General features: G+C 34.3%; 7 protein-coding genes across 7 annotated transcripts; 6 read left to right on the top strand and 1 right to left on the bottom strand.

Moving 5' to 3' along the window:
* The first annotated feature begins 372 nt into the window (after positions 1-372).
* Positions 373-1,335, top strand: LOC143390479 (olfactory receptor 8J1-like). Its single transcript, XM_076842863.2, has one exon. It carries the CDS (start codon positions 373-375, stop codon positions 1,333-1,335), a length of 963 nt encoding a protein of 320 aa, XP_076698978.2.
* A 13,522-nt stretch (positions 1,336-14,857) lies between these two features.
* On the top strand, positions 14,858-15,811 carry LOC143390480 (olfactory receptor 8J3-like). Its single transcript, XM_076842864.2, has one exon. The coding sequence runs from the start codon at positions 14,858-14,860 to the stop codon at positions 15,809-15,811; it is 954 nt and encodes a 317-aa protein (XP_076698979.2).
* Positions 15,812-27,234: 11,423 nt separating this feature from the next.
* On the top strand, positions 27,235-28,191 carry LOC143391779 (olfactory receptor 8U9-like). The gene has a single exon (XM_076844532.2). It carries the CDS (start codon positions 27,235-27,237, stop codon positions 28,189-28,191), a length of 957 nt encoding a protein of 318 aa, XP_076700647.2.
* An 11,908-nt stretch (positions 28,192-40,099) lies between these two features.
* LOC143391780 (olfactory receptor 8U9) lies at positions 40,100-41,056 on the top strand. Its single transcript, XM_076844533.2, has one exon. It carries the CDS (start codon positions 40,100-40,102, stop codon positions 41,054-41,056), a length of 957 nt encoding a protein of 318 aa, XP_076700648.2.
* Positions 41,057-46,052: 4,996 nt separating this feature from the next.
* LOC143391781 (olfactory receptor 5AL1-like) lies at positions 46,053-47,009 on the top strand. Its single transcript, XM_076844534.2, has one exon. The coding sequence runs from the start codon at positions 46,065-46,067 to the stop codon at positions 47,007-47,009; it is 945 nt and encodes a 314-aa protein (XP_076700649.2). The 5' UTR covers positions 46,053-46,064.
* Positions 47,010-55,923: 8,914 nt separating this feature from the next.
* LOC143391782 (olfactory receptor 5AL1-like) lies at positions 55,924-56,871 on the top strand. The gene has a single exon (XM_076844535.1). It carries the CDS (start codon positions 55,930-55,932, stop codon positions 56,869-56,871), a length of 942 nt encoding a protein of 313 aa, XP_076700650.1. The 5' UTR covers positions 55,924-55,929.
* A 4,636-nt stretch (positions 56,872-61,507) lies between these two features.
* Positions 61,508-62,467, bottom strand: Or8u3 (olfactory receptor family 8 subfamily U member 3). Its single transcript, XM_076844536.1, has one exon. It carries the CDS (start codon positions 62,465-62,467, stop codon positions 61,508-61,510), a length of 960 nt encoding a protein of 319 aa, XP_076700651.1.
* Positions 62,468-72,089: the final 9,622 nt, after the last annotated feature.

Genomic DNA, 72,089 nt, shown 5'->3' on the forward strand with positions numbered 1-72,089 from the left:
AAGAGATTACAAAGAATCATTGATTTATTTTATTGTTATAATTCCTGGTGGCTCTCTCCTACTCAATGAAAAAGGCATGATATGAATTATGGCTTCCAGTGTTTGCAAGCAAAGGACAATATTAATTGCTTTAGGGGTCAAAGAAGTAAACCCTCAAAATGTCCCAAGATCCTGGACCACCTTATAATTTTTCGTACTTTAACTTTCCATATGATTACAAATATTTAATCAATGAGCAAGACTAACACATAATTTAAGGAAATCTCACCCAAGGAATTGTCATTATATATAATAAGCTTATAAAAAATAATTAACCTTGTAACTATTTTATTATTATTATTATTCTATAAACAGCTGATTTCCACTGAACTCATGGCTCCTGGAAATCTCACTCAGGTGACTGAGTTCATTCTCACAGGAGTCTCAGAACTTCCAGAGTTGCAGATTCCTCTCTTTCTTGTCTTCCTGCTCATCTATGGGCTGACAGTCATGGGGAACCTGGGCATCATCACCCTCACCAGTGTTGACTCTCAACTTCAGACCCCCATGTACTTTTTCCTCCGACACCTGGCTATTATAAATTTTAACAACTCTACTGTCATTGCCCCTAAAATGCTGGTCAACTTCTTAGTAAGTAAGAAAACCACTTCATACTATGAATGTGCCACCCAACTGGGAGCATTCCTCGTTTTTATCATAGCTGAGGTGTTCATGCTGGCAGTGATGGGCTATGACCGCTACATGGCTATTTGCAATCCCCTGCTCTACATGGTGGTGGTATCTCGCCGGACTTGCAAACTGCTGGTTTCACTCACCTACCTGTATAGCTTTTCCACAGCTATTGTTGTTTCATATTTGGTATTCTCTGAGTCTTACTGTGCTTCCAATGTCATCAATCATTTTTACTGTGACAGTGTCCCTCTGTTAGCACTGTCCTGCTCTGATATTTACATTCCAGAAACAATAATCTTTGTATCTGCATCAACAAATATGTTTTTTTCTATGACAATAGTTCTAGTGTCTTATTTCAACATTGTTTTGTCTATTATAAGAATAAATTCATCAGAGGGAAGGAAAAAAGCCTTTTCCACCTGTGCTTCACATATGATGGCAGTCACAGTTTTCTATGGGACTCTGCTGTTCATGTATTTGCAACCTCGAACCAGCCATTCCCTGGATACTGATAAAATGGCATCTGTGTTTTACACCCTGGTGATCCCCATGCTGAACCCCATGATCTACAGCCTGAGGAACAAGGATGTGAAGGCTGCCTTAAGGAGATTCATGACGAATCCATGTAGGTCCCTTAAAACAATGAAGTTTATGAACTTGTAGGTAAATAAAGAGAAAGATATGATTACCTTAGTAATTTTAGTTATGTAATTGAGCTGACAATTTAAAGGTGTTTCTAGGGGAAAAAAAGAGGGTTTGGGATCTAGGATACAAAGGTTATTAAATTAAAAAATAAACTGTAAGTTATTAAGTTGTAAAGGTAACATAGAAACACAGATACTATTCCATAACTCTGCCTGCAAGTGAGCTGGTCACCAGTGTGAAAAAATAAATAAATAAATGAAAGTTCTGCAGAGGCCAGGCAGATATATGTTCCAAAAACTTAAACAAATTTAAGGTGAGTAAAGGCATATGGAAAAGAGGAATAAAGCTGATCATTTTTGTTCTTGGCTTTTGTTGTTGTTTCTTCTGAGTATAATTGATATAAATAGATCACTGCACCTTGACAAACTTTAATTACAGATAAATAATGCAATTTTTATATAAGTTATCAAAATTGAACTGATATTTTTATTTAAAACTCTCTGTCTCTTTCTTAATGTATTTGTAATGAATAACTGAATTCTACTAATAGGTAGCATTTAATGCTTCCAAGTAATGTTATGTACAATTTTAAAAGTAAATCCCAACATACAATATAATTTCATGCAAATTTGATTTATATGCTTGATACATTCTTTAATTTTTTTCTTTTTCTTTGTTCTGAATATATTCTTTTATATTTTGTGAAATTAATATCTTTTACTGTGGTATTACTGGACTTTAATGGGTTATCTTCATCTACATTCCTCACATCATTAGAGGAAAAAAATAAATTCATCAATGATTTTGCTTTAATTTGGAAACTCCTTGATCTGTAAGCATACACCAAAATCTGTTGTATACAACTTTAAATATGTGGTAGACAACCAGGGTATATTTGAGAATTATCGAAGTGGAATCATAAGTTACTGGCCATAAAGACATATTTTAAAAGCTTCATAAACATTCCTGTATAGGTCTGTAAGAATAAATTTTGGCAAACATCAAAGAATTAAACTGGAAAACATATGATAAGATTTTATGCCTATATTCTCTTTACTCATAATCATGTTTTGACAATGAGTTTTTTTTAATATTATTACTAAATATTTAGTCAGAACAATTACAACAAAAACACTGTAATGCTTTAAGAAAATTAGACTCTGAGACATAGGAATGTTATAATTAATATATATTCAGAGTTGTATTAAAGTTAACATAACCAGTCTATCTTTTTTTACAAAGTCTTTCTTCCTCTGGTTTAGAAAAAAAATAACAGGAGAAATGTTTGTTGTAGGGTGTGATTGTGAGTTAATTGGCTTATCTTTCTTAGTCCCACACTGACTTACATTTTATTTTGTATTATATTTCCATCTTAATATGTTTGTAATACATATAAATATAGTATGTGTATGTATTATGTATACATATTCACACATATGTCTTTAGAATTTCATGTATTTCAATGACATTAAGATATGCTTGTATATATACATAAAAACATTCATATATATTTAGCAACATATATATTTATCACCTATAATTCAAGAATAAAAAGAGATAATATAACAAAAATTAAAAAAAACATAAATCTAACTATAAATATTAATTATCATTAAGCTCATGACAAAGAGTCCCCAACATCCTTTGTGATGTGGAAAATGAAATAACAATAACAGTGAGAACATCTTTCCTGGACACATTTTTGAAGTGAAATTAAAAATCCCCTGTTATCCAAGGACCCAGTTTCAAGCTACTACTAATTATCAGTTACTACCTCTCATTCCTGAAGTTATCTTACTTTGCTAATTGGCATGCATTAATACTTTTCTTTGATTAAACAGGTAGACAATATTATATAAAGTTAATTATGCAACTAACTTATGTTCCAGGGATTACCCTCATGGATTTTTACCTACAGAGAATGACAATATGTCTAGAAAAAATATATGTACACTCATGTTACTGATGTTGTGTATAAAATAATTTAAAAGAAAAAAATAACTGTTCATCAACAAATAAAAATTAAACTATTGCATGTGGATAAATAACATACCACTCATTGACAGAATAAAATGAACTCCCATATAGGCAACAAATGCCTAAGCTTCAATAGCATTAATCACACAGTTTTCTGGTTATTCCTTTTAGATAATGTTCTAGAACAAGCCAACTAATCTCTGAAGAGAAACATAAGCAATTTTGGTTTGAGATATGGGAAAATGTATGACAAAAAGACTTCAGGAAACATTTAAAAGGATAAAATCTCTGAGTTAGAACAAAAATAACATTTTTCAAATGTTACCCATATAATTAGTATGTCAACAGAAAGCAATAGAATATGACACTTTTATTTATTTTTTCAGATGTTTTAGTTATTATTGGGCTGGGATTGTGGCTCAGTGGTAGAATGTTTGCCTAGTGTGAGGCACTGGGTTTGATTCTCCGGATACATACAAATAAAGTTATTGTGTCCACCTACAACTAAGAGATAAACATAAAAAAAATAGTATATATGTAAAGTGTAAGCCGTGTTTATGATGATCAGTCTTTTCTGCATATCTGTCACCTCATATAGCTAACTTTTTCAGGTAGTATGGCAAGAAAATTTAGTATCTGCTATTAGCTTAATGTCAAGTATTGGGCTGAGTAAACTTATGTACAGCCACCATGCTGGACATTAGCTCTACAGATTTAATTATCCCCTATAACTGAAGATTTTACCTCTTTGTTCAAAATATTCAAATTCTCCCACCCCTATACCTTGAGACCACCAATCCACACTTTGTGAGTTTAATTTGTTTTCAGATTTCACATAAAAATGAGATTATGTAGTAAAACATGATATTTTTAAAAGAATATTCACTATGCGTGACTATATTTTACTAAATAAATTTCCGAAGTATATATTTAGTTTCCAGTGTTTGGATGAATTGAATAATGATATTATGAAGATTTTTTCTCTATTTTAATAACTATAATACTCTTCAGAACAGGATGAGCAGGTTTACTCATGAAGATGTCTGTCTTTACTTTTTTTTTTTTTTTTTTTCTTCTGCCTGAGATGAGAGATTTGAAAGACTTATGTTTTTCATTCCCTCTTAGAGTATCATCATTGTGCTAGCAAAGCCCCCTTCTATTTTAAATTATTTATTAATCCCTTTGATAATGGGAAGAATATAGTCTGCCCCAAATTTGCATAAATTAGTAGAAAACCCTAAATACCAGTACTGAGAAGGGGACAATATTTGAAAGTTAATTTTTCAAGAGGCAATTGAGTTAAAGAGAAATCCTTAACCTGAGCCCTAATCCAATACATGTGGTTCCTTTATAATAAAAGAAGTTGAGGGCAGAGAGGGAGATGCACCAGACACAAACACAGACAAGGAGCAGTCACTCCAGGGCACAGCTGAGGTGGTGGCCATCTGCAGGCCAAGGAGTGGCAGGTGAGAAACCAAACCCAGAGACATCTAGATCTTAGACTTTGAGGCTCCTAACTGTAAGAAAATAAATTTACATTGTTTGTAGTTGCATGGTATTTTATTACAGAAACTCTCAAATATCAATAAACCTTGTATCTTTATTTCATTTTCTTTAATAATTTATTTATTCTAATTTGTTATGAATGATGGCAGAATGCAATTCATTTCATATTACACATATAGAGCACAATTTTTCAAGTCACTGATTGTACACAAAGTATTTTCACACCATCCATGTTTTCATCCATGGAATTAGGGTAATGATGTCCAACTCATTCCACCATCATTCATACTCCCCTTGCCTCCTCCCTTCCCCTCCTTCCCCTTTGCACTATCTAAAGTGCCTCCATTCCTCCCATGCTCCACCTCCCCCATCGTCATTATGAGTAAGCATTTTCATATCAAAGAAAACATTTGGCCTTTGTTTGGGATTGGCTTGCTTCAGTTAGATTTCTATTCTCCAATTTTATCCATTTACCTGAAATGCCATGATTTTATTCTCTTTTAATGCTGAGTAATCTTCCATTGTGTATATATACAAAAGTTTCCCTATATCCATTCATCTACTGAAGGGCATCTGGGTGGGTTCCTCAATTTAACTATTGACAACTGTGCTGCTATAAACATTGATATGGCTGTGTCCCTCTAGTATTCTGTTTTTAAGTCCTTTGGGTATAAGCCAAGGAGTGGGATAGCTGGGTCAAATAGTGGTTCTATTCCAAGTTTTCCAAGGAATTGCCATACTGCTTTCCATATTGGCTGCCCAATTTGCAGTCTCACCAGCAATGTATGAGTGTGCCTTTTTCCCCACATCCTCACCAACACTAATTGTTGTTTATATTCTTGATAGCTGCCATTCTGACTGGAGTGAAATTAAATCTTGGAGTAGTTTTGATTTGCATTTCTCTAATTGTTAGAGTGTTTCATCAAGAAGTGTCTGCTCAGTTCCTTTTCCCATTTATTGATTGAGTTATTTATTTTATTTTATTTTATTTTATTTTATCTATTTTATTTTTTGGTGTTAAGGTTTTTGAGTGCTTTATATATCCTAGAGATTACTGCTCTATCTAATGTGTTTGTAACAAAGATTTCCCTCATTCTATAGGCTCCCTGTTCACTTCACTGATTAATTCTGCCTATCCAAGAACAAGGCAGATCTTTCTATCTTATAAGATATTCTTTAATTTGTTTATTTAATGTGTTATAGTCTTTCACCTCTTTTGTTAAATTTATTCCCAAGGGTTTTGCTGTTGTTGTTTTGTTTTGTTTTTAAGGCTACTGTAAATGGGATGGTTTTCCTAGTTTTATTTTCAGTAGATTTGTCACTGATGTACAGAAATATTTTTGATTTTTGGTGATGATTTTATATCCAGCTACTGTGCTAAATTCATTTATTAGTTCTAGGAGATTACTGTTGGAATGTATCGGGTCTTCTAGGTATAGAGTCATACCAACTGCAAATAGTGACAATTTGAATTCTTCTTTTCTCATTTGTATCCCCCCCCCAACTTTTTTTTTTTTTTTTGTCTGTATGATTTCCCTCGCTAGAGATTCAAGAACTATATTGAATAGAAGTGGTGAAAGGGCATCCTGTCTTGTTCCAGTTTTTAGAGGGAATGCTTTCTATTAAGAATGATGTTGGCCTGGGGCATAGCATAGATAGCCTTTACCATGTTAAGTTATGTTCCTGTTATGTCTAGTTTTTCTAGCGTTTTGAACATGAAGCAATGCTGTATTTTATCAAATGCTTTCTCAGCATCTATTGAGATGATCACATGATTTTTATCTTTGAGTGTATTGATGTGATAAATTATATTTATTGATTTCTGTATATTCAACCAATCTTGCATCACTGGGATGAACCCTACTTGATCATAGTGCACAATCTTTTTGATATGTTTTTGTATTTGATTTGCCAGAACTTTATTGAGAATTTTTGCATCTAAATTCATTAGAGATATTGGTCTGAAGTTTTCTTTCTTTGATATGTCTTTGTCTGGTTTTGGAATCAGGGTGATATTGGTCTTACAGAATGTGTTTTGAAGTGTTCCCTCTTTTTCAATTTCTTGAAATAGTTTGAGAAGTATTGGTGTTAGTTCTCCTTTAAAGGTCTTGTAGAACTCAGTTGTATATCCATTGTGTCCTGGCCTTTTCTTGATTGTTAGGCTTCTAATGGCTTCCTCTATCTCCTTGTTTGAAACTGATCTGTTTAAAGTGTGTATATCATCCTGATTTAGTTTGGGTATATGATATATCTCTAGAAAATTGTCAATACCTTTGATATTTTCTATTTTTTTGGAGTAAAAATTTTCAAAATGATTTCTAATTATCTTCTGTATTTCTGTAGTGTTTGTCATAATATTCCCTTTTTCATCACAGATGTTAGTAACTTGGGTTTTCTCCTTCTCTTCATTTGCATGGCTAATGATTTATCAATTTTATTTATTTTTTCAAAGAACCAATTTTTTGTTTTGTTATTTTTTTAAAAAGTTGTTTCTTTTGTTTCAATTTTATTGATATCAGCTCTGATTTTAATGATTCCTGTCTCCTATTGCTTTGGGGGTTGATTTGTTCTTCTTTTCCTAGGGCTTTGATGTAATGGTAGGTCATTTATTTGTTGACTTTTTCTTCTTTTAAGAAATGAACTCCATGCAATGAACTTTCCTCTTAGAACTGCCTTCATAGTGTCCAAGAGATTTTAATATGTAGTACTGGTGTTCTTATTTACCTCTGAGAATTTCTTAATGTCCTCCTTGAGATACCTTTTGCAAACCATTGTTCATTCAATAGCATATTAGTTAATCTCCAGGTGTTGGAGTAGTTTTATTTTTTATTTCATCATTGAATTCTAATTTCATTCCATTGTGGTCTGATAGAATGCAGAGTAGTATCTCTACTTTTAATATTTATTAAGATTTGCTTTTTGGCATAATATATGGTCTATTGTAAAGAAGGATTCATGTGCTGCTGAGAAGAAAGTGTATTTGTTCGTTGATAGATAATATACTCTATATATGTCAGTTAAGTCTAAGTTATTGATTGAATTATTGAGTTTTATAGTTTCTTTATTTAGCTTTTGTTTGGAGGATCTATCCAGTGGTGAAAGAGGTGTGTTAAAGTCACCCAGAATTATTATGTTGTGGTCTATTTGACTCTTGAACATGAGAACAGTTTGATTGATGAATATAGATGCTCTATTGTTTGGGGAATATATATATATATATATATATATATATATATATATATATATATATATATATAACTGTTATGCCTTGTTGATGTACAATTCCCTTAAGCACTATGCAATGTTCATCCTAATCCCTTTTGGTTTACTTTGGCTTGAAGTCTTCTTTGTTTGATATGAAGACAGAAATCCCTTCTTATTTGCGTAGACCTTGTGAATGGTATATTTTATCTCAACCTTTCACCTTCAGTTTGTAGACATCTTTTTCTAAGAGATGAGTCTCTTGAAGGCAGTATATTGTTGGGTCCTTTTTTTTCTTTTAATCCAGTCTACCAGCCTATCTCTTTTGATTGGAGAGTTTAGGTTATTAACATTTAGTGTTATTATTGAGACATGATTTGTATTACCTGTCATTTTTGTTTATTGTAGATATTTAGCTTGACTTGGTTTCTCCTTTGGTTGGCTTTTCCTTTATTGTAGTTTTTCCCTTTGCAGATTTTCATTATTGTGTTTTTATTTCCTCCTTGTGGAATAGTTTGCTAAGAATGTTCTTTAGTGCAGGCTTTCTTGCTGTAAATTATTTTAGCTTTTGTTTATCATGGAAGGTTTTTGTTTCATCACCAAGTTTGAAGCTTAATTTTACTGGATATAAGATTCTCAGTTAGCATCCATTATATTTTAGAATCTTGATATATGTTGTTTCAGGATTTCCTGACTTTGAGAGTCTGGGTTGAAAAATCTTCTGAGATCCGAAATTGGTCTTCCCTTGTAGGTAATCTGATTTTTTCTTTTTTTGTGGCCTTCAAAATTCTCCCCATATTCTGTATGCTAGGAATTTTCTTTATAATGTGTCTTGGTGTACATCTGCTGTAATTGTGTACAGTTGGTGTCCTATATGCCTCTTTTATTTGATTTTCCAATTCATTCTTCATGCTTGGGAAATTCTCTGATATTATTTCATTGAACAGATTGTACATTTCTTTGGTTTGAATCTCTGAAACTTCCTCTATCCCAATAAATCTTAAGTTTGTTCTTTTGGTGGTATCCCATAATCTTGGACTGTTCATGGTTTCTTACCATCTTCATGGTGAGGTCAACTTAATTTTCAAGATTGTATATTTTGTCTTCATTGTGTGAGGTCCTGTCTTTTAAGTGATCTCTAGTGTGTTGGTGATGCTATCTATTGAGTTTTTTAATTGGCTTATTGTTTCTTTCATTTTGAGGATTTCTGTTTTTTTTTTTTTTTTCAGTATCTCTGTCTCTTTCTTAAAGTAATCTCTTGCAACCTGTATTTTCTCCCTTATCTCTTTATTGGTATGATTGATGGTCATCTGTATTTGTTCCCTTATCTCTTTGTTGGAGTGATCGATTTTTGCCTATATCTGCTCACTTAGGTCGTTCTTTAATTCCCAAATCATTTTAGTTATGTATATTCTGAACTCCTTCTCTGACATTTCACCTACTGCACTACATATGGATTCTATTATTATAATATCTTGGATTGTTGAGGCACTTTCCTCCCTCGATTTTCCATGACGTCTGTGTGTCTTCCTGTTTTGCAATGTAGATCTGAAGTATTATAGATTCTGCTCTGTTGTCTTATGGTGTCCCTTCATGTTATCAATACCTCCCTTTTAAGGGAGAAATCATTATTACAGCACTCAATGTACCCAACGTGCAGCCATATATCAGTGTGCTTCTATTTTTACATTTACTGTTTTGTCACTATAATCAGAAATGATGAGTTTGGTTATCTTCTACCATATAGTCAATAGTTTTGCATAATGGTTTACAGTTTCTGATGGTGGAAGGGGGGTCTGAGGAGTTTGCTTAGATGTCTATTAGGTAAGATGTAATATATGGAGGTATATCACTATGTCTAGTGAGGGTAATCATAAGAAGTTGGCTGTTAGTAGGAGAAACAAGAGATAGGCAAACCCATGCAAGATTCCCTGTTACATCAGCAGTGAACTCAGTAGACTGTTAGAACCCCTAGTAGAGAAACCTCTAGTGAAACCAGGCACACAGGGAACTTGATGTCATCTTATCAGGTCCTTATTGTTGTCCTTTGATATAAGCAGCGCTCCACCAGTTTCGTGGTCATGGTAGCCTCAGGCCTCTATGTACCTTGATGTTAGGCTTTGGAGCCATGCTTTGGTGAATAAGGAACCCCAGCACATGGCTTTCCATGCAGGCATAGAGTGGTTCTCCCCCAGAACTCTAGGATGCAGGGCCATGGTAGCATGAGGCAGGCAGGATCTCTTCTATCTTTCTTTTTTTTGCCCATTCCCAACCAGCACCATTTGTAAGCACCTCAAGCCTTTACTGTGGATATGCTTGTTCCTTATGTTCTTATAAATTGTGCATTATTATGCAATGAGCATGCATTTACAAAAAGGTCACGGGCCCTATATTTCCTCTTCTGAGTAAAGTCTACAGGACAATCCTGTGTAGTGTGTGCATGTGAGTGTATGTGTCTGTGTGCTTGTGAGTGTGCGTGTGCATGCCCAAAGGGGGGTTAACCCCCAAAGAAGAAAATTTCTTCAATGGAAACCAGTTTCTAAATATTTCTATTAGACAGTACATGCATGAAATACAATTATTTAAAATATGTTTTATTTTAAAAACTCCATTGCTACATTAGAAAGTTTATAATAATTTTCAAACAGACAACTTGGCTTTAAAACACTGTGGTTGACTCTTCTCCAGGATTTGTTTACTCTATTTTATCACCAGAAATGTAAATGTAAAAGAAAGTTTAAAATAATAATTGAATTAAATGAAGAACACTTTGGGAATGGAAGACCTTCTTTTAACATACACTTTATAACTTTCCAGGAAATAAGTATGATGTCAATTCTATTGTTGAAGTACTTTGGATAAAAGCCCAACAGAGATGGTAGCATAATAAAAAGCCTCCTACAGATATAGATTGTTGTATTTGATTGATAGACAATCAGTTCCTGCTCTTATATATTCCATTTTTGCAATAATGAATCTATCTGGAGATGAGATTTGACAAATACACTTTAATCACTGAATCCCCTAGATATCATGGAATCGACAGTCTATGGTTCAGACTGTTACAAAGAATACAGAAGAAGTATATAGGGAATTCCTGGAGGAGAGCCCTGTTAAGGAACCAATCCTAGGTGGCATATTCCCTGAAGATGTAACAGGAAATATGTGGATCCCAGAGCCACCTGTGCCTCACAGGTAGGGTCCAAGGTATATAGAACACATGGATTCTCATTGCTGCAGTCCAGAGACTCAAACTGGAAGCAGATTCTCCATTAGAGGTAAGTAAAACATATTCATCTTACCTTTCCATAAGGACCTTAAAGACATCCAAACCATGGCTCAAAATTAGCCACTTCACTTTGATTTTAGAAGATACCATGAATTCCATAAATTTCAAAAATAAACCTTTACCCTAAGATTTTGTGTTTGTGACATTTTAACTATTTTCAGAAATACAGTATGTCAGATACAATATAATTTATATGTTTCCAAACTAAAATTGACTCCAGGTCTCATGTGCTTGAGTAAATTTTATCACTTGTGAACCAATGAACTTTTGCTCACTATGTTTATATCACTGCTATATTATCTAAAATTAAAATTTCATGTGTCCAGGAAAACTGTGGAAGAAAAGTGGATGCATAGCTACCCAAAGTCAAAATCATGTCTCTCTGAAAACATAGCTATAGATAACAGATTTCTTCAGAAAAATTATCAGTTGAATTTATCCCCATACAGGAAAGTATATATAAAGCATAACACAGTAGTCAATGAAATGATATAACATATTAATATAAACCTTTATTTTCAGAAAAATTAATCTATCAACATTTCTATTTAATTATATCCAAAGTGGCTTTGATTAGTTATTAAAAATAATTTTAAAAAAATACTAGAACTCCTTTTGAGATGAGGCTCTTGCCCTCTTGGTACTGTCCAGTAGCATAGATTCCTGGTCTCTAGGACAAATTTTCTAAGATATTTTCAAAGGGTAAATAAAATTCTGGAACAAAATATACATTTCTTGTTTTCCCCTTAATTCAATAGACCTAAAATTTTAAAATGTTTAAAAAAATGAAATCACTTTCTCTGATTTTTTTTTCCCCTTGAACTACAATTTCTCAGAGGATTGGTCATTAGTAGGAAAAGATAAAGATTAAATGAGGAACATGTTAAAATTATTGGTTACTAGTTCAATAAAAACCTTGTAATAGAAAAAATACATCCTGATTTAGACTGAAATCAATGCAAAGCCTGTGAAACTAACTGCACAAATATGCTCAAGACATAAATATAAAATGCCCAGCGATTGTGAATATTTCATGAGCAACTAAAGTATACTATATTGAAACATCACTTTGATTACTCCATTCTTTTATATTCAAAATATCATTAACATTGGCCCAATTGCCAAAATCACCTCACAGAAGTCTCCCTGATCTACCTTCCTCTCATTTTTTTTTTCATTTACAAACCATATATTCCTTGTAAGATTTATGTTGAGAGTACCTTGTTTATGCTCATGTTCCAATTTCCTAAAACTGTCTTCTGTCGCCCTCTTCTTTTCTGGATTCAACCAACATTATCGTGAAAACCACATAACTGTCCATTAACTAAGTGTTTTTTTATTCCACTTCTGCTCTACTTCTTGCCTTTTAAAGTCATTACTATTCATTGTCTTCATAACAGCAAAAGTCAATTTGTTTAAATTTAAAGCTGGTCCTATTAGTTACCTATCTTAAAATTTTCGCATGGTTTGCCATGCCCTTAAAATCTGAAAAAGTACTGTGAGCTCTAAGCTCTGATTGTACTAATAACCAACTTCTGTATTAAAATACAGTCATACTCTCTTCCATTAAGTTTCCCATCTTCTCCCCTCTCAAAAAATAAAATAAGTTGTTTTCTGTGCCCCAGCAGAATTCCACAGATATACTGTGGCGTAGATTCCTGAAATGTTCTTGCTGAACATGACTGCTTTACAGAATAGGTAATGGCTTGTGATTCTCTAGGTCTTTGGATTTCAATTTCCAGTCTGAAATTTCCCTTGAATGATGAATGCTTTTTCTGATATTGTTGTCTAAGGTTTTTCATTGTTTTTTGTCTAATTGTTTGTTTTTGTTTATTTGTTTGTTTTTTTCTGGGCTGGAGATAAGACTCAGGGCCTCCTGCATGCTAAGCAAGCACCCTGCCTCTAAGCCACATCCCCAGGACCTCCCTGATTCATCTTAATGTATCTTTGTGCTCTTATTTAATTGACTCGTTACACTCAATACACTGTAGAGTTACCTTGTTTTTATTTTTCTTTAACAATTTTTCTTCACTTCCCTGTAATTTGAGTGGGACCAGGAGGTGAAGAGCAAGTAATTTGAATCTTGAACATTGTCTGGTACAGAATAGAAATTCAGACAATATTTGGTTAATAAATAAGTAAGAACATGACTCAAAGACACCTAGTGAAAGAGGAATAGTTGGTGTCAGAAACAAACTTAGATACTCAACAAGTCTAGGATGTATTTTGGTAATATTTTTTGAATTATTTTTGTCTTATTACTTCATTTTTTTCAATGCCTAATAATTTTTTTTCTTTTTTATTCTATGCTTTTTAGATGGAGAGAAAATGTCTACAGCTCTAGGCTTTTAAGTGCTTAGACATTTATCATAATATAGGCTTGACTCTCAAGAACTTAACTTCAAGTTTTTAGGTAAGAATACATGACAGACTTATAGGTTTGCATAAATAAATTATTAATTATAACTAGATAGAGAATCTAATTAGCCTACATAAGAGCAGTTGATCATTCTTAAACAATTTGGAAAAAATTTTAACAATATTAAAATAGCATGTTATTCTCTCTAATATCAAATACAAAAAAATAAGAATGTTTACTGTAATCACAATAAATAAAACTGTCAAACTATTCAAAAAGAGACCAATTAAAGTAAATAACTAAAGTTAAGAACAAATATATTTTTGACTATAAAAAACAATATTGTAGCATTTCATAAATAAAAATGATAATAAAGTGAAACATGATGGAAGGAATTGTACAAGCTTTTGAAATGAGAAAACAAAGAAAAGTAATGGAGGAAATGGTAGGAAGAAGTACCCAGTAAATCATCATATCAACAAGTTACAAAAATGAGACAATTTTCACCATTACAACTTTTTAAAAGTTGAAAATGCAAACCAGTAATCTACAAAAGAGTTCTTAGGTGGTAACTCCAAATGTGTTTTTCTAAGTTAATAAAATAGAATGTGTAAACAGTAAACAGACTTAAATGGTTGAATATGCAGGCTAAGTTCAGCTAAAACAAATAATAGAAAAATAAAATACAGAAAATAGGAAAATAGAATACAGAAAATAGGGAAGGATATTGGGCCAAGAGTCATCAATTCTAGACACACACACACACACAAACACACACACACACACACACACACACACACACGTCTCAGATCAAAAAATTGCAAACAAACATTGGTTTATTTGGTCCTTACAATTCCTAAAGGCTCTATGATGATCATGCAAAAAACATAAGTTAGAATCATAACTTTCAACTTTTGCAAGCAAAGGACACTGATAATTCCATTACATTGTGAGGAAGTAAAACCTCAAAATGTTCTATAATGCTGGACCACCTCATATTTTGCCATATTTTTTCTCTACAAATGATTGAAAATTTTATCCATATTTATGGAATTTTGAGTTTAACGACTAAGCAAGATTAATGCATAATTTAAGGACATTTAACACAAGGAATTGGCCTTGCCATATACTGACAGTCCTATAAAATAATTCCTTAAATGTATAATGACTTCTTCTTTACTTCTGCAAACAGTGTTTCCACCAGATTCATGGCTCCTGGAAATGTCACCCAGGTCTCTGAGTTTGTTTTCATAGGAGTCTCAGATCTTCCAGAGCTGCAAATTCCTCTCTTCCTGGTATTCCTGCTCATCTATGGGCTGACAGTCATGGGGAACCTGGGCATCATCACCCTCATCAGTGTTGACTCTCGACTTCAAACCCCCATGTATTTTTTCCTCCGACATCTGGCTATTATAAATTTTAGCAACTCTACTGTCATTGCCCCTAAAATGCTGGTCAACTTCTTAGTAAGTAAGAAAACCACTTCATACTATGAATGTGCAACCCAACTGGGAGCATTCCTTGTTTTCATTGTAGCTGAGGTTTTCATACTAGCTGTTATGGCCTATGACCGTTATGTGGCCATTTGCAATCCCCTACTCTACATGGTGGTGGTATCTCGGCGGATTTGCAATTTGCTGGTTTCACTCACCTACCTGTATAGCTTTTCCACAGCTATTGTGGTTTCATCTTGTGTATTCTCTGTGTCTTATTGTGCTTCCAATGTCATCAATCATTTTTACTGTGACAATGTCCCTCTGTTAGCCCTGTCCTGCTCTGATACTTACATTCCAGAAACTGTAGTCTTTATCTCAGCAGCTACAAATATCTTGTTCTCTATGACTGTAGTTCTAATTTCTTATTTCAACATTGTTTTGTCTATTCTAAGGATGCGTTCATCAGAGGGAAGGAAAAAAGCCTTTTCCACCTGTGCTTCACATATGATGGCAGTCACAGTTTTCTATGGGACTCTGCTGTTCATGTATTTGCAGCCTCGAACCAGCCATTCCCTGGATACTGATAAAATGGCATCTGTGTTTTACACCCTGGTGATCCCCATGCTGAACCCCATGATCTACAGCTTGAGGAACAAGGATGTGAAGGCCGCCTTAAGGAGATTAATGATGAATCCCTGTGATTCCCTTAAAGCTATGTATTTTTAAATCTACAGGTAAATGAAGAGATGGCTAAGATTGTGTGCTATGCAAGATTAAAATTTTTAAAACTTATTGTTTTATGACTTTTTTGCAGTCTCTGTAGCATTCTTGGATTCTTGGAAAATTATGAATTAAAAAAAAAAGAGAGAGAGAAAACTGAAATTATTTGGGGTTGTAAAGTTAATGCAACTTTATCAAGTTTGCCCTGGAGGAGACAGGTAGCTAATTTTGAAGCAAGTTTTCAGCAGTAAACAAAGCTATTAGTTAAATAATTAAATAAACTTGAATGGAGCAAAAAGATAGTGTACCAGAAATTAAAGCTGATGTCTTTTTTTTTATTATTCAACTTTCCTTTGTGTTTTTCTCCAGGTATAATGTAGTATAGTAGATTTTTATATTTTGAAAATCTATTAATTATGGATGAATAAAATTCATGTTACAGATAAGTTACCCATTCTGACTCAGTCATCTTATTTAAAAGAAAACCATCTCTGTATTAACATTATCAACATATGAATATCGTCACGGATTTTATATTCTGAATGATAAGCATTTTAAGATTGAAATTATAATTTTTAAATTAAGGCACAGTATAGTACTATCAATATGCTGGATTTGATTTGCAAGATAGTCAATTCTGTAAATATTATTCTTTCTCCTTATACTAAATGTGATATTTAGTGTAAGTTTCTTACAGTAAGTATTTTGTGTGAAAAATAAATTTACTGGTTTGTAATATTCTTAGACATTTAATTGTCTATCTTCATGAAAGTCACTTACAACATTAGATGAAATAATTCATTGGGTTTTATAAAAATGTTGTCTTGTTTTCTGATTGTTCTTGGTTATTTAGTGTACACCAGAATTTACTTTGCAAGTTTAAATGCATGGGGGTGGCCCAACTAGCTATCTTTCTGAATTATCAAATCCAATTTATTTATTTATTTATTTTGTGGAGGGGGAGTACCAGGGATTGAATTCAAGGGCACTCAAACACTGAACCATATCCACAGCCTTATTTTTGTATTTTGTATTTTTGTATTTAATTTAAAGGCAGAGTCTCACTGAGTTTCTTAGCACTTCATGTTTGCTGAGGCTGGCTTTGAACTCGTGATCCTCCTGCCTCTTGGGCTGCTGGGACTATAGGCACTTGGCTCAAATCAGAATTATAAGATAAAGGCTACACGTCCTTATTTTAATAAGCTTGATGGGGTATTCTTACAAATACTCTTAGGAATTAATAATTCTATATTAACTTTCTGTGCACATGTTCACTTATGAGTGGGCTTCAGGGTTGAAAAATGCTAATATAGACATTAAATATTCAGTCATGATGATATTGATATAAGGAAAGAATTGTTATATAACAAAAAATTTGGACTGAGAGACATTCAAAGACTGAGATTGTTATAACTTTATTGTTGCCTTAGTTATTTGAAGTTTGTATGTTTAAGTCTGCCTCTGGGATTCTCACATTCTATTTCCATTGATTAATTTCTTTTTTGTGGATCACAATTTTCTTTCCTTGAATACTTACAGTTTTCAGAGAAACACTTTATCTAATATTATGTGGTACTCTGAATTCTGTTCCTCCCACTGTATCAGATTTGTTACTCTTATTTTAGTTTGTGGGTTGTCTGCAGGCTCAGTACTAAGATATTTTGCTTGGACATCTTGCACTTATAAAAGTTTACACTCTTTGCTTATAGTAGCTGGTATACAAATCTGTTATGAATCTCCATTACATTTATCAGTGTTTTCCCAATCTATTGATTTCCCCAACTAGTGCTGTTATCTCACACTATATTATAATACCCATCTCTCCAAAAATAGCCCTGAAGTAACTTTTGTTTTACAAACACCTCTATAAATGAGTTTTTAAATGTAACACTCAAAACAATTCAATCCACATCTAAAAGAAAAGTTGCATGTTTCAATGGTCTATCTTACACTTAGGTATTTTAACTTATCCAACAAAAATCCAAGTGTGGACATACATACCAAATATATTAGTAATTGATAATCTTTGAAAGCAACCAATGTCTTTCATCAGGTAATTTAACAAATGTTATGCATCCATAGAAGGAATTACTATTCATCAAGAAAAGTCAGTAAACTATTAAATAACAAAAAGAAATAGAAAACATTCATTGTTTATTACTAGGTACAGGAAGTGGGCCTGAAAGACTACATAATTCCATTCCTAAGACATTACTTGAAAGGAAAACTCTAGAAATGGTCAACTGATCACTAGTTTGCAGAGGCTTGTTGGGAAGGAAGAGTTTAGTAAGAAAAGCATATGGGGGTGTTTTCCTATAGTGAAACAATTCATCCCAGCACTGTAATGGTGGATACATGACACTATGTCTTTTTCTAATATTTCCAGAGCTTTACAGGACAAAGAGAAAATCTTAATGAATGCTGATTTAGAAATAAACAATTTAAGAGGTCAAAGGACACTGGAAAAGAGTACAGATTGTGACAAAAAAACATTCCACTGTATTAAAAATATGTGGAATGATTTTTTGAAAGTGGGTAGGAAGAAATGTGCTGACTTATTAAACACAGGAAAGATTAGAGATGTGCTGTGAAAATCAAGAAGCACTTTGGCAATAAAGCTGTTTCTCATAAGAATGGAGTTTAAAAATTCTAAAGCCATTATATATGGATAAACTAGAAGTGATCAATTAAGTATATGGTTGGCAGGCACATTTCACAGTATTAGAGAAGGAGATTAAATTTTCAGGGAGAGGAATCTAGAATGTTCTGGTTTGTAATGGATTGGTGTTGGAGACAAAATTGAGACTGAGACATAGGGCCAATATACTTCTGGGCCTTAACTCATGGTCTGACAGCTATTAAAGGCTACAGTGAAAATTGCTAGAATCATAACCTTAGTTGCCCTGATTTGTGCTCTCTTCCATTTATATCCATGTGCTCTCTTAACCACTATAGGGACTCATTCTTATAACAAGACAGAGATGTTTATGCAGAATGAGGCAACAATATGTAAAAATAACCTTTAGTTCCAGGATAGCCAACAGACCATGCCTTCCTGGAGTTAAAGGATCCTCACAGGAAAAGAAAACAGACCTTGGAAATGTACCTGAAGTCAATTAACATTCCTAAAACTTAGCACCTCTTGCAAACAGCCCTTTTACACCAATAAAATTTCTCTCCCTTTTTTGGGGGGGAGCCAGCCAGACACTTTCGTCAGTGCTGTATCTCCCTTCTCTTAAGAGAAGCCCTAATAAAAAAATAAATAAATAAAACCTTGCCTGTATGTTCTCTTGGCTGACTTGCTTCTGTTTCTACTATCACAAGTCAAAATTCCTGAGACCTGCATTGTGATGAGTAGTGACATCACAATGATTGGGAGACCAGTTTCTGAGATTTGGGTCCCTGATGACTTCATGGCTGTTGCATGCTTGATCCCTGGGAAAGTTTCTGTGCAAAGGTGCAGAATGCCCAGTTACTATGGTAATATCCTTTCTAGGGAGGCTCTGTGCTAGAGTGGTATCAGCCTCAACTTTGCTCTCAGGCACACAACTCTTGAGAATGAAGGAATTCTCTTGCTAAGACAACCACAATGTTTTGCCAGCTCTGCTGCTCCTGAACCTGCCTGCATAATACTAACTTTAAACAATGGACTTTCATGAGAGCTACACAATTCTCTTAACGTTGCACATTGCAACAGTACAATATAACTGAGGAATAAACTACATAATGTTGCTAACTCTGTAAGTTTCATGAATATAAAGAGTAATGCTTGCAAATTATCTATTAATGAGAAATATATAATAAAGATTGCTGGTGTAATTCTTTAGACCTACTTCTCCATCAGAGAGCAGTGTTCCACCCATCCTAGCTGTTAGTTTCACAATCTGAGTACGTCTTATTTTTTTCCAATCTCTCATTGCCCTTATGGGAACCTGCTAGCTTGGCTGCTCTGGTTATGGCAACTCCTTAGATGTGAGTAGCACATACTGACTTTTTCCCAAAAGTTTAGTAGGGAAAGGAGCAGAGAGTTCCTTTGGAGTGGTGAAATCTGACAAACATTACTATTACAGAGCTGGGGACGTCCAAGAAGTTGAGGCACCCTGAAGACCCACCCTTCAAACCCCAATTCTTACAAACGAGTCAGAAAGATTTCAGATATGTAGATCAGAGTAATAGGTATGAGTTTATTGAAGGGATAGGAAAAGGGAAAGGGGACACTCTCAAGGGAGAACATAGGTCCTTTCAGAGAAGAGAAGGACAATGTGCCTCTCTTGCACTCCAGTTTTACTGGGGGTCTCAGAGAACTTTCCAGAGAATCCTGCCCAGGTACTCCTCTGGAATTTTGACTGATAGAAAGATGATGTCAGACTTTCAGGTACACATTGCCATAGCAACCCTAGGTCACCTTGGCCCATGCCAACTAGTTTTATCTGGATTCTTAACCATACATTCTTATAATTGTTATTGTTAGTAGGATTTATTCCTCATCTCCTTGAGTTTCGGGATCTGGTCACCAAAGTCTCTGGGTTCTTCCCCTTGACATTATCTCAGGCCTGCATTTCTATTGTACATAACAGGTAGTTTGATGAGGAATGTGACATATCCTGTCCACTTCAGCCAAGCAGGGCTGCAGATAAATTACTTTTGGAATGGAAGGCATGTGGGAATCAACACAATGATTTCATAGCATTATTCTCTTAACCTTGTGTCCCCACTGTCCTCATCTGTCTGTCCCCTAACATACCTTGGCCAGGTGATCAAAGTTAACACTAGCTGCAATGAGTCACATTAATATTAAGTACAGTTAGTAACTACAGTGTTGACAGATAGTGATCAGATTTTATCAGGATGCAATTAGAATGTCAATTGATTTCTATGATTTTTTTTTTCTCCCAAGATTCATGACCCTAGTCTAATCATGATGAAAACATCAAAGAAATCTAATTCAGTGGGATTTTATAAGATACTTGATCAGTATGCTTCTCAACATTGTCAAAATCATAGAAAATAAGAAAAACCTAAGACATTCTGACAACAAAGAAGAGTTTAAGAAACTGTAATAACAAGATTCACCAGTCTATTCTGGATGGGATATTCTAACATAAATGAATATTGGGTGAAAACCAAAGAAATCAGAATAAGGGAGGGAATTTGTTAAAAATGCCACAAAAAATCCTAGCAGTCATCACTGTTGTCACTCAGGCTGCTGAGAGCCACTGTGGGGCCACACCTTCCTCTTCTCTGTAATTAAATGGAAAAGTAAATCTCAACATGAAATCAGCTCATGTAGCAAGTCTAGTATTTTTTTTCCTACAAAAACCTGGAACCGTTTTATTCTGAAACAAGACTGATTAATAATGCATTATGTTAATATGAAGCCTTGGCTTGATTTCTGAGAAGACCATGGACTTAATAACGTTTGGTCACCAAGATCTGGAACTGGGTGTGCTGGCTGCCACTGGGATGCCACTGCTTTTAGCCACTTCTTCCAATGCAGACAGGAATTATATTTATCTGTGATAATTAATATGAATACACAAATCTGTATTTGCCTCTGTTTTCCTATCTACCTACCCAGAGAATTTCCTATGTAGATAAACTTGTGTAAATAGTGGTAGCACTGACTAATCCACCTTCCCAGGGTTCATGGAGTTCCCCCAGATTATTTTCATTTTTTTTTTTTACAATAGAAATCCTGTTTCTCTTATCTATAACATCTTCACTTATGTGGTCAAGTTGATATAAAATACTATTCCAGCCAGTGCTCACATCAAAATAACGAAAATCCAGCCTAGTATGGTTGTGCTGCCTGTAATCCCAGTGACTCAGGAGGCTAAGACCAGAGGATCCTGATTTCAAAGCCAGCCTCAGCAACTTAGTGAGATCCTGCTGCTGAAGATGTGGTCCAGTGTAGTTAGGCATCCCTGAATTCAATACCTGGTACCAAAAAAAAAAAAAAAAAAACAACTAAAATCTATCTCAATGTACCATCTTGAAAGAGGGTAATAAGGTCTTCTATAGTCCCATCCAGTTTAGTAATTTTCTAGGTTTAATTCTCCAGGTTATATCTGGAAATTCTGCATGGCTAATAAAATCTTTCTCACTAAAACTGCTCCTTGATTATGACTGAATCCCCATGAAAAAATTCAGGTATATATGTATATATTAAGTTTATGGCCACTTATTATCTGAAGAATCACTCAAAATCTCTAATTTAACAAAGATTTGCCAGCAAATTGAGAATCTTGACATTAAAAAGAAATTTTAATTTTAGATGGCAAAATTTTAGGTCTAGAAATCTCATATTTCTTTAATATACAATTGTATGTCTTACAATTTTAGGAAGATATATTTTATCTATAATAATTTTCCTTGGGGAAAGTACTGATAGTCATTTTGTAGGCCTGATCTATAATATGTAATTTATTAAATTAACATGATGTTTATTTCACTGACAAACTTGGGGTTCTAGGAATCGCACATTTATTAGTGGTATTCTAATTTTCTTTGATTACAGAGACATAGCTAAGTGATTTAACATAATTACCTTGTTTAAATAGACACTTCCATAAAACTCTCACATAATAATCCTCCCTGATATCTCAGAAGGGAATGTGAGATAAATAATAGTGTCCCAGGGGAACTTTCTCAGAAGATGTGGGATTAAAAAAAATACACCTTATTTCTAACTCTTTAGAGGTTTAAAAGGAGGATTAAAACAAACAAATGTATAATGTTCAGAAACTCAATCTATACTAGCCACAGTGGAAAACAAGTATTGAGAGACTACTAAAGTTCTCCTTCAGAGGAGAGCACCCTGGACTTCCTGAACAGATTCCAGGGGAACTATGTGGTCCTGCATGGTCCTGGCTTCAGGACATTAGTAGCCCCATCTTCCAATTCTGCCATCCCATGCCACAGATGTAAGAACAAGTGTTTCTCCTGGATGATTTTTTTGTTCAATTCCTCATCACAGAAGTTGAATTTGTACTACAGTCACTGAAACACCACACGATGCTATTCCAAGATGTCTAATGATTTTACCATTTCAATGAAAAACAGATTAGTGTTTTACTGTTTCAAAACTAAAACTTTATCTGGAAAAGCAAAGAACTGGAACCTAAAACCATAGATATTTCATAGGAAATGAAACTTGTTACTTTTTGAAAAGCAAGTAACATAGTGCCATATATGTGATATACTGAAGGAGTGATTATTGATGTTTTGCTCTAAATATAATCATAACAATAACAATCATCAGATTCATCTACACATGGATAGTCTTCTAATTTCTAGGAATGACATTTTTCATAGGTCCATTAAATACCAAGCCCTTGAGAGAATGCTGGTCTTTGATATATTTCTTTTTTCCATGAATGACAAAATTACAGAGTATTTAATTCAAGAAAAGGGCCAGAAGCTACATTTACATATTGCTCTCTTTCAAAAATGCTCTGAGCTGGGCTTGGCTCTGTGTGGAGAACAAGTGCACCTGGCAGAGGGAGTAGCAGGTTTACCAACCCTGAGAGTAGAATAGGGTCACACTGGTTCAGGTACTTCCAGTACAGCAGTGTGGCCAGAGTGTGGAGGTCCTGGCAAAGAGGACTGATTCTGCAGTGGCAAACAGTTATTTTAAACAACGAAACAAAGTACTGTCTTTCTAGTCGTGACTCACTACAAAGCAGCTGAGTGAGCCTGGGCATATCATTACAATTCACTCAGTTCCTTATAAGTAATTCTCCTGGGAACTAACACAAGGGTCAGCAATGCTGATCCCTCTTCCAAACAGGCAAACAGGGAATTGATAAAACCCACTTGGTCCTTCCTTTCACTGGGGTATCTTTTTGGAAACTATAGATGAGAACAGATGACATTGGGCATTAAAAACTCATTATTAATAATTATTTTCTACTAATTCGAAAGTTAATCACAGACTTTTCTTCTAAACATTGCAATGCTTGGGCTGATGTTGTAGCTGAGTTCTCGAATGCTTGCTTAGAATGTGTGATGCCCTAGGTTCAATCCTCAGCACTGCACAAAGATAAATAAATAAAATAAAGGTCTAAAAAAATTTCAATATATGGAAAAGAAATATGAAGCAACCCAGAGAAATTTTGTCTTATCGGTTAAACTAAACTGCAACAAATTCTATGGTTGATACTAGATATTTTCCTCTGTGTTTTATTATAGGATTATTGATGAATGGCTCTAGCTTAAGAATCAGAAGCTATAGCAGATGCTTCCGTAAGCAAAGAGACCCATAGTTTCTCAGAATCTTTTTATTTCTCTGAAATTTAGAAAACCTAATTAATATTGAATGAATAGATCCACTTAAAAGTAAAAATTAACAGGTGTGCTTTGGTAAACATTCACTCAAAGTTAATACTTAAAATGTTAAGTACAAATATATCAATCCAGTTTAACTACTAGAAAAAAATATCTTTAATTCACTATAGTTGTTTACCAGGACAGCCAACCTGTGTTCACTGTGAATGGCTTTATTATATTTTTATTCACAAATACAGTGTTTTATAAGCTTTATGATGAGATATAAGAGTGAGGAAATACATATTGTAGTATGGGACTAACCCATGAGTTCAGAGCTACAAGCTAAGCACATGCCCATAGATTTACCAAATGTTTTGTTCAGACAGTGTTGAGGATGGGTCCTTTAAGAAATTGGACACGTTTTTCATAGAAAGCTATTTTCAAGATTTTGTAAAAGATAGTTTTTATTTGCCTTTCAAAGCCAAATTTGAAGAATGACACTAATAATTTAACAACAGCAAAAATATTTTTAAATGCCACACTAAATGCAGAGTTTTTAACAGTTAAAATCAGGGACTCACATTAATAAAAGTCCCAATGGAGCAGGTATTCTAATATTTTTTATAACATTGTTTTTCTCTTACTCTGGAGTAAGATCCTTTGGGACAGACACTAACAAAACCATGCAGCCTGACTCTATATGGACCCATTATGAGGACACAAAGAAGCACATTCTACCTGAGTAGGTTGAAAGAATATATTCGACTTTGAAAGAAAAGGTAAGCACTACTTTCCAAATCGAATGCATTTCGTGCACAAATTTCACAGTTTTGTGTTTTAAAAGTGAAAAAGGAAATTGAGGAAGAGATGAGAAAAATGAAGGAAGTTTGGATAGAGCTTTTTTTTCCCATTCTGGTCTAGTTGATGTGCTTTTCTTGGCTCTTTCTTCAGACTCCATGTCCTATCTGGATATTAATAGTTCTCACTATGCATTATTGAATGATGAGCACATGAATTAAAATTGCCTTCTAAGGAAGCAGCACCCAGACATCATCAAGGGAAATGTGAAGCCCAGAATATCTACTCTTTTGATCATAGAGCAGCCTGGAAGCCACTTTGGGAACCATGTACATGCAATTCAGTTTCTACTTAGTGAAAAAGGTGTGGTGTGTTGTAGATTAGAGGGAAGATTCAAAACTTTGCTTTTCACTACTAGTACATCATACATAAAAATTTTAAGATGTTAACAAAAATAATTTTGATTACGTAGACATAGAACAGAATACAATAACACAAAAGAATATGTCTGTGCATTCTAGGGAGTGAGTATTCTTCTGGACATATTTATTAGCTCTATGCCTGCTTGGAGCAAGTGTTTATTTGTGTAACTTGTGATCAAAAATGTTAGAGTCTGACAGTTATTGCTCTCCAGAAGTTTCTTGGTTTGAGCAGCAATATAAAGAAAAATTTTATTTTCATTTTGTCCCCTTTTTCTCTCTTTTTAGTTTTTTTTTTATTTTAATGTTTTTATTTCTTTTATTATTTTTGCTTAAAATTGAACTTCATTTTTTATTTAACATGACAACTAGAGATTAGAAACTTATGGGTTCCTAGGTCCTTGTTTCCTAAAATTTCCATGTTGCTATAACTAGTCATTAAATGTGTATTAAGAGTTCAAGAAGAAGCACAATTAGTTTAGGGTAAAATCAAGGTTAAAATAGTATTTCTGGAAAGTTATTACTTGCTCAATAAACATTGATTAGAAAAATAAAACTAAAATTACTTAAAATGTGTTATCGACAATGAAACAATAGCTGTAAGTAAACAAGGGCTGTAGGTATATTCTGAAGAACTGTGAGGAACACTCAGATTTTATTTTATTTGTGAATTTATTATTGTTTATTATTATTATAAAGTAATTGCTCAATATGAAGAGTAAATTATGAGTTTTTCTAAGAAACTTCTTTATTTTTTGGAAAGAGAGAAAAAGAAAAAGAGAGAAGAAAACAGTAGGGAAATTATAATATTTCACATTATTTGGATATCCAATAATTTAATTATGGAAATTAGCTAAAATGATTAAGAATAAATGTAGAAAAATATTTAACTTCAAACATAGTAGGAAAACAAAAAAATATGCAAGATGTAATTTAAACCTATGTTTTCTTAACAAAAGAGAAAACTTGGAAAGAAACACAATCAACTTATAAATTAACTTACAGAAAAAATTCCAAATCTCTTGGAAAACAAATATAAGTTTTGTCCTCGTTTACAATATATTATAAACTTATATGAGGAATAATTCTCTTTTATCATTCCTTTATCTCATGATTTAGAAATATTGGTAGTATATTATATAAATAAAAATTTAGAAATAATTTAGTTTTCTAATACTAGAATAAATAGGATATTTATGTAGAGAGCAAACTGATGAAAAATGTGCACTCCAGACTACAAACCATGGATTTGAAACCCAACTATACTTAAAATGGTTGTCTGATGTTCTTGCTATTTTATTCACCTCTGTGTCATTTGTAAAATGGGCATGAGTACATTGATCTTAAGTTTAGTGAGATTAAACAAAGTCTATTATACACCATGCTGTGTTTTCCAAGAAGTTATCTATTTTCAATATTTGAATTAGTAACATTAAACAGTGTTACAAATTGACTGCCTATGTGTCAAGTACAATTAATAAAAAATAGAAAAATGCAAAACCATATCTCTGTCAACATTGGGACAATGAGCAGATTTGTTCACACAGGCAAAATAACAAATCTGTCAGAGATGCAACTTTCAGAGGATTCAGTTTATGCTGTAAATTTCAAATCTGTTCAATGAAACCATAGCAATTTAACAAGTCAGGCTGTACATTTAAATAACTTGAGGAATAAAACAAAGTCACTTCACAGCACTTATTTTTGAATAAACAATGAATTTAAGGAAAACAAATATTTCTTTCCCACAAATATCTCTTTCAACTTCCCATCGTATTTTCAGAATCTCCAAATGCTCCCTTAATACTGGGAGAAAAACAAACACACAAAAACCTCTTTACAAGATATCAAAGTACAAAAACACCATTTAGGGTAATCATACTATAATACACAATTCGGACTTAACTATTCTCTCTTTTTCTCCATACTGATTCCTGAAGGCACATGGCTCAGAAAAATTGCACCCAGGTGAGAGAGTTCATTCTCGTGGGCCTCACGGATCGCCAGGAGCTGAAGATGCCCCTCTTTGTGACGTTCTTATCCATCTATCTTTTCACTGCAGTAGGCAACCTGGGTTTGATCGTGATCATTAGAACAGATTCAAGACTCAACACACCTATGTACTTCTTCCTTAGCAACCTGGCTTTTGTTGATTTCTGTTACTCTTCTGTCATCACACCCAAAATGCTTGGGAATTTCTTGTACCAGCAAAATGTTATATCCTTCAGTGCATGTGCTGCACAGTTAGGCTGCTTCCTCAGCTTCATGGTATCTGAGTGCTTGTTACTGGCTTCCATGGCCTATGACAGATATGTGGCCATTTGCAACCCTCTGCTCTACATGATCACAATGTCCCCAGCTACCTGTATTCAGCTTATAGCTGTACCCTACAGCTTCAGCTTCCTGATGGCACTGTTTCATACCATCCTTACTTTCCGTCTCTGCTACTGCCACTCCAACACTGTCAATCATTTCTACTGTGATGACATGCCCCTCCTCAGACTGGCTTGCTCAGACACACACTCCAAACAGCTGTGGGTTTTGACCTGTGCTGGTGTCACATTCATTTCTTCTGTTCTCATAGTCTTTGTCTCTTACATGTTCATTATTTCTTCCATCCTGAGGATGCGCTCGGCTGAGGGGAGACGCAAAGCCTTCTCCACATGTAGCTCCCACATGCTGGCAGTGACCATATTCTATGGGACCTTGATCTTCATGTACCTACAGCCCAGCTCTAAGCATTCCCTTGACACAGATAAAATGGCCTCCGTCTTCTACACAGTGGTCATCCCCATGTTGAACCCCTTGATCTACAGCCTCAGGAACAAGGATGTGAAAGAGGCTCTGAAAAACATCATGAACAGACAACAGGCTTGTGTGTCCATAAAACTAAAAAAATAACTTCAATAAACAAAAATAGACTTTCCTTCATCCTGTTTTTCCTCATTAATAAAACTAGCTATGTGACTTTGTCATATCTGATATTCAATAAATACCTGTTCATTAAAAAGTAAAATCATTCTCTGTATTTTTTGGTACGTAATTTTGACTTATTTCACATGTAGAGGATACTATAATGATTTACATTGAAATTTCTCACCTAAAAAATGTTTTTTAAACAATTATCTCATTTGATAGGTATAAAACTAGTTACTTGTCTACAATAGACAAAAGCAATGGCACCCCAAATGCCCAGTCTAGGATTATATGAGTGCTTTAACATTATATTCAAAATTGAATTTGAATAATACATTCCAAATTAAATGGAATATTTTCTGATAAAATTATACAAATAATGACCCAGACTTTCCACTGAAGATGATCTTTCCCTCAGCAGAGACTAGGCAATGCCTGCAATTGTTATTGATTTTCATGTGAGAGTGTGGTGTCAAAGAATGTTACTGCTACAAAGAGGGGAAGGACAGATGTGATGAAAATATTCTATTAAGCACAGAATAGTCCTTCATGTAAAAATTGGTTACAGTGGCAACTCTGAGAAAGTGTGTCCTGAACAATTATATGCTTAAAAATTGTCATATTTTCAACTGGTTGATTCTTAATGCTGCTCAAAAATTTTAGAAACTTGCTGGTTTTCTCTTTCTCTTTGTTCTACCTATTAAGATTGATATTATAATTAAAATCCCAATTAATTTTGTTTTAACTTTTCTTGTCTGTCAGTTTGTATCCCAGATATTTGGGGGTTCATTTATCATTTTTGCATGAATTTATAATTGCTAAATTTGCTTGTTTTCTCCTGTTACCTAAACTCTGTTTTCTGGTGGTGATTATTGTCTTAAAGTAATATTTTTTCCCACTGTCTTTAGTGTAACAATTTCAGCTTTCGCTTGGTTGTTATTTGCATGGATTAATATTTTATACTTTTAGTTTAAATGTGTTTTTTAGTACAATTGGTGCTTCTTAAGAACAGCAATCTTGACTCTTTAATAAACTCAATACTCTGCCTTTTTGATTAGAGTATTTAATACATTCATATTTCTTATAATTATTGCTGAAATTGAATTTATGTTTGTTATTTCACTAACTATATTCTAAATTGTTTATACTTTTATGTTTCCTTATTTCAGCACTTCTGGACTCTTTTGTTTTGCAGTATTTTACTTAGATATTTAATTCCTAATTTGTTAAATAAACAAGTACACACACACACACACACAAACATACACCCTGGCACACAGCCCCCACAAGAGTTTTTGATCTTGCTCATCCTATTTGATATTGGTGTGGGTTTTGTTGCTTTTATTAGTTTAATCAGTAACTTTTCTGGGGTAATTCTGGAAAATCTGTCTTTCCTGTAGTGTGTGGTTCTATAGTTTAAATGTTGAATATGCTCAAAATGCCCAAGTGTCCAAACACCAAAAACACTGCCATTTTATATAGTTTATGCAGTTTTACTTGAATAAAGATTTTTCACATTATTTTTAAAATTTGACTAATTCCAAGAATTCTGGAAAATGAGATTTTCAAATGTGTACCAGTGTTTTTCTTGATTTTATGTAGGGATGCATTCCTGGAAGTCCTTGTCACACAATTCCAGATATGAGGTATCCTCCAAAAGCACACATGTAAGGTTTAGATATGAGGTATCCTCCAAAAGCACACACGTAAGACAATGCAAAAAAGACTAGAGGTGAAATAATTGGGTTATCAGAGCCTAAATCTAATTGGCATGCTAATTCACTCATAGGGATTAACTGAGTGCAAAATATATGCTGGTAGGATATAGCTAGAGGAGACTGGTCATTGGAGGTATGTCTTTGAGGTATATATTTTATCTTTGGTTAGACAAGAAGTCTCTCTTTCTGTTTCCTGATTCGAGGTTCTGATCGCACTCTTCTGCTATGAAGTTCTGCCTCCCCTCAGGTCCAAGGCAAAAGTATCACCTATAGACTGAGGTCTCTGAAACCATGAACCCCCAGATAAATTTTTCATCTTCTAATTATTTTTAACAGGTTCTTGGTCACAGAGCCAAACTAGAAGACTAAAATAGAAATTGCTACTGAGATGTAGGGTTATTTTTGTAGCTAACCTACTTACTCTGTGGTTCAGAAGCTTTTAAAACTTTTTGGAATTTTGTGAGTGAGATTTTCAAAATTTTGGAGATGAAATATGGAAAAACTTTAGAATATTGTGAGCAGAGCTGCATAGGTGTCTCTGGTAGGAGCTCAAAACACCAGAGTGCTGATAGGACTATGGACAGTGAAGACTGAAGTTTCCGAGGGGGAAGACTCCATTGGAAATTGAACTAAAGATCATTTGTGTAACATTCTGGCAAAGAAGTTGTTTACATTTTACCCATGTTCTGAGATTTTCTGTGAGGCTCAATTTCTTAACCTGGTGGAAGAAATTTCTGAGAAGCATAGCATTCAAGCTGTGGCATGGATATTGTTGGAGGCTTTTGGTCAAGTTTATTTTGGTTATCAGGATCATAAAGCAAACAGAAATATTTGAAAAACTTGCATTTTGGCCAGAAATGATTTTATGTGGGATGCATTCATGGAAGTCCTTACCACACAATTCCAGAAGTCCTTCACATATCTTTTTCTTAATCAAAAATATAAGAATTAATTAGTGTTATGTTTAGATATAAGATATCCTCCAAAAGCACACATGTAAAACAATGCAAAAAAGACTAGAGGTGAAATGATTAGGTTATCAGAGCCTAAACCTAATGGGCATGTTAATTCACTGGGACTTAAGAAAGGTGTGGTTATTAAAGACATTATAGCCATTTAGTTAATGCTAAATACTTTCCCCAGAAACATAAAGGAAATAAGATTTGAGAACATCTCAGGAATTTGAAATATCACACCCATATCAGGCTATGGGTGCAAAAGTACAAAGTTCTTTGAGAATAAAACATGGAAGCACCCTGTTTGCATGGGGAGGCAGAGGGAACTAGAAAGTTTTAACCATGCTCAGCCACCCAGGAACTCAGAGGCTGCTGCAGCCAGAGTCCCAGGTGTTTTCAATTAGACCATTATAATTATACATGATTTTTGGATTCCTTATGACAAAATCATACACGAAAGGAATTTAATTTCAATCCCCATTTCCCCCTCTTTTCCTTTCCTCCTCCCTATTCCTATTCTCCCTTCTCTAGCAATCTTCATTTCACTCCTTTATTTATTTGTGATTGGTTTTCCTACATATGCATAAAGGTGAAATTTCCTTTGGTACATTTACATACGTATATAAAAGGATTTTGTTAAAATTATTCCATGTCTCTTCCCCATCTGTCTCATTCTGGATTTTAACCCAAGTTCCTACCATGGAACATTAATATTACCACCACAGTAATATGAAGATTAATTATTTCAACCTAAAATTTTCTCTTTGTATTTAATAGTCAAATATTTTGATTTCTCCTAGACATTTTCCTACTGGGAAAAACTCTTTTGGCATTAAGATTAAGAAATGAGAAGATGTAACCAACCTGTAAAGAAACTTTGCTAACCAGTTTTAAATTGATGTTGAAAGAATGTTGTAACAAAAGAAAAATCCTAACAAATTCTGCTTAACAATTTCTGCTCATTGCCATTTGAATTTCATTTATTTACGTGTATAAATATGCATAGAAGATTTCTCCTTAGTTGTTCAAATCCCAATACCAGACCCAAAGTCATGATGCTTTGTAACAAGACATAAATATTAGTAGGGATTTTTTCCATCCGTATAAAGTATGTTTGCAAATTTGGACAAACTTATAGAGTATATATACATTCTTATTATTATATTAAACATAATTACATTGTCCAAAACCATGTGAACAATTTTATTTAATGCTTGTATATAAAGCAGATAACTCCACCACTCTATTCTCACAAAACCTATTCATCATCAAATCCAGAATCCCTGGGAATGTCTGCTTTTCTCAAGGTTTATGTCAAATGCATTGTTGACCTTTGCACAAATGAATTTTAAGCTTACTGAGTGTGAACTCATTTTAAAAAAAAATATTCAGTGTACTTGAGTTCTATGGAAGATATACTTGGACATATGGCATATCCTCAGTTACATGTTGACCTCTCTAAATTATTAAGAAGATAGCAGAAAATTGTGCTTTTGAAAAACAAAAATTATCTCATAATTTGTTTTTCTCCCTTCCACCTCATTCTTCATAAAGCCTTTTGCATTGTAGAGAATTATATTTTTTTAATTTCTCAAAGATATTCCCTTATTCAATTCAGGCTGCCATAAGAAAATACCATACAATGGGCAAATTAAAAAATTGTAATTGATTTCACCACTGTTCTGGAAGCCAGAAGCCCAAGATCAAGTTTTTGTCTAATTTGGTTACTAGTTGGACATGTCTTTTTACCTTTTAAAGGTTTCATCTTTCTGTGTTCTCATACATCCTCTTTGTGGGGAGACAGAAAGGAGGAGATAGACAAAGAGAGAGGGAGAAGGCACCCTCTGTATATCTCTTTTCCTAAGGTCACTAATCCGTCATGAAACCCCCACTCCCATGACCTCTTCTAGTCCTGATTACCTCCCCAAAGCACCATCTTCAAATACCATCACACGGGGGTTAGTGTTCAAAATATGAATGGGGGCGTAATGCGCTCATAGCTAGTGTACTCTTCTCTGGTAACTATTAAAAGCATATACTTTTCTTGTTATGGCCTCAGTTGCTTAAGAAAATAATCTTAAAGAGTACTCTTTAGATGAGATAAAAAGGAATTAAGTAATAATATATATAAATAATGAGCATTTCAAAAAGGAAATTAATTAGTACATTATGTTTTAAAATACTCTGGAATAGGGTCTTGGGAGTTGGCTACTCAGTATTTTGAAAAATACCTTGTAAGAATATTCACAGTGCAACTCTTTTCTCTTGTTCAAAGATAAATTCAAATCTGTCACTAAACAACAACACCAGTATAAAGGAGGAAAACAAAAGTCATTTAACAAATAGCATTCCCAAAATGGGAGTACTAGGGCAGTAAGGTGATGCTACCTGCAAATCTGTGATCTGCAATTCCTCAAAACCACAGAACAAGTCTAATTCATCTCTAGTCTATCATGGGAAATAGGCTGTAATTTTTATGAGGATTACATCAGTCTTCCTTTGGGATATAGTCACTAACAAAATCCTTTAGGTTGATGCTTCCCAAACACCTGCAGAGATGAAATAGGAACACCTTCTACCCAAGTAAGTGTGAAAAATATACTTCAAAATTGGGATCAAAATGAACATTTTAAAACTGAAGTAGATTGAATACAATAGATTTTAGATTAAAATATTTTATCCAGGAGCAGTGGCACACACCTGTAATCTCAGCTGCTCAAGAGGCTGAGGCAGGAGGATCCCAAGTTCAAAGGCAGCCTCAGCAAAGGCAAGGTGCTAAGCCTCATCGAGACCCTAAATAATATATAAAATAGGGTTGAGGATGTGGTTCAGTGGTTGAGTATCCCTGGGTTCAATTCCCAGTTAAAAAAAAATTAAGTGACTCTTTCTGAAATAAAGCTAAATAATATTTCTTCTACTTTTAAGTTATATATTTATGCATTATTATATAAAATATATGTCCTTTTAGTTTTAATTGGAAAAATATTTCAGAATTTCAATATATAATGTATTAGATGATTTAGAAAATTAGTAATTTAATCAACTAGTTTGAAATCTATGTTAAAACTGTCCTCACTTTTACAAAAGTTAGATACTTTGCCTAAGATGAGAAGAGAGTGTACCCAAACCAAATTGTCGATATCTCACTTTGATATAAATAAAGATATCATTGATATTATTTATGAAAAAGAGGCATTAGGTATTGAAATGTTTATGCAAAAAAGAATTAATATTTTCCATTACCAAACATCTAGAAGGGGCTGCAGTAAGAAATGATTGAAAAAGTTACGATTTCTACTTTTGAGTCTACAATCTGTCAAAAGAAGAGATATGCAAACAGCTGCCTGCCATTTGTGTGAGATTAATTGTAAATAAGTTTGCATAAAATGTTTCATAGCACAAAGATGAGAGGTGGTAACCAAGCCCGGGGATGGAAAAATCAGAGAAGCCTAGAAAGTTAAAGTGCAGTTTTTCATAGGGAAGAGAATATATGAGAACAGGTAACACTGTATACTACTGGAGAACTTCACAAAAATTGTCTTCATTAAATTCCTGTGTATTAGTTTTAACAGAAGGGTAGAGATGTGGCTGGAATTAACATGGGCAATATTGCAAAAGGTCAAATGAAATGTCTTTTCAAGTATAATGCATACTCTACCTTTGAGACAAAACAAAGTACAAACTGAATTTCAAACAGGTGTTGAACAGTGTGGTCTTACCAGGTTGTCTCCAGACATGGAAAATGAAATTTCAGTAAATTAGCTTCCCAATTACAACCATGCACCACATAACAATGTTAAAATCAACAGAGGACCACATGTATAATGGTGGCCCCATAAGTTTGTAACACCTCATGATGTTGCAGTCATTTTAGGTTGTGCAAATACTCTTGAGATTTACACACAATAACAAATTTGCTTTCTGGTGCATTCTCAGAGTGTATCAGGGTTATTTATCAACTTGTGGCTATACTCAAAAGAGGACTTACAAATTTGTAGAAACACAATCTAGGCTAGCAAAATCTTTTACTACCTATCTATCTCAGGTAATAGTAAGCAACAGCATTGATCTTTGATCAGCCTATTATGAGTGGTTATCCTCATTTTAGAAAGTGGTAGATACATCTATGCATACATACTAAAAATGTGAGATTCATGTCTACACTAGATAAATATTTAACTTCTTTCTTTCAAATAGATCTAATAGCATGAGTCAACCCAGAGGGAAACTTTCCATTTACTTACTAGTAAAGAGGGAGCTTACCTCTATTTAATGTAGAACCAAGAACATTTTAAATCTTTGTCAAACTACCTTTGCATTTCCTTGCCATTATTAAAGCTCAAGCTTCATATTTTTTAATGCTATGCCACATTGCTTCTCTATAAAGAAGAGAAAACATTATGCTAAAAATAAAACATCATGAACTATTGTATAAGTGAGATTATACCTGATGGAAAGAAAGCCTGTTTGTGTAGAGTCAGGATAGATAACCAATCTAATTCAGGAAGTATTTTCTGAGGATCTACTGAATAGTGACCTCTGTGCCACAAGTTCTAGAAATATAAAAGAACTTTCATATGCTTTTCTCCAAAGATAATTATGTTTCTTAAGATTTTGATTCAGTGGTAAAAAATACTTAGTTTTCAAACATAAATCCTGGTGTATGTATATGCATATGTATGTAGACATACCTGCATGCATTTATTTAGAAGAATATGTGCACGCTCAAAGCTAAATTCACACATTCTTTGTCTCACAGACACATGTATCTACTTAACGGGAATAAAGCATAAAATGATTGGTGCAAGTACTAAGTCTGAGAAAAAGTGACACTATAAAAATAACTAAAAAATAACTAAAGAAACTGTCCTGAGGAGCTGAGGGTATTTTTTGCTGCTAGGAGGTGGTTGTAGAGAAGCAGTATATGTTTTCATTTCTGAAGCTGGTAGCAAACTTGGAAGACTTGGGGAGGAAAAGGAGTGAGTGCTAAATCATTTCTAAGAAACATTATTGAAAAGTGAAAACACAGACTATTTTAATAGCATACAATATGTTTTTATAAAAGAAAATAATGCATTCTGGTAATTTTTCTGGATTTATGTAATCATAGATAGATAGATAGATAGATACAAGATAATCACCTTTTAGATATTTTTGTATGTTCTATGACAGTTTATAACACATGTTTCTTGGATCAAGATGCCTCTAGTCAAGACAAGAGTTTCAGTTTGAGCAGTTCTAGGCACTAATGCATAACTGCCTATTCCTTTTTAAAAATAATGTTTCTTAAAAATGAAGATGCATTTTTGTTTTTTCACATGCAAATTATTTTTTTAAAGAGAGAGTGAGAGAGGAGAGAGAGAGAGAGAGAGAACTTTAATATTTATTTTTTTTAGTTATCGGCGGATACAACATCTTTTGTTTGTATGTGGTGCTGAGGATCGAACCCGGGCCACACGCATGCCAGGCTAGCGCGCTACCGCTTGAGCCACATCCCCAGCCTTCGTATGCAAATTATAATACAGGATGCTCAAAATGTATGGGTCCATCTTTTCCTCCATGTAAATGTTGCTGTCATTTTGTATAAACAAATCTATGTGTGAGGTTGGCAAGATGTAATGTAGCTCCTTTATTTAATATTAACCAAAAATGAATTAGTATTCAATTTTAAAATGACTGCTTTCTTTGGAGTACATGCTTAATAAACATTAGAGCCAATAAATACAAACTCTACTATCTGAAACCCTTGTGAGATAACCAAAAAAAAATATGCTTCAAGACCCATTAGTCAAAATTAGATAGGAAATACAAGTTATTTTGTTTGTGTAGTATTTATACCAATTATCTTTTCTTGTGCGTGTAAAGCAGTATATATGTTTTATTCAAAATTGCTTTTAATTTTTTTATGCAGTGGCAGGGAGATATAAGATATTACATTTAGGAGAGTGTATAAATACACACACACACACACACTCTCCTAAACTAAACTTTATGTTGGTATTTGTTTTCCAACTATGAACAGTCCAAAGTAAAATGTGAAGATATTCCTTTTAAAACAATATGCTAAGGATGCAATTCTTTGATAAAATCTTGCCCCAAATATTAGAAATCAGAAAGAATTAATAGTAGGAGAAAAAGGAGTACAGCAGTGATAAAAGTCATGAACCATCATTTGTTCAACAGGAACAGACACAGTTAGCAAGAAAAAAAAAAGGAGAAACAAATGTATTAGGTGATCTTTAGTCCAAGGAATTCTCTGTTGGGCAACTGAGCATTTTGTTTTTTGCCTTTTATTTCTAATTTTTTTTTTCAAAGAATTTGTTAAGTAAAAAGAGAGACGATGGCAGCTAGCTATATCAACACTCAGTTATCAGTTGGGTTATTCCAGTATCATTAATCTTTTGTGGTTGCCTGTGATGTGTTGTGTGGTGACTCTGAAAAGTCACATATATATATATATGTGTGTGTGTGTGTGTGTGTGTATACGTATATATAATTTATATAATTTATTTGTTCTAATCAGTTATACATGACAGCAGAATGCTCTTTGATTCATTCTACACAAATAGAACACAATTTTTCACATCTCTGGTTATACACAAAATAGGATCACACCATTTGTGCAATCTTCCATGCACCTAGGGTAATGATGTACATCTCATTCCACTGTCTTTCCTATTTCCATGCCCCTCCCTTCTTCTCCCTCCCCTCTGCCCAATATTTGGGGCAAGATTTTATCAAAGAACTGCATTGTTAGTTTGAGTTTTAGAGTCTCAAATTACAGAACAAAACTGAAAACACAACCAAAACTAAAAACAGTCATAAGTCAATTTTATAGATTCTTTATTAAAGTCATAGCACTGTGACAGTTAGTGGGGGCTAACATATGTAGCAGGAAATTTATTATACTTTTGATGGGGACAGATTTTGATCATGTGAATATTTCCATAACTGTGGAACTTCCTCCAGTGATAACAGACATCTCAAAATGCAATGAACTCAATTCCCATGGTATACTATCTGTTTTTCTTTTTCCCTCTGTCCTGCCTCTTTTCTCTCTCTCTCTCTCTCTCTCTCTCTCTCTCTCTCTCTCTCTCTCTCTCTCTCTCTTATTTTAAAGGATTAAACTGTGAGGTTTTTAGAGTTTACAAGAGACAATTAGTGAAAAACAACCTGATATATTCAACTTACTAAGGCCCTACTCTTTCCCCCTAATTGTTCAGCAGGGTCCAAGGGAGGCTAAAGTTTAGATCACTCTATTCTCCACAAGAACTTTGATTCACTATTAAATTCTGTTTACTGAAGATGACTTTGCCATTCCACGGCCATCATCTTCCTATATGTGGGACAATGCAGAATCCGCCTTGCATAAAGGGAAATTGTTCTTTCTTTTTAGTTACCCCAGTTAAATAGACTCATGGAAAATCACATGCACAAGAGACCTGTTGAATCAGTAATAGTATGAATTGCTAGGGTGCATGGGGAGGCAAGTTAAGGAAATAACTATTTTGCTTAAGTACACACTTGTTCATATATTACAGCTTGTCATGTTTTTGATAAGAGCAAATCAAAGAGAGAGAAAGAGAGAGAGAAGGAGCAGGTGAGAAGAGGAGAGGAAGGAAGAGAGATTCTCTTAATGGCAGAAGTAAAGTTATAACTACTTGCTGTGTTACCAATCATGTTGCATATACTTCTTGTCTTGGAGATAAAAATCTAAAATGAGAGGTACATGCCTGCTTTAATGTATGACAAATTTCTGATATATCAATAATAAATGGTAAAAAATAACAAATTATGTAATAAACTGTGGTTATGAAGTTAAGCTATTATAATTAATAAAATTTCAATATTACAAAGTTTAACAAATATACTAATGAAATAAAATAAATGTAAAAATGATTTTAATATGTGAGGTTTTTTGTTATTGTTTGTTTATTTTTCCAGTACTGGGGATTTAACTCAGTGGCATTCAACCACTGAGCCACATACCAGTCCTGTTTTGTATCTTATTTAGAGACAGGGACTCACTGAGTTACTTAATGCCTGAGGCTGGCTTTGAACTTGCAATCTTCCTGTCTCAGCCCCCTGAGCCTCTCAAATTACAGGCATGTGCCACTGCACCTGCACTAATATATGTTTTTAAGTAAATACTAAAGATATGACAGGACCCATACAAATTAATGGATGTAAATCCATTAAATTAATGGATGTAAATCCATTAAAAAGTAAATGCCTTTTTTATTTTAGTAAAGCAAAATATATTTAAAGCATATGGATATTCATTGTTTTCAACCTAGTAAGTTGGTACTTCCCATACAAAGATGTCTTTGCAACTCTCTATCAGAAAACATGTGAACAAACAATGTTGGTCGTGTGTTGGTGGAATAAATTTACACGGACAATTGCTCCAAATATTTATAGGTCTTCGCCTATATTGGTATTATGTCTATTTCCTCCCTTCTTATTGTCTTTATCTCCTATCTGTACATTATTTCTGCCTTCTGTGGATTCTCTTGGCTGAGGAAAGATAGCTACATTGAGAATATAATGATAAGGTTTAGAGACTCCTGAGTCTACAAGCATGAGTTTGAACTCCACTGTTTGAATTCAGTTTCTTAAATGATTAGAGACTTCTATCTTTTTTATAATGAGGTTATTTTTGTGTCTTTCATGTTAATCTTCTGCAATATTATGAAGATGCATAGAAAGTTATAGTGAGTTCTTTGTGGTAAGAAATGCAATTAGAATAAAAAAAAAACAGAGAATTCCAATATGTCAGCATGGGACATAGGTGCGATGGCTTAAGTGACACCCTAGAATAGATATATTCATTTATGATACGAATATCAACATTTCTTAATAAAATAATATTTTTAAATATTTGAAAGATTAATGTTAAATTTTGAGTAAGACAATGCAAAGTACTTTAAATAAAGGATGAGTCACTGCAGACTGACTCCCAACCATCAACTCTTGACTTTGTAAATACAATTTGGAGGATTCTATTCATATAATTGTAAATTCAATTAATATTGTGTTTCTCACAAAACATCTCCTTTTGATCTTCATTCCACCATCAGTCTTCAAGCATACTAATGATTTCAATATTAATATACTATTATATTTGCATTAAATTATTTTTTGGAATATTAAGTACATATAGAAATATTAAGTTTGATTAGACTCTCCATCTTCTTCATCCACATGTTCCAAAGACACATGGCTCAGAAAAATTGCACCCAAGTGACAGAGTTCATTCTCGTGGGCCTCACGGATCGCCAGGAGCTGAAGATGCCCCTCTTTGTGACGTTCTTATCCATCTATCTTTTCACTGCAGTAGGCAACCTGGGTTTAATCATGGTCATTAGAACAGATTCAAGACTCAACACACCTATGTACTTCTTCCTTAGCAACCTGGCTTTTGTTGACTTCTGTTACTCTTCCGTCATCACACCCAAAATGCTTGGGAATTTCTTGTACCAACAAAATGTTATAGCCTTCAGTGCATGTGCTGCACAGTTAGGCTGCTTCCTGGCCTTCATGACGGCTGAGTGCTTGTTACTGGCTTCCATGGCTTATGACAGATACGTGGCTATATGTAGCCCTCTGCTCTATATGGTGGTCATGTCCCCAGGAGTCTGCGTTCAACTTGTGGCTGTCCCCTATAGCTACAGCTTCCTGGTTGCACTCTTCCATGCCGTCCTTACCTTCCGCCTGTGCTACTGCCACTCCAACACCATCAACCATTTCTACTGTGATGACATGCCCCTCCTCAGGCTCACTTGCTCCGACACCCACTCCAAACAGCTGTGGATCTTTGTCTGTGCTGGTGTCATGTTTATTTCCTCCCTTCTGACTGTCTTCGTCTCCTACATGTACATTATTTCTGCCATCCTGAGGATGCATTCAGCTGAGGGAAGACGCAAAGCTTTCTCCACGTGTGGCTCCCACGTGCTGGCAGTGACCATATTCTATGGGACCCTATTCTTCATGTACTTACAGCCCAGCTCTAACCATTCCCTTGACACAGATAAAATGGCCTCCGTCTTCTACACAGTGATCATCCCCATGTTGAACCCCTTGATCTACAGCCTCAGGAACAAGGAGGTCAAAGAGGCTCTGAAGACAATCCTTAAGAGAAAAATGGCTTTTATGTTTATGAAATTAAGAAAGTGATTTGAATAAGTAAAAGTGGACTTTTTAGTGTGTTTCTGTTTGCTTTTTTATAATTTTTTTTTTTTTTGGCACTGAAAATCTATCAGCATGATTGTTTCTTAATATGTAATTTATGTAATCTGTTCCACTTTTTGTTTTAATTAGTTATACATAACAGTAGAATTCATTTATGCACTTTAATATATCATACATAGATGGGATATAATTTTTCACTTTATAACAAAATTTCTATAAATTTTCACATAGACTGTGACTTTAGGTATAAAAAGAACTGTAAGAATTTATAACCTTTTTCTCATTTTTCAAATGGAAAATGTATGAACAATAGTTTTCTAGTCCATAAGAATTTTTGCCAGTTTTCCAATGAAAAATACATAAAAACTGTCAGTATATACCTAACTATAGTCATAGCATAGACGAAAGTTCAGAATTCCCTTCTATACCAATCCTCAGTTTTAAATTCTAAGACTGCATTACAATTTTCCATATGAAAATCAAAGTTTCCTAGAGTGATACATTTCTTAGAGCCCTAATTTTTTGAAACCATACATGACAGTATAAAACTGCCATTTAATTTGCATCTGCCAACTTGTCCATGTTAAAAGGAACATTCTACTCTTACCTTACCACTGATCAAACCTGACCTTTTACCATTGGAATTCTTTGAGATGATTTCTTATGCCTAGAGACCACATTATGTTTCTTTGTCCAGATTATCTAAAAAGATATAATTCAGAGATAGAATTATACTTCAGTCTACCCCCGAATTACATTTCTGGGGGGGGGGGTGGTAATCAAATTCTAAGCAAATATGCTCACAGTTGATTGACACAAAGCTTTTATGTTTATAGATCATTTTGTTCATAGACCATTTACCAGTACTTGGGATTACAAGTAGTTCTCCCAGGAAAATTATGTCTGGGTGACCTGGTCATTATTTATTAGAGCTTATATTACAACACAATGTCCAGTGGGCAAGGCAGACCTATGCAAAGAGACGATGCCTCCTAGTCAAAGATGGTGCTTAGATTCCAAACACATCATTGTAGTACATATATATTATATTGGATGAGTCAACTTTCACATCAGTTAAATGAGAACACTGTTACTCAATCTAATCTTTTTGAGAATTAAGCAGCATCAAAAGTTTATAATGGGAGTTTGTACATTATCTCCCTTTTTTTCTATGAGCCAGAAGACCTGGATTCTAATCCCAACATAATTAATTATAATTCACATGACCTAGAATAAGCAATTTACAAAAAGTATGACACTACACAGCAACTGATAGCCATATATATGTGGTCTCTCTCTTTGATACATATATAATATCATGATTTGACCATTTTGGGGGGGTATTGAACTCAGGGACACTCTAACACTGAGTTACATCCCCAACCCTATTTTGTATTTTATTTATAAACAGGGTCTCACTGAGTTGCTTAGCACCTCATAGTTGCTGAGGCTGGCTTTGAACTTGTGATCCTCCTGCCTCAGCTTCTGGAGTTGCTGGGATTACCGGTGTGTGCCACCACGCCTGGTTTGATTTGACCATTTTCAATCACACAGAAGAGTTCTGAGTTTGTGACTCATGCTTACCTCTTTTTTTTTTTTTTTGGGTGTCAAATTCTTGCACCAATATGAGCACCAAAGAGGCACAAATATAGAGATAGAAGAGGGAAAATGAAGTTATCAATATTTGTAAACATGGACTGCATTGCAAAATAAAAATATGCATACAAAATCAAAATCAAGCTTATCGAAGCAGAGTATAGCGTAAAATATAGAACATGACTAAAATTGAATCCAAAAACGTAAAAGAAGAAGGGAAGAGGCAAGGAAGGGGGGAGGAAGAGATAGATCAACAACCTCATAGATATAATTGCTATTAACCATGGAAATTAGAGTCACAATCCTATGCAAGTCATTTCTGCCTGTAGAACAAGCTCAAGCCCTATGCCAATAAATCTTAGACTGCTATGCATGTCCTGTTTCAAGGCATAGAGATTCAGACAACACCCAGATCAGGCTGGGCAGCTCAAGTGTCCTGATAATATGGGGTGAACTGTTCAGTTTCTCCAAGGATCTAATAAAGTCAGAAACTTTATTCTCAAAAGACAAATAATTATCCAGTGAAGAAATTACCCCTTACCCCCCAAATCATAAGTCTCTACTGTAATTGTCTTCCGGGGTTTTACAAAGCTTTATAAACACCCCTACCTTTCATGGAATTTTAAATTTTACTAGAATTGCTGTGTTGTGCTGTGCATGTAGCTTACCCTGCAGGAAATGCTAGTTTGCAGAGCCATCTTTTGCTCTGGATACAGCTTACACTGTGTGGTCTTTGAATTAATCAGCAAATGTGTAAGAGCAGCATTAAAATAATAAGATATAAGGAGACACCCAAGTCAAATGCTCTTTACCTTTAAAGTTTAAACGACCCAAGTCGTTTACTCTTTACCTTTAAAGTTTAATTTCAGTATGTCCAAGACCACTAAATCCAATCAGAAGTTTCAAAGAAGTGGTCATCTGAATCTTCTGGGATTATTAAATTGCAGTTGACATTCAAGTTTGTTCCATCTACTTAAGATTATAATTTCATCTTCACCTGGTCCAATCATGAACTAATATGAGGTATGTTAGTAGTATTTAACCCCATATACTAACATTTGATTTTCAAGATTTGAAATCTAGAGTGTGGTTCAGCTTCTCTCCCAGCGTGGATAAAATGACAGTTTTTTATTTTTTTTCTTTTTCTTTCTTTCTTTCTTTTTCTTTTTCTTTTTTTTTTTTTTGTGTGTGTATGTGTGACTATTGGAATGGAAAGGGTTAGATAGGGGTTTAATTTAATTTTATAAGAGAGAATTATATCATATTGCAATGAAGCATGATGCTGTTAATGTATTTATTTGGATGCTGAATTTTCTTCCAATGGATGTGTGTTGCTGCTGGATTGCAAAAGAAGGAATTTCCCTAATCCCTGTTGTCACTTTGACTTCACAACTTCTGCTAGAGTTGAGAATTGATAACTTGCTAAATCCCTTTCCTGAGTTAAAGTCTGTCATTGAGAAGAAATGTGTTATATCTGGGAGGCACAGAAAAAAACAAAAGCCATTGTTTTCACAGAGTAGGGCATACGGGCATCCAAAGTAATGACATGAACATTTGATATTTCTGCAGATCTATCACTTGGTGGACACAGCCATCTCTTAAATCTCTCCACAATCACACCTGTTTGTCAGGTTTGTATTCTTAAAATGAGTTCCTATGATGTTACAGCTTTAGCCTTCTTAATATTTACTGTTCTATTTCTTCCAAAATTACTGTAGCTCTTAACTGTGATTTTTAAATACCTTAAATCTATAATATTTTAAGTGGCTCTGTTTGTTCTGACTAAACTAAGAAAGAGACACTAAATAGTATAGACACTAAATAGACTACATAAAGCTTCCAATAACAACTGTTTATATGTATAATGTATGTACTTTTTTTTTAACATGGGGGCACAAATTTTCACTTTATATAAATAGAAATATCATAGTGTAAGTAAGACCATTTGAAAACTGCCTAGATTTTGGGTCCTCAAATATAGAACAGCTAAAGAAAGAGAAGAAAAAATTGAAGATGTTGGGGTAGTTAAATAAATTTCAAAGCAAGAGCTCCATAGAAAACTGAACAGTGAATGTGAATGGCAATCCCCAAAATACTGACAGCCAGCAGGGTAAGGAATCACAGATAAGTCTCTGAGCAATTTCAAACCAACCGACTCTTCTGGAAATACAGTGATTTGGGGCATGTGACTAAAAGATGGCAGTAGGCAGTAGAGCTTTTTAAGAACAAAACTGAATTTATGACAATAGTGATGGTGATAGTAGTAATTCCTAGTATTTTCATTATTATTAATAATGCGAATTGAGCACTTTTTAGGTATTTGAGCGCATGTTATCAATTTCTACAGTATCCAATATTTTGGAACTTGTGAAATCTTAGGTAAAGCACACATGATTTTCATAGACTATAGATAAGGGTTTGGGGATAAAGTGTTATCATGTGGGCCATAAGGGTCTTCTAGAGACTTAATTGATTTAACCAAACATTGGATGGTTATTCTATCAATTAATGAAGAGGGCATCTACCTTGTCCATCTATAGGACTTAGGTAAAGATTATCCAAGAAGACACAGAAGACAGAAAAAAGAATGGGGCTGGGTGTGTAGCTCAGTGGTAGAGCACTTACTTAGCATATTGTGAGACCCTAAATTCAATCTCTAGCACTCCCCCAAAATGCAGAAACAATTATACGTCTCTGTTCTAAAGAAAGAATTTAAATTTTTCTCATCTTTCTGGTTACTAGAAAGCAATGTGCATAAAATAAACTACAGTCTAGTAGTATATTATTTTCCCTTTGTCACTGGATACTCAAAGATATAGGATAAAATAAGGTTTCTGAATTATCTAAATATATATTATTCATCCTTAAGAAGAAAATTGTAAATATATATATTTTGTGCATATATCTAGGTATGTGCATGTATGTTTTTCAAAATAGTACTGTATTTTTTTTCTTTTCTCTAAAATTTCTAAATACTGCATATTGATAAAAGTATACTCAGAACATGTAGATATGCAGGAAGAATAATATTCTATAAATACTCCCAAACTGTATGGTTAGAGATATACTGTCGATATTTTGGCTTATGACCTTATAGGTTACCAGTAAAGTCATTTCTTCATATGGTTAAAAAAATTCTCATATTCTAACTTTCACACATTTTTATTTCCTTTGACTTATATTTAGTATAGTCTTATCTACACGTGTGTAAGTACACAAATCAGAAAAGCCAAGTGTATTTGAGAGTATACACCACAGTTCTCCTTTTAGTAAATATAGCACAACTTTTTGAGCCTTTCCTATTTTAATACCAATGTGGTTTATTTCCTACAGAATTGAGATAACTCAGAAGATTTGCTCTGGAGGGGTTTACTACATAAACTTCTATATCTACTAAATGGCCAAACACAATCATTCAGCAGTGACTGAGTTCATCCTCCTGGGACTTACAGATTATCCTGAGTTTCAGGTCATTGTTTTTGTGATCCTTCTCATCATCTATTTAGTGAGTATTATAAGTAATCTTGGATTGATTGTTCTAATCCAATTCAGTTCTCAGCTTCAATCACCCATGTACTTTTTTCTCAGCCATCTGGCTTTTGTTGATTTTTGTTATACCTCCTCTGTGACCCCAAATGCCCTGGCTAATTGTTTATGTGAAATTAAAAGCATATCCCTTTATGCCTGTGCCGCTCAAGTGTGTTTCTTTGTAACATTTTCAGTGTGTGAAGTTTTCCTGCTTTCCGCCATGGCCTATGATAGATATGTGGCTATCTGTAACCCCTTGCGCTATATAATTCTCATGCCTAGGAAACTCTGCTTCCAAATAGTCACTAGCATATATATTTATGGATTCATCATGGGACTTATACAGACAGTGAGCACATTCATTTTGTCTTTCTGTGACTCGAACGTGGTCAACCAGTTCTTCTGTGATGATATCCCCTTGATTCCACTGGCTTGTTCTGACACCCAAGTCAAGGAGTTGATGTTGCTGACCATGGCTGGTTTCAACGTGTGCTTCTCTCTGCTCATAGTTCTCGTCTCCTACGTGTTCATTGTGTCTGCAATCCTGAAGAAGCACTCAGCTAAAGGAAGACAGAAGGTTTTTTCTACCTGTGCTTCTCACTTATCTTCAATTACCATGTACTATGGGACGATCATTTTTATGTACTTACAACCCAAATCTCACCATTCCCTGAATACAGACAAATTTGCTTCAGTTTTCTATGTAGTAGTGATCCCCATGCTGAATCCCTTGATTTACAGCTTAAGGAATAAGGAGGTAAAGAATTCTGTAAAGAGGATTATACACAAGGTTCATTTGAGTAGCAATAAATGAGCCAGGTTGTTATTGAAAGAACAACCTGTTAAGAATCGTTAACACCAGAGTTAGTGAGTCTAGATATGCCTGGAATCACAGAGTGCTGACAACCTGTTAGGAAATAGATAAACTTCTTGTCTGTGGTTACCATAACCAGTAACTTAGTTTCCTGGATTTTCTAGAATGGAGGCTTACTGTATACATTATTTAGACATAAATAGTATGTACATAGTAGGATTTTAATAATTATTTTTTTTGTGAATAGTTTAACTGAAAGAGACAAGCTCCCTGAGCACCGCTTGACCATAAGAGTTTTAAAAGAATAAAAAGTAATGAAGATGACAAAGATGAGTAATGAAATGATGACTTTATTTCAAATGGATTTGGGGCTCAGAACTGTAGGGTGCATGAGCCATAATATGAATCATGCAAAGAGGAGGTAAAATTTTATTTCATAAGTTCTCTGGAAATATAGAAGATCTTTTATTAGAGAATTCTTTTTTGTTTTGTTGTTTAAATACTTCCAGCAGTTTATTAACTGATTTTATAAAAATCTTGTATTTTTTTTCCACAATTTCAGCAGGTTATGATGGCATAAGCAAATGCAGCTTGTCATTCAACTGCTATTGTGACATAGTTTTGTTTCATTTCATTCCCCAAGAGTAACTTAGTACCTTTTACCTGTTCTGCTTGTTTACAAAATGTTGTGTAAAACATACAGACTGTTACCTCACAGAGTAACTTTCAGACTCATTCCAGATCTATTTTACCATGCCCAAGTTGCTTCAATATCTAAGTCACTGCTTTATTGAAGAACACAAAACTACCACCTTAAACGTAAATATTTATTCTGTGCTCGTCATTTAGAAACTATAAGAAGCACAAAAGTTTTAAACAAGGCTCCCAGTTGGTAATTTTCATATCAACTATTAATATCTGAGTATGTCCAAATCTGATCATGTCTGTGTCAATGATACTTAAAGTGATTATACTACTTTTTTTCAAGTAAAATATTCACTTATAATGTATTTTATGAAGGTGGGATTTGAGAAGTCATGCTATTTTCAAGGTTTTGTTTTCAAGAGTAAGGGAACTTCAACATTCACTAACAATAAAAACTAACTTTCATCAAATGTGTCTATGTCTCATTGGTTTGGTGAACAGATATGAATCTATTACTTCTGGTACTTTACACAAAAATAATTCTTCCAATAAGTGTGCAAACCCTGTTTGATGAACAAATAAATCAAGACAGTAGGCACAGCTTTTGCGTACACAGTCATGCACATGCAGCAAGCACATGGATGCATATGCTTGAGTCAAGATCTGAATTTGGTTTTACTTGATCCCAGAGCTCAATATCACAATTATTTTATTAAAATTTAAAATATTGATCAAATAAGATGGGCTATGGTTTAAAGTATTCCCTAGATGTCACCCAAAGAGTACATATATTAATAACATTTTATAGTGTTACAATTGCTGTATGGCAGAGAAGGGAAGCCGCAAATAGCACATACATCTGCATTCCACGTTGATGTTTATTACATTGTGGAAAACACACACACACGCGTGCACGCACACACACACACACACACACACACACACACACACACACAGACACACATTAGCAGGAAGCATTCCCAACGTCAATCTTTAGTCCTTTACACTTAATGATGCTTAGTTCAAATCATCTCGAAATTTTCCAGCTTTCACGAGACTTTGCCACTGGCCACTCCTATCTATAGAGCCATATTCCAAAGCAGCAATGTAACTTTGGTAATTCTGGTTTCCAATTTTATCCCTAGACAAGTTTCTCTAAGACACATAACAATTCTAGGACATATTTTTCTAATCCATGAAATGAAACATCTTATACATTTTAAAATTCTAAATATAGCTCTGCTCTTTTGATTAAATATTATTTAGTCTTAACCTGGAATCTTCAGTTATCAGCAGAGTCTCAGTAGCTAATGTTTTTTGGAGGCTTAACATTCTAACAGTGAGGGGAGAGCATAGTGACAGGGAAAGAGAGATTATCCACTACAGGCTGAGCATCAGTGAACATGAAGAGGCACAGAGTTGTTTGTTCATATGGCGTATTTCTAGACATGGAATACAGAAATCCCAATCTTCAACAGCAGGCCTGGTGACACAGTAGCCTCCAGATCTAATTGGTGTTCATTTGCCTCCTCCACCCGTGTATCTGCACATGCCCCAACCTCAGCCAGTATTTTGGAAGGCCTAATATTTTATTGTGCTCCATTTATCTTGTGGGATAACCTAGACACTCATCATCATGGACTCTGAGACTTTGCTACCCATCCCTTGTAGTGGTACATTTGCAGAAAGCAGCAATTGATAATTATCACTGACTATAAAAATATCATGACATGCTACAATGCATCTGTGAATTCTAACTACATATATCCTTGTCCATGTTATAGCACAGAAACTTAAGCTTCCAGATAGAAGGGTTGATTACCTGTCATGGTTTGGTCCTGATGTATCCCCCAAAGACTTATGTGTTGAATGACTGTACAGTACAGTAATATTCACAGGTGAAGCTTTCCGGAAATGATTGGACCAAAGGGTCCTGATATCATCAGTGGATTAATTCAGTGATAGTTGAATGGATTATCAGGAGGTGGTGACAACTGTACAGAATTGGGTATGGTTGAAGGAAGTAGGTCTTTGGAGGCATGATCTGGAAGGGCACTACTTGCTCCTGTTCCCTTTCTCTTTCTCCCTCCACCCCTCTTCCTTGCTGCCTTAATCTGAACACTGAATAACTTTCCTCCACCATGATATTCTGCCTCACCTTGGGGTCAAGCACTGACCATGCACTGAAGCCTCTGATACTGTGAGCCAACATAGACTTTTTCTCCTATAAGTTGTTCTAGTCAAGTATTTTGGTCACAGTGATGCAAAGTTGACTTAACACGTTACCCAACCAATGAAGTCAGTCCTTTCTTTGTTTTCTGATTCACTGGCAAAGGAACATCATGTATTGAGATGACAGACACAGCCTCCCGTGCAATGGCTCCTCTGTTCCTCCAGACAAATGCTTCTCTTTGGGAACTAGACTTTTAACCTGGCAGAGCCCGAGGCTGCTGAGACAGAAAGCACAGCTCCCTCAAGTGAGTCATTTATGTAATGAAAAGAGGGGTTATTCCTACTTTTACTCTTGGTTCCTTTCACTCTAGCTAAGGCAAACACAATAGCATTTATTAGACACAAGTTCAATGTATGCAGTGTATCTTGGATTTCAGTTTCCCAACCCAATGAGAAGGAGCAGTCCCCAAGTGATGTCTCAGTTCACCACACATAAGGTCATTCTCTTTTTCATTAGTTCAACTGTTACCATGTAATAATGGACACAGTGACATGATTCAGACTCATACACCTGTGCTTGTAGCCTCTATTTTTGTGAAAATTGTCCCTTTTCCTGAAGCTACACTGCAGGATGAAATGCCAATAAAGAAGGCATTCTATACGGATGAAGGTCAAGGTATTGCAAGTAGGAAAAGTCAAGTCCTGTTGGGAATGTGTGTTGATGGCCATAAAAGGAAAATATCCCCACCCTATCACGACACAGCTCTGATGAGAACAGACTACAGCAATTATTGGCAGTGTCACTAAAGTAACAAAGCCATACAAATGACCCAGACATTGACATTACTGTTGGCAAACTAAACCCTGAACAATGGCATATCTAGCTCAGAATTGGAAACAGAAACCCTTCGTGGTAGGTTCATGCCTTTGTGGCCACATTCACAGGGAATGACACTGGCTATTAATCACAGGACAAATCTGTTATAGCTATTTTGTAATCTGTGAGCTAGTGCATTGACGTGTGTTTTGCCCAACGACAAAGCCAGAAAATTCCAAATCCCATCTATCTTTTTTTTAAAAAATATTTATTTATTTTTTTCAGTTTTCAGCAGACACAACATCTTTGTTTGTATGTGGTGCTGAGGATTGAACCCGGGCTGCACGCATGCCAGGCGAGCGCGCTACTGCTTGAGCCACATCCCCAGCCCCAAATCCCATCTATCTTTAATGCCCATAAGGTATATTTATTAAAGAAAAAAGAAAGAAAATAGTGATAAGAAGAAAAAAAGAAAAAATAAATCAAATTAGATGCCCAAAGATAAATTGTGTTAATATTTTGATGCTTCCTTTTTATATCATATTTCCTCATTTATTCTTGCAACTGAAATAGCCAATGTGTAGTTTGTTGAGATCAACTTATAACTTAAAGCATTTTGAAATAGACTGTGAAAACCACTTCTATTTTTAAAGGTACAATGTATTTTTCTTTTTTTCTTCAAGAAAAGTACGACAGATTTTACTGCTATATTTAAATGTATTGTTTTTTTTTTAGTTTTCTATAATGTCAGGATTCATTTTGACATAACTGTAAAAGCATGGAATATAATTTTCTCTAATTTTTCCTCCTGTCCTCCCTCCTGTTACCTACCCTATATGCTACTAATTGTTCTGCTGTTTACTTATAGTTTTATTTCAATTCTTGAATTCCTTTCAAGTCTCTGAGAAAAATTACCACTATAAGCATCAGAAATGAGTTATAAAAAAAAAAAAATATAATGACTTCTCTATAATTTGTGTTTACTATTTATGTAGTTGTTTTAGTTCTTGTAGGGAAAATGGTGTCATGAAATATCACAGAAAAAGTGATTTAAGGATAAAATATTCACATTCAAGAGGACTACCCTTCTTTATTCCCTCCTTCCTTCCTCCCTTCCTTCCTTCCTCTCTCTCTCTCTACTTCTTTTTCTTGATTGTTTATAATTTTTCTATCTCTATTTGTCATTCATTCTATACCTATATGAATGTTGAGGATTCAAATGAACTGTTTATTAGCAGATTTAAAGAAGTGTTAATTTTTCTGTAATTTTAATGTCTTTAAATGTTTCCTAATAGACTTCATGAAACAAAGTTGAGTTTATTTTAAATTAATTTTCAACTTGAAGAAAATCCTCAGGCAACAAATTTCTGTGCTTGAGCTCAATGCGCCACCAGGCCAATAAGGTATTCATAGTTTAATTATTGTTTGCTTCCCTCAACAAATTTGAATTGAATTTCAAATGTAGGGTTGGATCTTTAGTACAAGGTAAATTTATCTCCATAGCCTTGCAAAGCTCATTAGCAAACTATTTTACTTTCATCTAGTTTCTACCATGACCTCTTATTAAAATTCGTGAGTATACAGGATATATAAAGAGCAATACAAAACTAGTTAATTTTTTGTGAGTAATTTCTCATTTATTAACATAATATTTGCTATTTTTTATTGATTCTTTATTACATTTAGCCTCAGTGGAGTGATCTGCCTTTCACTGATTATTTTTTCATATAAGCAAATTGGTTCCCAAAAGATCAACCATAACATAATTGCTTATATTTGTGAAACATCATTATATTTTTGGTTCAGCAATTGATTAAAATGATGTAATTCAAGGAAAATATTCTAGAGGGACCAATAGATTATACCAGATATACTCACAATGCTTAAGTAATGTATAGCATCCACCGAATTTGCCTCGGGGTATGTGGGACTCCTTTTGGTTCTGTATGGATTACTCAAAAGCAAAATGTAGTGGAGATAAAAAGCCAGGTAACTGAAGGAGTAAAAATGGATTTGGAGGAACATAATCTTTGTATCATTTGTTAAATTATTTAAATAATATATTTGACTTATCTACTAATTGTTGAAACCTGCAAGATATGGGTATTTGGTATATGAGAGACATTGCAAGGAATGAGAAAAGTTGACAAAAGAAAGGTTTATTTGTCAAGAATTTAATTAACCATATCAAGAAGTTAAGTCTGTATCCCAAATTTAAAGGGAAACAAGCTAAGATTTGCAGATTAAGAGAGATTCCATATATTTCTAACCATTTCTCTGTGATTTATGCACAGAGAAGGTGGTAAAGCTTGTTGCTATAACAATTAGAAGCTAATATTCCAGAGTTCTGATTTGAAGCTCATATAACTAAAATAGAGGAGGTGTTAAAAGTAGACATATATGACAAAAAAGGGGTTAGATACTCAATAGTGTTCAATAATTGATTTTTTATTATTGCAAGTTAAGATATACAAAATGTATCTTTAAAAGACTGTCTCATGTGGATAACTGAATGGAAGATGGTACCAATACTGATTAGAATATTTGTACTCCAAAGAATATGTAGGGTTGGGTAGTTTTTGAATTGATAAATTTTCTTTGAATATGTTAAATTTAGGAACCTCTGGAATATCTCATTTAAATTGCCTGGGAAGAAATTAGATATGTGTGCCTGAAGTTTAAAGGAGAAATTTGGCATATCTCTATGCCAAATTTCGACTTTTGCATCAGGAGCATATAAATGACACTAGTTCCCATAGCATCAGATGACAACCTCAACAAGGATGTACAAACATGACATAAGTTGGTCTAAGAAGAACACTAAAGAAAGAATATTGCTTCAAGCATAAACAAAGGAAACAGTCATTTAGGAAAGTAAAAGTGAACAGAAAAGATGGCAACTTAGACCCCCCCTTCCAAAAAAGTGAGGGCTAATGTAGAAGCAGGTAGTTTCATGGAACTGTCACCTAGAACTTTAGAAAATTTCAGGCTCTTTTAATGTCAGAAATGTTGGCATCTACTGAGAGTAAATGGTGATGTAGCTGTGGAGGAAATAACGTGAAATAATTCAAAGGGTTTGAAATTGCTACCTACAAACTGTGAGACAGAATATTGCTTCAAGGAAAAGCAGATCAAGCCAATGATTTTTATTTTTATTTTTTTAATATTGATTGATTGATTTTAATATAAGCTTATAATTTAATTTTGTCCAGATGTTATTCTTGATAGTTTAGATAAAATTTTAAAGAGAAAAGCATGTAAAATCCCCCTTAGTTCAATAAATCTGTGTACGAGGAAGTATTGAAAAAAGAAGGTGACATGTAAATAGGCAAGAAGTAATTTGTGGCATTTAAGGAATGAATATAAGTAAATAAATGAAAAGTCATAGTCACATAATGGAGATAAAAATAAAACAGGAAAGTTTGTGATCATAAGGTAATATTTTAATTTGGGATATTTAGCACTTGATCAATTTCAGATACAACACTTTTCAACAGGTAGCCCTAGGAGTAGGAAACTGAGGTAGAATTCTAAGATTGGTGATATCAAAATGTCCAGAGCTTGAGAACCCATTTTTTTAGTGCTTAATTAAAAAAAATAATTTGTTTTAAGTAGTTATACATGACAGTAGAATGCATTTATGCACTTTGATATGTCATACATAAATGGGGTATGATTTCTCTTTTTTCTGATTGTACATGTTGTAGAACTACATTGGTCATGCAGTCGTGTATATACATAAGGTAATAATGTCTGTTTCATTCTACTATCCTTTCTATCCCTATCCCCCTCCCCTCCCTTCACTTCCCTCTATCTAATCTAAAGTAACTCTGTTCTTCCCCCTTACTGTGAATGAGCATCCCCATATCAGAGAAAACATTCAGCCTTTGGTTTTGGGGGATTGGCTATTTTTGCTTAGCGTGATATTATCGAAAACCCATCTGTTAACTGTGTGGGAACAGATGACAGTTTTGTGAGTGAATGATTGACTAGGAAATATATAAGGGACAAAGTATACCAGTATGTAAGGCTCAAAGCATCAGAGGAATTCACAGAAATTCAAAATGTAAGAATAGATATGAAATAATAGCAGAAGCATAAACATTTCTTATCTCCCTTGACAAATATGAAATATAGAGAGAGTTCTAAAGAGAAAAGGTCTGAAGAGAAAAGTTCTCATGAAGCAACCTAGTTGCATTACAAGGAAAGAAGAATCAAAAGATTGGCAATGTTGAAGATTTGGGAACTATTCAGAGAGAAAGTTACCTGTAGCTTTCACAGCTCATAAATCTAAGTATTAAAGGAATAAGAGTGAAGAGAAATAAAGATTAGAGATGACAAATTAGTGAATCAATGGAATAATATTTAAAATATTGCAAAATGATTAAGCCCCTATAATTATCATTATGTGAGACTGCACACAAAATTCTAAGTAAGGAAGCATCGATCTAAAGAATATCAACACCATCAACAGCTGAAATTGTTGGCACATAATATGAGATAATCACTGTTCTGACTTGACATAAATGAATTTATAGATTCCCTACCCAAAGTTTTCTTGATCTCCGGTTGATAGGGAAATTGTTGCCTATGTGAAAGTTTGTTTTCATAAACTAGGAATTGATGTTAGAGAATCAAGTTATGTGTTATTCTGTTTCACTATATTCCAGTCATGCAGGATGCTCAACCTCAGTTCCCATAACTGAAAACGAATATGCTACATAATAATTAAAGAAAAACTAAGAATCAAATATATGAAAGTACAAAATAAAAATTTAAACTCACTGTAAAAATATAAGTTATAGAAATAACCAGTTCCCAAAAGATTTACTAGAATCTTTCCTAGTAGCCTCATGGATTCAATATTTTTGAATTTATTATTTCCACTCACTAAAATTTTCCAAAAGAATCAGTGTGATCTTGTTTAAAGTATTTTGATAATTGTAAAAGAAATATTTTTTCTGCATTCAAACAATTCTCTTTTTTATCTTGTTCATAATAGCTATGACATAAGTAATACAATTATGTGAAACTTTTAAACACCATCATTCAACCTTTACAAACCCTCACAGAGTTGCATGCTTTGCAATTTCTACCTAGGAAACATCATTTTTTTTTTCTTCTAGCAGACACAAAATGAAGAGGTTCCTCTAAATGTTCTCAACAGAAGATCAGAGCATAAGCATCATCTCCGGACCTCTACTTGATTATTGTTAACAGGGATGCTATTCCTCAGAAGGTGTGCTCTGAAGCGCTTTGTTGGAGACAACCTCTTATACCTCTTCTATGGCTAATGGTAATCACTCATCAGTGTCTGAATTTATCCTCTCAGGGCTCACGGATAATCCAGAACTTCAAATCATCCTCTTTGGTGTATTCCTAGTCGTTTACTTAGCTAGTGTCATGGGCAATCTTGGACTGATTGTGCTAATCCAAATCAGTCCTCAGCTTCACACACCCATGTATTTTTTCCTCAGCCATCTGGCTTTTGTTGACTTTTGCTTCACCTCCTCTGCCACCCCCAACATGCTGGTGAATCTCCTGCGTAAAGTTAAAAGTATAGCGTTCTTTGCATGTGCCATTCAGGTCTGCTGCTTCATCACATTTGTAGTCTGTGAACTATACTTGCTGTCAATCATGGCATATGATCGGTACGTGGCTATCTGTAAGCCTTTACTTTACGTCATTCTCATGCCTAGGAAACTCTGTATGCAAATGGTTGCTAGCACATACATCTATGGATTCGCGGTGGGTCTTGCACAGACAGTAGCAACATTCCACTTGTCTTTCTGTGACGCCAATGTGCTCAATCACTTCTACTGTGATGATGTCCCCTTAATGGCTCTGGCTTGTTCTGACACTCATATCAAAGAGCTAATGCTCTTAACCATCGCTGGTTTCAATACCTTATGCTCTCTAATGGTTTTGATCATTTCTTATGCCTTTATCCTCTTTGCCATCCTGAGGATTAGTTCAGCTGAAGGAAGACAGAAGGCATTCTCTACCTGTGCATCCCACCTGACCTCCATCACAATATTTTATGGGACAATTATTTTTATGTACCTGCAGCCTAAGTCAAGCCATTCTCTGAACACAGATCAATTTGCTTCGGTGTTTTATATAGTAATAATTCCGATGTTAAACCCATTGATCTACAGCTTGAGAAATAAGGAAGTAAAGAGTGCTCTGAAAAGAATGATAGAAAAGTTGTGTTTGGTTATCAAATAATCTAGGAGTCACTAGGCCAAGATCCAAGGACTTTGAGTTGGGCATTAGCTAGAGTAATAGTGCTGGTATTGGTAGAGACACATTCTTCACTTTGAGTGCTCAGATTCACTCAGTGTAGGCTTTTTGCACGTTTTGAATTGTTGGATTTTAATTGAGGGGAGGATAAGAGAGAAAGTGAATGATATCTTAATCCAATTTAACCACACATCTTTATCAATAACTAAAGAAACAGCATTCTGGGATAGAGGCTTTATCTGAACTCTGTGAGATACTGACAAACATGGGTTATATTGAAGTACATAAACAATTGTGTGTTACATTTCAAGTTTGCTGCATAGATAATCTGGAAAAAAATAAAGTTTAATAGCAAGAATTTCTTGATTTTTAAGATGCTGGATAATTTCTACTTTTTCTGCATTTTTTCTGGGGAAGATAGTGCTAGCAGATTTATATTGACCAAAAGAGTGTTTAGTGACTGATTGTTACCAGGTCAGATCACTAACGCCACTTTACACCACTATAATTCACCGCTTTATTGCAATACAACCATGGGTAAATTATTTTACACGTTTGTACCTTGGTTTCTTCATCTGTATAAGGCAGCAAGAACTCCTTTCTCCTGGGGTGACTGTGGGTTAAACAAGATTGTATATATAAAGGGTATTTTCTAGCTCCTACCATAGTAGGTATTATAACCATGAACATTTTTATTGCACCCGTGATTCCTTTTATTTGGTTTTAGGTGATTGTGTAATAGTCTTTTGTGAAATAGATGGCAATGCAGTTTTCTTCACTTTAAAAGCCATAAAATGGAAATAGAGAAACTGAGGAGTTATGGCATTGTGATTTTTTTTTTTTTTTTTTTTTTGAGGAGGAGGGTGGTACAGCGGTTGAACCCAGGGGCTCTTCACCACTGAGCCACAGGCCAACCCTTTTTATCTTTTTTATTTTTACACTGAATAGTAAATCACAACAATGTTACTCCAAACCTAGGTTTACATTAAAATTCTTAAGCAGTGGTAGAGTGCTCACCTAGCACACTTGAGGCATTGGGTTCTACCTCAGCACCACATAAAAATGAAATAAAGTTATTGTGTCCACCTTCAACTTAAAAATAAATATTAAATAAAAATCTTAAGCAGTTAAGAAATCATAAGGTACATAAGCCTGCTCCTGGCATAGAAATTGTACACCTCTCCATATTATTCTTATACCGTGGAAGGTAAAATGAAGGTAGAAGCCAGCATGTATAATATAGGGGACTTTCTCTCTTTATCATCCTTTTGCTACAGGTGATGTTAGCATCCAGTGTTTCTCAGGGTCTCCAGTCTCCTCCCAAAACTAGATGCTTAGCTGTTGCTCTAAAACCTATGCATGTTTTTACTTCAGCACTTTGACATCACTGATTCCCTTTGTTATTAGTAACTACCTTGGTTAAGAAGATAAGAAAAGGGCCCTTGACTGGAAGAGACAATCATCTCACCTAAAACTTGAGAGTTTTAAGAGAAATGTTTCTTGGTGAAATTCAACTCATATAATTATTTATGTATTTATGTATAAAATCTGAGCTGGGCTGGGGATGTAGCTCAAGCGGTAACACGCTCACCTGGCATGCTGGGTTCGATTCTCAGCACCACATAAAAATAAAATAAAGATGTTGTGTCCACCGAAAACTAAAAAATAAATATTAAAAAATTCTCTCTCTCTCTCTCATTCTCTCTAAAAAAAAAAAAAATGTCAGCCAATGCTCCTTAATTAAATAACTTGCAGATCAAATTAAGTGCCACAAAGACTAAAGAAAAAACTATATAGGCTATAAGTGTGTAAGTACCAGTGGTTCTTCATAGGCTGTACTCTAATATTTCTTAGAGTAAAATATTATAGGAAAAAAAATTTCTTCAACAAATACATATGAAACGTAATTGAGGAAATATAACAGAACTCGCTAAGTTGCTGAGACTGGCTTTGAATTTTTGATTGTCCTGCCTTAGCCTCTCAAGAAGCTGAGATTTTAAATAATAACAGTCATAGAGTAAGGGCTTTTTTGTGTTTGTTGTTGTTTTTATGTTATTTCTTGTTTTTGTGTTTTTTTGGTACCAGGGATTGAACCCAGGGGCCCTTAACCACTGTACCAAATCCCCAGCCATTTTTTATGTTTTATTTATTCATCAAATTGCTTAGGCCCTCATTAAGTTGCTGTGGCTGACTAAATTCGCAATCCTCCTGCCTCAGTCTCCCAAACTGCTGGGATTACAAGTGTATGTCACCACACCAGGCACTGTGTTCTTTCTGAGGCACTGAAATCTCTCAAAAATTGAAAAGAACTGAAAAGTAGCTATAGGATAGAAAATCTAAAATGAACTATAAAGATTTTCATATTAATATGAAAAAGTAATTACTTGGAATTTTATTTGTTAGGCCACAAATAAATCCTAGAGACAAAAACAAAACAGACAAACAACCCCAGCTTTTTTTATTTCTATTTTGACATATGGTCTGTCTAAGTTGCTCAAGACCTCACTAAATTGTTGAGGCTGGCCTTCAACTTGTGATTCTCTTGCTTCAGCCTCTGGAGTTCTTGGGATTACAGGCATGTGCCACCACACTGAGCAAACAAATTTGATTTATAAGAAAAGGTATGGTTCATGTCTCTGATGATAATGAAGCTGATGTTTACACCATCTCTGTTAGGTGTTAGTCATGTGCCAAGGTGTTTACACCATCTTTTAAATGCTCACACCACAATTTGGGGGAAAAAGCTTTTTGCCTATTTTATTAGTGATAGGAAATTTGCATATCACAAATCTGGGGATAGCAAAACTAAAATATGGGGGCAATGCCTTCTGAATTCAGGCATGGTCTTCACTAATCTTGGACCATGATAAAAGTTGTTATGTATTTTTTTCCCAAATCAAAATAGATTAGATATACAGACAAAACTAGAATCTATCCTGACATAAAAACATCATAGAGGCCATAGACAGAGGAGTGAAAAAATACAATATTTATTTAAAGGTACCTGGAAAGAAAATGTTTAATGTTGATTTTGATGTTGATTTTGATGCTTTGATTGAGGAACTATATTGAAGATATGAACTCATTCACCTAAAGAAATTTCCAGAGTGCAGTTCTAGATGTAGTACAGACATTTGTGTCTGCTTGTGAAGAAGCATACTATCATGTCTTTGAGTTGCTTAGCTCATGTTCTTAAGAAAAGTTAGATTTACTTTGATATGTGATTGTGAATAGCAAGGAATTAAAATTATGCACAGGCATGAAAACTTCAATTCCAATTAGTGTTTAAACATCACTATCATAAATAATTCTATGAAGAAAAAAATGTGGAAAAGGCCCCAGAAAACCAGTATTTCTCAAGGTTTCATAAACCTGGATTTCTTTACCTATAAAAAGAAGAATTAAGATGCTACTATTTGTCATGTTTGTGATATGTGAGAATATTTTGTGTACCTACCATACAAATATACACTCACAAGACAAAGCATAGAAATAGAACATCTGGATTTTTCTTTTAATCTTGTTTTAAACTGGAGAATGCATGCAACTCACAAATTCTGAAAGTACCCCATGCATGCATACCTGAGTCATTTACAAATGATATGTTGAACATAAAATAATCACATTTTACTGCAAATCCCAACTTATATTCTATATAATGGCTGAAGATTCCAAGATTCATAATGCTTTTACAAACAAACCAAAGAAAATATAATAATATTAAAACAATAGTTTAATTGCTTGAATGTCAAAATAATAAATGCATATTAGTTCAATAATTTTAATTGTCATGATCTACTTCAATTAAAAGCAGTTTTGTTCACCAATTATATTTGAAAATCTGTTATGTTGTAACTCATTGAATATCCTTCATTCTCAACACCCACTGTGTTTAAAAAAAACTCAGAACAATTTGGAATTGCATTTAGAATTTTCATATTATTGGTTATGTTACCTAAGGTGACTAATTAATAATAGATCCATAGGTGAAAACTTTTGCATCTCTTATTTGTTTGCCTGGCAGATAGAAGAAAATCTAATATGGTTGTGTTCATTTCACTTAATGACACTGAAAGACTAATGAATTAATCTTTTTATAGCAAAACTTATGTAATTAACACAAAGCACTTACTACCATTGCATATAGCTCTATGCATTTCATAAACATTAACCCATGCAATCCTCAGGACTCGCCAATGAGTTTATTCCTCTTATTTTTCAGTGTTGGAAACAAGAATTACACAGAGTGGAGGTGAGTTGTCCCAAGTTTGTTTGCAAAATAAATGAAAGAAATAGCTTTCAGACTCAGGCAAACTTGTTCCAGAGGCCAAAACACTAACAAAAGCAAGCCTCTACCTTTGATTGGGATACACATACGTATTTGCACATATAAGTGTGTCTTCGTTTGTATTTGAATATGACTTCAGTGGTCGGGTAAAACAATAATGGCCCGAACAGGACTCTTTATATCATGTGCCTTTCCAAGGTTTGCTTGGATCCTTGGAGAATATGTTAAAATCTGTGAAAGGAACAGTGGTATTTTCATTTTTTGGGGAAAGAATTACAAGAAAAAAGTTCTATTCACTTCCCTCTTGTATTTTAAAAAGAAAGTACTTCATTACTATTTTATTAATTTTAATATTTTTAAGGTTTCCCAGCCTTTATCCAAGGCTTTCTTGGAGGCATCTTTCACCTCTTTGTTCCTGAGACTGTAGATCAGGGGGTTCAACATGGGGATCACCACAGTGTAAAACACAGAGGCCATTTTGTCTGTGTCCAAAGAGTGGTTTGACTTGGGCTGCAGATACATAAAGATCAGCGTGCCATAGAAAATAGTAACAGCCACCATGTGAGAGCCACAGGTGGAGATGGCCTTGCGACGTCCCTGTGTGGAACGGATCCTTAAGATGGCGGCAATGATGAAGAGGTAGGAGGTGAGGACGATGGAGGAAGAGCAGATCATATCAAAGCCAGCAAAAGCAAAAATCAGAATTTCCTTCACGTGTGTGTCTGAGCAGGACAGAGCGAGGAGGGGGAGGTCATCACAGTAGAAATGGTTAATTACATTGGGGCCACAGTAAGTCAGACGGAAAGTGATAATGGTGTGGAAGAGGGCAACCAGAAAGCTGTACCCATAAGGGACCGCCACTAACTGGATGCAGACTCTTTTTGACATCAGTGTGGAGTAATGCAGAGGGCTGCAGATGGCGACATAGCGGTCATAGGCCATGGAGGACAGAAGGAAACACTCAGTGATCATGAAAGTGAGAAAACAGCCCAGCTGTGTTGCACAAGCGTGGAAAGAGATAATGTTGTGTTGCACAACAAAATTCACCATCATCTTTGGCGTAATTGCAGAGGAGTAACAAAGGTCGACAAAGGCCAAGTGACTGAGGAAATAGTACATGGGTGTGTGGAGGCGAGCATCGATCCTGATTAAGGCAATCAGTCCAAGGTTGCCCAGCACTGTGACCAGATAGATAACTAAAAACACCAGGAAGCATGGGACCTGAAGCTCTGGCCGGTCTGTAATTCCCTTGAGAATAAATTCAGTGACATAGGAGATGTTAACTTCAGCCATTTATTCTGGCGGATTTTGTGGCTTTCACTGCAGGTAAGAATAGAAATAACATTTCTCATGGCTCCTTCCAGTACTTGGGGGAAAGATCATCACCAGCATCTTCTTACTTTGAACTATGTTGTTATGTGGGTGAACATGGACCTTAAATCTCTAGTGAGGGTTCTCCATTCTGCTCCCAGGGAAGGGTGTCACATACTTACAGAAGAGTGATCTAAGAGTTACATTACTTTGTTAATTATAGAAAATAAAATAAATATTGATGATTAAAATTCAATTTTATGAACTCATTTGAGAAAATTAATAGCCCAGTTTTCTTACCACCACTACCTTGTCTGTGCATTTAGAGGTACAACAGCACAAAAACAGACAATTCATAAACAGACCTCCATTTATATTCCAGCATTGTTCAATTTTGTGCATGCTCCCATAAGATATGCTGAAACATATCATAGAGATTCTATACATTAATTTATATATTAATATATATCAAAATAATTTTATACCACCTACAGCCTGCTAACTTTCCTACATGTCCTTCTCCATTTATAGAATAATTAATCTATGCTCTAGAAGTTAAAAGAAAATTGACAAGAAATATGTGCAAATGCACAATTTATTTACACAGATAATAAGCAGGCATGGGTTTTTTTATAAATAAATATACACAGATTCTTTGTTTCACTCAATAATATTTTAGTATCATGGGTTCTCTGATTCGCATATGAAATTTGAACATACTCATTTTTTTCTTACAATGTCTTTTTTAAATTATAGTTTTGAAGTTATTTGAATTCTAACTGAGGTTAACTATATAGTTACCACATATGTAAAAGAAAATTAAATCATATTGTCTGAAAAATGGTGTCAGAGGAAGAGGTTTACTTTTACATTATTATAATATTTTAATTAACCAGAGCCATCTTTTGTATTATAATTTCATAAATTATTGCATTTATATAATTTCAAGCTTTGTGGAGATTCTAAGCTATGTTCAAACCAAATCAAAGGGAAGCATAAAAATATAAAGCCATCAATTAGAACCTGATGGTGAGTATTGACTAGAAAGTAAAATGGAATGTTTAGAGCCACATTGTAGCAGAGAAGCAAAGTTCACAGTGCAGTCGCATACTGAGCTGGAGCTAAAATTTCAAATTTGATCAACTTAAATATCACAGAGACAAAATTACCTTTGAAATCTGCAAATATTCATAAAATACTTCATTTATGGTGTGTCTAATCTACAACTGTCTAGATTATTATATCATTCCAGATATGTTTAAAGTAATTTGTCACTGCCAACTAATTTCTCTAAGTTGTTCAGAAGCAATCAACATCCCAAAGTCTGACCCATTTCTTTAGTCATTTCCACATCTCTTCAGATTTGCAGGGGAATCTTTCTAATCATTGACATTTTAACAATGAAGTTTTTCATAAATTTCAATGTTTCTGGCTTCATTGCCTGTCTCAAAATTTCCTGCCCACTGAAACCACCTGTGACTTGTTAATAGCCCAGTGCTTAGTTGCCCCATACCAATTTATCAGAACATCTAGGGGCATCCAGACCAGAATTTCTTTCTTTCTTCCTTGTTTTTGTTTTGTTTTGTTTTGTTAGTTGTAGTTGGACACAGTACCTTTATGTTATTTTTTATTTTTATTTTTTTAATGTGGTGCTGAGGATCAAATCCAGTACCTCCCACGTGCTATGAGAGTGCTCTACCACTGAGCCATAACCCCACCCCTGGGACCTCCCCAGGTTCTTCTATAGTTCAGCCATGTTTGAACACCAGTAACCTAAAGAACAAATTCAGTGATGGTAATGGCAAGCAGATTCAGTCATGTCTTCAGAATTATTTATTTCTCTTTTGGTTTTTATTTGCCTGAGGAGTAGTTGAATTAGTTCAAGTCTATAACTCTACCATGCCGGTGCAATTCAAATTTAAATATGCCTATTTTTATTCCTAGGGCAGAAACTTAACAAGGGTTATCCAGATAAGAAGAGTTGTAAGAAAATTGCTTGTGAGTTTCTCTGTTTACATGTGCTCCTTTCTGAAAATGAATGCCTGAGAAGACATCTCAGCTTGTGGATCTTATTTATCTTCCTTTTTCATAGTCTCTACCCTCCCCTGATTTTATGAATAAGGGCTGCCTTATCATTCTCTTGGAATCTTAATATTTCTTTCCCCAAGGTGCAAAAATATTTTGGATTCTAAAAAATTTGGACAAATGAATAATTATTTTCATCAATACACCACAGGATTCAAATATCATTAGTAAGAAAAATTTCACATATGTTAAATTTATGGTTAATTGCTATTTATAAATAATGGAAAAGGGTAGGTTATTTCAATTATTTTATAGTAGTGTATGTTTAACCTTAGGTCTCACATACATACATACACATATGCATATAAATCCATACACAAAAGTTACTAATATATATGATATCTAATATATGAGTATGTGTACATGTGTACACAAAAACATCTTTTAAAAATGCTGATATCTATAACACAAAAAATATATCTTTGTACCTATTTAAAGCTATTCATGAAAAATTTTAGATATTTACTTAACTAACTTGAAGACAACATTTCCTTTACTAAGTATTTTAGTGAGCACCAAAATTCATCAGTATTTATGACTTTCAGTTCCTCTGGTAGCTGGGAATAACAAGTAACTTCATTATTTGGTTTTCTCCTAGTGTCTGTGGTTTTATCTTGCCCACCTAGAATCAAAATATATGTGAAGAGCAAACTAAATCTCTTTCTCACTTTAATTCTTAAAGGGCCTTGCTTTTTAAGAATTGGGACATATCTGGTGTTTCATATCTCTGCTATCAGACAGCAGCATTGCTCTGCACAGAAAGATATTCAACAATGGGGAAAAGAAGAAAATAATGCTCAGGAAACCTGCTTTCTCCTATCCATTGCTGACTTGACCAAATATCTCTTGATTTGTTCATTTCATGGTATTATGCATGTCCTGCCTGGATTTAGTCAAGGTTTTGCAAGACTCTTCCAAGTACAGCATCCTTCATCTCAGGGCTGCACCAGGCTTGTTTTCCTCCCCGGAACCCACCAAGCAGGCTGCAGAGTCACACTCAGTAGTATCACAGGTATTCATGTTCAGTGACTTTAAATAATATGACCTGCCATAAATGAGGTTGGAAAGCCCTGGACTGAGGTCAATTCCCTCAAGTCCTGATTAAAGCCAAACACAGTGTTGTTTTGTTTTGTTTTTTTGAGACGCAGTATTAGGCAAATGGTATACCATATCAAAAATTATAGTGTAAAATCATTAATAGATATATTTTTATTTTATGTTCTGAATGTTATAGGAGCAAAGGGCAGGGATAAACACATGCACACAACACACCTATACACCCACACACCTGTTACCAACACTTAAATAGAGAGTCATTCTTAGTGAAACATTTTTATAAAAGGATTTTAGACAAGGAAATCTTATCTGTTCCCATACCTCTCCTCTATCAGCCATATATAATAACTCTCTCCTGTAGGTATTATTGCAAGAAAGGGTAAATTCCAGGAGGTTATAAGCATATCTTAAGATGTGTGTGTGTGTGTGTGTGTGTGTGTGTGATAGAGAAAGAGAGAGAGAGAGAGAGACCAGAGAGAGACAGAGACAGAGGATGAGCACTGTGGCTTGGTGAAGTAGTATTTTAAGTTAATTAAATATTCTTTAGAAAGTGCTGAGATGGACTTAAGGTATGAAATGTATGTAGGGTGCAGCCCAATTACATTGATATTCAGTTCACCAAGGAGAGAAGTCCTTAATGGGGATTTGGCTTACGAGTGGAGGGTTGGCCGCTGGATTCATACAGAGACTCCATCTGACTCACCTTCTCAGCAATGAATTTGGCTCTTAGTGAGCTCATTCTGAAGTTTTCTGGGTGATTTATTAGTCCCTGGGTCCCTCTGGAGAGCGACCTGACCTCTAGAGGTAGCAAAAGTCTGTGAGATTCTTTTTCACACTTTCCTCGATGTAAACTGAGCTGAACAAATTATATTTAGGATTTTTAAAAAAATTCCCTTAACAATATGTATTCCTAAAGGAACTATACTTAAATACACCAATTAGATATATCCATGATGGCAAACATGGAATCCACTACTGGAAACAGCATAATAAACCATAACAGTTCATTTTGATTGAGAACACAAGTTTTGTGAAATGACTAAAAAAATACTTAGATCCTGATTAATAAAACTCAAACAAGGTCCCCATCCTTTTAAAACTGCTATTTCCCTTAATTTTACAAACAAAATAAATTCCCTTCCTTACAATGTTTTTCTAAATATTGAATGAGCTGTGTGTATAGTGTTCAGTAAACTCTCCAGTAAGTAGCAAGTGTCCAAGAGATTTTTTTTTCTTTAAAGGTAACATAAAATCAGAACTATATAAAATCGCAATACTCCAAATACTGGCATAAAAACATTTTTTTTATTAGTTTCTGCCTCTATCTTGGTGAATCTGGAAAATTTAGTACATCTTTCTGATGGCCATCATAGCATCTTTAACAAAGGTGATTGTTTTCACACTTCTCAGAAATCATGTATTCATTAGCTCATTTCTCACTCTGTCTTGCAGATATATGTGTGTCCGTGTGTGTGAGATTTGATTCCTATATATTCCTATAGGCATGGATAATTTATTACTGCAAGTTCTCTAGTTCTAACTACCTCACATTTTTTAGGTTTGTTCCATTTTTTTGCCACTGGATCTATTATTTTTTTCTGATTGATTTGCCTTTCTATTTCTTCTGTATGTATCTTGTAGTAGAGAGGAAGGATACTTTATTTTTTTCCTTGCTATCAGATCAGGACACTGGATGACGCTGATTTGGTAGAATATCAAGAACTCCTTCTGACTCATTTTGTGTTTGCCTTTCTAAATCAAAATTGACCCCTGTATTTATTATGAATGATAAAATTCAGCTTCTTCTTAAATTTCAATCCAATAATATGTATCATACAAAAATTAAGGGTGTGTGTGTATGCGTGCATGTGTATGCATGCACACACGTACGCATGTGTGTGTGTGTTTAATTAAGCTGAGCAGTTGTCAAAATTCTTGAAAGACTTGTCTATTGCTCTCGATTCCTCATAACCCTTCATCCTTTGCAGACTATCTTTCTGCCCATCACTGAGGCTGTTCCTTCCTTGATTATCTTACTACTAAAAAAAATGAGTATTTTCTGTTTTTAGCTGAATCTTATCTAATATTTGCAACTGTGGTGCATTTCCTCACTCCTTGTTTTCTGCAACAGTACCCTGTTTTATTTGTTTTTCTCTTACCTCACTGATTTCAGATTCATTTTCAACTTCATCTTTTAAGCTGTTAGTTCTTTCTCATGTTTACTGATCCATTTTTATATGCACAACTTCAGTTATAAACTAATCTTAAATTTGTCTCTCCTCTCATCTTCAGAAGTGTATTTTGAAGTTTTAAGGATAAATTTGCCTGGCTCAAAACCAATACAAATTCTAAACACACAAGACTAATTTCCCAGCATCGTGGTTCCAAATCAGGTCCTGGCCCTGTGTGTTTCATCTTGGTAAATGGCACTCCTCTGTGTCCTACTATATCAATTAAATATGAACATCCTCTCAAGCCCTCTGTCTTCCTTGGCTTTCTATCTAATTTACTTCTTGGTTGATCACCTTGCTAATGCTTTTCTTTCCATCTTCATTGCCATATTCCAATCCCAACTAATATCCTTTAATTTTTAAGACTGTTAAAACTACATTGTACTTAGTTTCTAATAAAGTTCTTGAAACACAGACTCCATCGAGTAACCCCATTTATTTAAAATGCTTCAATGACCCTCACTCTACTCTTAGAATCCAGATCAAGTTCCACACAATGGTCTTCAGGAGTCTACCTCGTGTGTTTGGGCTTCCTTTCCTGTCTACTTGGCTTTCCCCCGAAAAGAGATTTCTTTCTTTATTTTTTTTTTTATTCTCTTCATCATAGCTTCCTTTGTTTTCCTTCAGTGCTCAGAATCCTTTCTTTTTTTATATGTATTTTTTTAGTTTTTAGTGGACCCAACATCTTTGTTTTATTTTTATGTGGTGCTGAGGATCAAACCCAGCGACCGGCGCATGCCAGGCAAGAGCGCTAGTGCTTGAGCCACATCCCCAGCCTGATCTGAGTTCTTTCTTTATAAGAGTTTTTTTTTTTTAATCCTTTAATGCAATCTCTACCTCTCTTCCCATTTGTTAACTTTTACTTGGAGATCCAAACTTAATATCATTTACCAGGAGAATCACTGAACTCTGAACTTTGTTGGTTTTCCCCTTACATACTATCAATATCAAATGCTTCTAATTGAAATGAGTTATCACAATTTATACTTATATACTCCTTTGTCTATTTATTTCAGGTCTGTCTTCCAATAACTTATAAGCCTTTGACTAGAGGGAGTGTGTCTATTTTGTGCACCACTGTGTCCCTGACTCCTGGCACAGTTCTATAATTTAAAAAGTGCATAATATTATGTCAACCACTATTTTAGTAGTTCTCTATATTAGCATATTCAACCCATATAATGCCTACAGTATAAGTACGATTATTATCTGGATTTTTTTTTTTTTTGTAAAGAGAATTGAACTCAGGGACACTCAGTCACTGAGGAGACTGTGTTGCTTAGCACCTCGCTTTTGCTGAAGCTGGCTTTGAACTCGTGAAACTCCTGTGTCAGCTTCTTGAACTGCTGGGATTACAGGCCTGTGCCACCATGCCTAGAATGTACTATTATTATCTACTTGCAAAAGTGGAAACTGAAGTCTAGATGGTTTAAGGACGTTGTTAAGTTCCTACACCAACAAATTGGCAGAGCTATGATTTAATGCCAGAAACATGACCACTGATTTACATACCTTCCCCATTCTCCAAACTCATGACCTTCATGGATTGCATCTCTCATGAATGCTTGATGGCCGGGTTAATTTGGATGTAACCAATGGAAACAGAATATTGGACAGCATATGAAAGGGTGGTCAGGGTACTTGATTCCCGCTGTCTCTCACTTTGGCATGTTGCTCTTTACTCAGCTCCACCCAGGAGGCAAGCTCTCATTCATAGCCTAGCTCTTTTTGTGTTCTTACATCTCCATGTCCTTTCAGCCACGGAGATAATATTAGGATCGCACTGCTGTTATATTGTAGGGTCACCTTTTTATTTAAAATACTATGGATTGGCTTTTAAGAATCTGATAATTATCTAATGGCTTCGGAATTCATTCTTTTTTTCTTGGGGTTAAATGCTTTGATAATTTACAGAAAGATATATCACCACTAGGTATTTAGGTAAGGGTGAATGCATTCTGGGAACTTTGAAAACAGTGAAGCAGTTAAGCCAAGACTTAAAAATGAACAGTGTTGTTATCTTTTGAAATGCAGAAATGCTCTCTAAACTGTACTCATCTTTACTATACATTTAAGATATTAACTCTTGACATTTTATGTAAGGATCAAACTCACATATTTGAATAGGAATATGTATGGATATGGGGAAAAATAAAACATTCCCTCACTGTCTAATATACTGCGGCCAGTATATTAGACAGTTTCATATTACTATAATGAATTTATAATACTAAAAGGTTTATTTTGGCTCAAGGATTCGGAGGCTCCAATCTGAGATCAGGTAAACAAATTGATATGGTCCTCTGAAGAGAGTAGCACAATATTGTTGGTTCACAAGATGGATCAAAGTATTGATGGCCTAATGAGTTCCTATAAGGGCTGATCTCCTAAATAGCATGTGTCTGGAGACCAAGCTTTTAAGCACATAGTCCACTGCAGGACACAATCTATGAAATGCTGAGAAGTCTGAAATTTATTTCAAAGATAACAGTGGAGGGATAATAGATGGGATGCTGGGTACGAATGAAACACATCTACTTGACTATGGATTGAGAAATTATTAAAAAGGGGTTGTTATAATAGTTTATTAAGTAAAAATGGGAAAGGTTTTCAGTCTTTAAAATATTTCTATTAATTTGGCATTAGAAGTATTAGTGTATCTCCATTAAAAATTATCTGGAGTGTGGTAAATTTTAACAAAAGAAAAATAAGTCACACATACCTCTAGAAGGAAAAAAATAAAATGTTTCATGATGAATGTGATCAGTAAAATCTAGGAAAATACATTAATCAGAACAGTGAAAGTTCATCAAAAATCAAACCTCTATGTACTGCAGATAAACTTTTACAAATACAATAGAAAATAATATCTGTACACTAGTGTGAGATCTATTATATAATGTTGAACTAAAAGTACATCGGAAATATACAAACAAAGGCACAGAAGATATAAAATGTTTTGGCTTAGAAATGTAATGAAAATGACAATATCCTATTGCACACATGCTTTTACTTTGAATGGCTTTCAAATTTGTCACCTTGTAAAAGTAAATAGAAGAATAAGGAAAAGAAACACTTATCAAAACACATAAGGACCTGGATGTAAAGGGGTGAAAAGGGGGTGACAGGCAGAGTCTCTGCCCTCAGTTCATAGCCATCAGAGCAAGACTGATAGACAGAATTATAATGCTATGAGGAAAGTATAACAATGAGGCAAGATGGCCACGAGCAGTTGCTGAAAAATAAGTTGACTTTAATTTTTCTTATTGAAATTATATATGGGGGAGAATGAATGAATATAGTGCAAGTTTTTCCAAGAAATTAGCTTTAGAGCTTGAACCTGAAGAATGAGAATGTGATAAACATTAAAAGTATTTCAGTAAGGGCAAAGACAAGAAGCACAGCTCCAGTCAACAAAGGAGAGGAAGATTTGTAGCAGGAAATAAGGAAAATAGCAGGGAATGAAGTTCCAAAGAGCAGACCATGGTCTCCGAAAAATGGTAAATGTACAAATCTGGAAAAACAGTAATATCATTTTCAAAACATGTTTAAACAGAATAAGAACTGAAATTTGTGGAATGTCATGCTGTGAATTTTAATGAAACTAATATTTGTGGAAATTAATAGAGAAAGAATGAAATTCAAAATGAAAAATAAAACTACCCAATACTTGGAGATGTATGTATTCAATTTATGTATTTAAATCAGTACTCCCTGTCTTGTTTTGTAGGATTCAAAGTTAGAAGAGTAAGAAATTTGTGTAATGAATTACAAAATTCTTTTAGCATATATCAAAAATTAAAATATATATTTTATATAATTATATACCATAATAAAAATTGAAATTATGTATTATATAACATTATATAATATAAATAATATATTATATGTATAATTATATATATGCATATTTAATTAAGGATGACTATTCAAGACCATCACAATTGGTAGAGGGAGCACTCCAATGGCATGCTGTAATGGGGGAGAAAGATTAGATTCAACTCTGGAAAAAACACGAAAAAGGATGGAAATGACTCTGAGGAAACCTCAGGATAAGGGAGATTCTAGCTAAATTGAGCTAATAGGATTCTTGTTGAATATGGACCATGGTGTTATATATGAATCTATAATATGTATTTATATATCTTTCTATATCTTTCTCTATATTTATATATTAGGATTCTTCCTGAACATAGACAAGGGTGAGAGAAAGAAAGAAAGCATTTAATAAG

The sequence above is a fragment of the Callospermophilus lateralis genome, chromosome 2 (genome assembly GCF_048772815.1).
Source record: "Callospermophilus lateralis isolate mCalLat2 chromosome 2, mCalLat2.hap1, whole genome shotgun sequence".
NCBI classification, from domain to species: domain Eukaryota; kingdom Metazoa; phylum Chordata; class Mammalia; order Rodentia; family Sciuridae; genus Callospermophilus; species Callospermophilus lateralis.

Coding starts and splice junctions, on each gene's coding strand:
- LOC143390479 (XM_076842863.2), top strand. CDS start 373: ATGGCTCCTGGAAATCTCACTCAGGTGACTGAGTTCATTCTCACAGGA.
- LOC143390480 (XM_076842864.2), top strand. CDS start 14,858: ATGGCTCCTGGAAATGTCACCCAGGTCTCTGAGTTTGTTTTCATAGGA.
- LOC143391779 (XM_076844532.2), top strand. CDS start 27,235: ATGGCTCAGAAAAATTGCACCCAGGTGAGAGAGTTCATTCTCGTGGGC.
- LOC143391780 (XM_076844533.2), top strand. CDS start 40,100: ATGGCTCAGAAAAATTGCACCCAAGTGACAGAGTTCATTCTCGTGGGC.
- LOC143391781 (XM_076844534.2), top strand. CDS start 46,065: ATGGCCAAACACAATCATTCAGCAGTGACTGAGTTCATCCTCCTGGGA.
- LOC143391782 (XM_076844535.1), top strand. CDS start 55,930: ATGGCTAATGGTAATCACTCATCAGTGTCTGAATTTATCCTCTCAGGG.
- Or8u3 (XM_076844536.1), bottom strand. CDS start 62,467: ATGGCTGAAGTTAACATCTCCTATGTCACTGAATTTATTCTCAAGGGA.